This window comes from Petaurus breviceps, unplaced genomic scaffold (assembly GCF_028583685.1).
Source record: "Petaurus breviceps papuanus isolate PSGF00001 unplaced genomic scaffold, PetGlider_PUasm1.0 470, whole genome shotgun sequence".
Taxonomy (NCBI): Eukaryota; Metazoa; Chordata; class Mammalia; order Diprotodontia; family Petauridae; genus Petaurus; species Petaurus breviceps.
The window spans coordinates 6,657,979-6,730,067 of NW_027186350.1; the positions used below are offsets into that span (position 1 = coordinate 6,657,979).

General features: G+C 37.6%; 2 long non-coding RNA genes and 1 pseudogene across 2 annotated transcripts; 1 reads left to right on the forward strand and 2 right to left on the reverse strand.

Annotated features, from left to right (window-relative positions):
- Positions 1-3,336: 3,336 nt before the first annotated feature.
- LOC138171888 (uncharacterized) lies at positions 3,337-6,389 on the reverse strand. The gene is made up of 2 exons (XR_011170995.1): positions 6,292-6,389; positions 3,337-3,850 (listed from the first exon to the last, which is right to left on the reverse strand). It is a non-coding gene; the product is annotated as an uncharacterized lncRNA (long non-coding RNA).
- Positions 6,390-10,861: 4,472 nt separating this feature from the next.
- Positions 10,862-15,918, reverse strand: LOC138171889 (uncharacterized). Its single transcript, XR_011170996.1, has 2 exons — positions 15,713-15,918; positions 10,862-13,687 (listed from the first exon to the last, which is right to left on the reverse strand). It is a non-coding gene; the product is annotated as an uncharacterized lncRNA (long non-coding RNA).
- Positions 15,919-19,957: 4,039 nt separating this feature from the next.
- On the forward strand, positions 19,958-22,172 carry LOC138171910 (large ribosomal subunit protein uL24 pseudogene; annotated as a pseudogene).
- The last annotated feature ends 49,917 nt before the right edge of the window (positions 22,173-72,089 follow it).

Genomic DNA, 72,089 nt, shown 5'->3' on the forward strand with positions numbered 1-72,089 from the left:
CTGGAGTCAGGAGGACCTAAGTTCAAATCTGGCCTTAGACACTTGACACTTACCAGCTGTGTGACCCAAGGCAAGTCACTGAACCCTGATTGCCTCACACAAAAATAGAAAATACATAGTGATAGGAGTGGTACAAACAGTTGGGGAAACCAGGAAAGACTTCTTTGAGCTGAGTCTTGCAGAAAGCTAGAGGTTTCAAGAGGGAGAAGAGATTATTTCATGTTTATGGGAAAACTAATGCAAAGGCATAAAGATGGGAGAGGGAATATTAAATAAGGGGAATGGCATTAAGACCAATCTGGCTAAAATAAAAAGTGCACAAGGGAGAATAATTTATAATGAGTGTGAAAAGATAGACTACAGTCACATTATGAAGGATTTTATGTACCAAACAGAGGAGTTTGTACTTTATCCTAAAGGTAATGTGGAGGTGCTAAAGTTTCTTTAAAAGAGGAGTGACATGGTCAGACCTGTTCTTCCGGAATTTCAATTGACAGCTGTATGGAGGATACATTGGAGAGAGGAGAGAGTCTGAAAGCAGAGAGATCAATGAGAGGGCTACTGGAGCAGTCTCTGTGAGAGGGGAAATATTTTGATGATTATGTGACTAGAGAGAAGGGGATGGGTAGGAGAAAGGTTGCAGAGGTAGAACTGAAATGACTTAGCACCTAATTGGGGATTGAAAAGAGAGAGTGGGAAGGCTAGGTGGCACAGTGAATAGAGCACTGACCCTGGAGTCAGGAGGATCTGAGTTCAAATCTGGCCTCAGACACTCAACACAAAAAACTAGCCATTTGACCTTGGGCGAGTCACTTAACCCCAATTGCCCTACCTTCCCCCCTCCAAAAAGCAAAAAAAAAAAAAAGAAAAAGAAAAGAGAGATGTAAAGTCTTATATACTTGGACACAAGAAATCAATTTCATGAGCACAACATAGATGTAGTTAAACAGCAATCATTGTAACAAAGATCTGAGGTTTCAAGGGGCTACAACACAATATAATTCATCCGTGTGATGTGGCAGTAAAAAGAAAAAACAAAAAACCTATCATAATCTTAGGCTTCATTTAAGAGAGGAATAGGTTTCAAACATATAGTGATAATCCCACTATAGCCTGTCCTGGGCAGACTTTTTCTGGAGTATTGCGTTCAGTTTTGGGGTGCGATAGTTTAAGAAGGACATTGATAAGCTGGAGAGTGTTAGGAGGAAGACATCTAGAATGATTAAGGACTTTGAATCCATGTTGTATTGGAACTGGTTGAAGGAACTATTTAATCTAGAGAAGAGAATAAAGAGAGGGTACATGATATGTATGTCAAGTTTGTCTATCATTTGGAGGGGGGATTAGATTTATTTGGTTTGGCTCCAGAAGAAAGAATCAGGAGCAGTTCCCGGATATCTCAAAGAGACAAATTTTGGCTTTGTATCAGGAAAATATTAACATTAGAGCTGTCTCAAAGTGGAATGGACTGCTTTGAGAAGTGGTGAGTTCTCCTTCCTTGGAGGCCTTCAAACAAAAGCTGGTATATTGTTATGGAGACTCTTCTCTGATACGGGTTGGACTAATGACCACTGAGATCCCTTTTGACTCTAAAATTCTAGGATTTTGTGATGTGGAATGAGGAAGGCTGAAGAGCTGGGGATGATTCCTAAGTTTCAGACTCTTTAGCTGAAAGAATGGTGATGCCATGAAATGAAATAGGAAAATTAGGAAGATAGGAAGGTTTAGGGGAGATTTGAGATGTCTATGGGACATATATGTGGAGATGTCAAGCAAGCAGTTAGAGTTTTGGGATTTGAGCTGAGGAGAGAAAATGAGGGCTATATATGGATCTGAGAGACATTTGCATAGAAAGGATAATTAAATTTATGGAATCTGAGTTCACCAAGAAAGACTGTAAGGGGAGGGAAAAAAGGGCTTAAGACTGTATAGAGAGATACACTCATAGGGACCATACATGGATGATGAACCTGTAAAAGGAGACAGAGGATTGATCAGACAGGTAGAAAGAGAAACATGATAGAGGAGAGTTACAAAAACTCAAGGGAGAAGAGTATTCTGGACTGCACCTGACAGGTCAATCTCTTGACAATTTTGGCTTGATAGTATAACAAAATGAGACACTTCTATATCATTCAAGGGTTACCAAAGATTTACTTATCCTTAGGAGAAGGATATTTGAAAGGATAGGAACTGAAGACATCTCAAGTTGACTCAACTTAGGAGAGCTCCCTTGCTTGAGGCGTTCATCAAGATCTACCTGGCAACCATCAAAGTCCTTTGGAGCAATTCTTAGCTGCTTTGCACTCCAGGAAGGGATGTCAACAACCTGAAACTTTAATGCCCTAAGTCGACCAAGACTCAAGGATGGTCTCAATGCCTCTTCAGAAAAAAAAATGCTAATTTGCATGAGGAAGGGTTGAGATATTGTTCTTACCAGAAAGGGGGTGGTCAGCAAATCAAGCAGAGAAATAAAGGATAAGGACAGAGGATAGGTTGTGGGATTTAGCAAGATAGGTGTAATATTAAATATTCTCTGGGGCTATTGCCCCAACTCCCACACCTATTGGCAGGCTGTATACCCAAAGAGTGATTGCTACTTTTCCATCAAAGTTCTAAGGGTAACCCCTAAATTTGTTGGAGTTTCTAGTACTGTTACTCACAAGACCTTACCTGTGTACTTCTCATTGATTATCGGGCAGTAGTCTCAAGTAGTTTTTTAAAAGGATATTTATTAATCTGGTATAGTAAGAATGGTTGATATACAATATTTCTCCCCCCAAATCTGGATCACATTCTCTCATAAATACATAGCAATTTTAAAGGAAAAGTGGGTTTAAACTTAGTACAATGGTATAGTGTAGCAAAGGGGTACATAGCTCCTAGTTACTAGGAGTCTTTTTTTTCCTTTTTAGAATCTTCATGAAGTTCCCCTTAGGTGTATGTAGCACTTTGTTGGACTCCAAGAGTCAGTGCTTTTACAGAGGCCTGAATTTTCCTGTCCAAGGTGTACCTAGTTTGTCTTCAATATACCTCTCAGGGGGGCAGCTAGGTAGCACAGTGAATAGAGCACTGGCCATGGAGTCAGGAAGACCTCAGTTCAAATCTGGCCTCAGACACTTAACACAAAAACTAGCCGTGTGACCTTGGACAAGTCACTTAACCCCAATTTCCCATCAAAATATATATATATATATATATATATATATATACACCTTTCAGTTCCCGGTTGAATATATTTTCTCCTGATTCAGTCCTTCCAGTGTGTAAAGCCAAGCACAAGCAGCTCTCCTGAGGACTGCTGCTGTGAATAGCTTTAAGGTTCTGATCACATAGTATAGCAAACCCTCTATTTATTCAGCAATAAACTAAAGCAAAACATTCACAGAAACCAAAGTACAACATTCACAACAATATAATATAACAACTTGCTTATTACTAAGGTGGTCACAAAATCTTAAACAAAAGATATCATTCAGTAAGTCACAATCTCAATCAATTACTATAAAGTACCCATCTAAAGTCTTCTTTCATCTTGATTGGAGATTGGCTTCCACTCATCCTTAACTCAATCATCCTTAAGGAGCAATCATCCTTAAAGGGTACAAAGGTCTCCCATCCCTAGGTCACACAGTCTTAATCTTGTCAGTCAGCACTAAGTACCCAAGTAAATGTCCTTTCATCTTGTCTTGAAGCTGACTTCCAAACTCCATGGCTCCTCTTCCATTCTCCCAGCTCTTGCCTAAATTCACCCAACTGTCACCTGGATTCACAGGTAGGCAGCTCCCAGCTCCTGCTCCAGCTCCTGTTCCAGTTTGAAGCTCCCTTCAAAGTTTCTGTTTCTGTGGCTCTGTTAAGAGCCACAACAATATTTAAACACATTAAGCTTAGCAGAGTTACAAAAATACTCACACACATTGCCAGCACTATCATCTCAATTCACTTTCTGCCTGTGAAATCAACAGAAGTCAACAGAGTGCTTCTGTGTGACAAAGTATACAAATCAACAGATAGAATCCTTCTATCTGACAAAGTAACACAATCACAAGTTAACAGGGTGCTTCTGTCTGACAAAGTAACACAAACACAAATCAACACAGACAGAACAGAAGAACTGTGCTGACACCCCAAGTGTTCTCCCTCTCAGTTCTGCTTGGTTCCAGCTCATGCTTGTGCTTTTATATTCTCTTTTGGCAAGTTCCTCCCACTGTGGGCTTCATGTGATGATGTTAGTTTCCAACAAAGACTTGACACCATCAGAGTCAGGCTCAAAGGCACTTGACTAGCTAAAACAAGGAGCTAAGTACTTGAATAATTGAAACAAGGAGCAAAGTACCACTTTGCTTGCCATTACACAATGAGATCAATGAGGGTGAGGAGGAACAGAACACTCCCCATAGGCTCAATTCTGGCCTTTCTCCCCTTGGTGCTTTTCAGTATCAGAACTAGGGTATGATTCATTATGGTTCTTCTGAACCTGAAAGGCACCTAATATTTACTTCTTTGTTAACACACCACATACTTTTAAATTTGTTTCTTATATTATACATAGGTCCATAGATGTGTATGATTCATTTAGTCAATCATGAAATATTTCTTTTGAGGAGTCTTCTGTTTCCATCCATTGACCCAAGTACTTTGCTCCTCCAAAACTGATTAAGGTCTTGTTCCCACATAGTTTATATTTTTCATGGATTGACCTGCATATTCTACCATATACCACCATCAGTTCCAAATGAATAAAAACCTAAATATGTAAAGTGAGACTTTTTTTAATTGGAAGGAAACAGAAGCATATATCTTTCATAAACATGACTATAAGAATTTTTAACCAGAAAAGGGGGTAGAAGTTCCCTGAAATTGATACCATCTAGACACTTCTTTGGAAAAATTTTTTTCTTTTTAAAATTTGTATACTCTACATTGTTTATTTCCTCTTTCAAAAATCACCTTTATGCCTTGATTGGCTCCAAATCTTACCCTTCATCATAGTTGTGAAAAGTACTTTCTTCTATTCTGCTTTAATTTGTTTGATAATGTAATTCTAAAAATTTATGTGCTTATCCTTTTGAAGCATATTGTATTTATATTTCATAAATGCTAATTTAAAACTATCTTCTTCCAGGCTACTTTTCAGTTTTTTCAGCAGTTCATGTCATAAGGGGGAAGGGAGCAATTGAGGAGGGGCCTTCTCTGGGTAGTTTTTGTCAGTGTAATGGGAAGGATGGGAGAACCAAATACTCTGCATATGTACCTACAAGATATATACAGTATAAATGTGATAATGCAAGTGGGATGGCATTTCCAGTAAGGGAGAGGTGGGGTGGTGGTTGAGGGGGAATAGGAAAGGCTTCTTGTATAAACTAGGATTATGCTGAGATTTGAAGAAAGTCAGGGAAGCCATGAGGCAGAAGTGAAGAGAGAGAGAGCATTCTAGGCATAGGGTACATCCAGTGAAAAGGTAGAGGAGATGGAGTATTGTGAGGAATAGCAAGCAAGCCATTGATTTTTTGTTTTCAGTTTTGTTTATCTCTTCTTTGATTTTTATCATTTCTACTTTGCAACTTGTTTGGAGATGATTAATTTGTCAGTTTTCTAATTTTTTAGTTGTACTGTATGTGTAACTCATTGGTCTTTTTTTTCTTTGTTTACATAGCATATGGAAATATGCATTTTTTGTTTGAGGAATGCTTTAGCTGCAGCTTACAAATTTTGGCATGTTGTCTTATATAATTTTCTTGAATACTATTGTCCTATTATTTGTTCTTTGGTCCATTCATTCATTCTTTAAGATAATATTATTCCATATTTAAGTTTACCTTTACATATTTCCTCATTGATTACTCTTTTATTGTATTGTTATCTCTAAAGGGTATATTTAATTTAAATTTTTGCATTTGTTTATAAGTTCTTTATGTTCTAGCACAGTAGTCTTCAAAGTGAGGGACTAGGCCCTCAGGTGTCTGTGATCATACCCCAGAGGAGCTGTAAACTAAGCCACTTATGTGATAAATCATTTTGAGAGTGAGGCAACAGGTCACATCTCTCTCTCTCTCAGTCTTGGGTTTATCTCCAGCTCAAGCACATCTACCCTTATACCCCAACAATTCCCCAACCACCACCTTCTTTATTCAATCACTCACTTCCCCCTTACTTATTCAAGCATTGACCACTAAGGGTTTCTAGCCACCCCATAGCATCAGTTATTAACATACCATTGGGAAAATTTTTCTCTACCACCTGCCCCCCAGATTATTTCATGGCTGCAGCAGGCATTCTTTCAAAACCAACCTTGTACTCACAGAATGATGATCAGGGAGGTAACAGCTATGCCCCACCCTTTTCTTCTTGAGTGTGACAGAGTAAGTGATAGAGGATAAGCAGACAGAGTAGGCTTGTGATCTGCATTGCAAATATAATTACAATATCCTCCCCATCCCCCAACCCATCTTTCTTCCAAATTTACATAGTTCTGATAACCTCAGTGTCATCTTTGACTGCTCACTTTTGCAAGTTCAGGCCCTTATCGCTTGTCACCTGGACTACTGTAGTAATCTCTAAGTTGATTTACTTGACTCCAAACTCTCCTTTTTCCAATTCATCTTCTACTCATCTGTCAAATTGATATTCCTACAAAACAGATCTGATCATGTAGCTCTTCTACTCAATAAAATCCAGTCATTTCCTGTTGATTCTAGAATTAAATATTTATTTTGTCTCATCCTTTTTCATTTCTATTTTTGTGTAAGTTTTATAATGTACATAATTATTACTAACATATATAAATGTATGGAGCTACATTATTAAAATTTCTTTTACTGTGATAGATACATTTTTTTAAAAATTTAAGATTACTACTCTAGAACACTGTCAGTGTTTGTAAAAGTGTCAGACAATGAAGAAAAATAAGCATACACCTCAAGATTCTTACTCAATAATCAGAAAAGATCTGTTTTTTAAAAAAGATTTTTAAAAATGTTCTGTTAAAATCCTTATTTCTTTCTTTGTCATTTTATTAGATTGGTCTAACTCTGAAAAAGCATGGTTTAGTGAATGGAGTATGAGGATGTAGATTCAAATTCCACATCTATGACGTTAGTCAAATAATATAATCTTCCTAGGTGTAATTTCCTAATTTCTAAAGGGAGAAGACTGGATTAAATGGCCTTTGAGCTATAGACATATCATCCTCTATGGATACCATGACACTAAAATCCTCTACCAATTATTTTCTGCCATCTGGGTCATCTTGTCATTCACTTGATTTTTCCTTTAGTACTTAAATGCCATGCCATTCAGTAAAAGTATAAGTAATACTGATACTGTTTCATTGTCTATGGTGCCTTTAAGGATAATGTGCTTGTCCCTCATTTTCTTGCCTTTGTCTCTTAACTGTGTTTGAGTTTGCCTTGTCTTAAAACATGATAGCCATTCCTACTTTTTTGGATTCAACTGAGGCATAATAAAGTCTTTATTTAAACTCTATGAAACTTCCTATGTTGTGTGGTTTTTGTGTAACAGGCTTTTTGTTCACTTTGTCTAAAGCAATCCCATGGAAGGATATGTGGGTATGTGTAGTATGTTGAGAGCACAACTTCTCAGGGGCTTTCCTGGACAAATGCACCCATCTCCCATTTCCCTTCTGGCTACTGACTTGTTACCTTATTAATTCTTCCACATTGTGTTCAAAGACAATCAAGGGATATGTGCTGATATTTCCTCAACAAGTCTCACAAATATATATATCTTACTTCAATCACTTATCAAATTACTCGGAGCTCCTACCCTGATTACAAAAAAACACAGAAATCTCTTTTCACATAAGCTTTCTCTTCTTTGTTATTCTCAAACTCCAGGCTTACAGACCTAGACAAACATCAATGGTACTGGATATATGATATATTAAAAGTAACAAGTAATGCAAATAAATAGATATGTGTTTTAACATTCATCAGTTGTCACAGCCAGAGTCACCTCTACTCAACTGCTAACTCCTTCTCAACACTGCAGGTCTCCAACAAGTCAGTTCTCCCAGGTTGGAGGTTAGTCTTTCAGGATATCTTCACAGAATGTCTTCTTTTAATAAAATCACCTTTTTATTATTGTAATAACACAGAACTGCTTGGCATGGGGGAACTTGGGCACTTGCCCTCTGCCTCTAAAGGGGCCCCTAGCTCTTGATCTGGGGAAAGCTGTTTTTTTCTCAAACTCTCTGGCTCTTTGTAACTCTGGGAGAAAATCACTTAAAACTAAGGTTGGCCTTTTGTCTAGGGTCTCCCCTAAAAGGGAGTAGATAGATCAGGTATAGGATAGCTATTTTCTCCACTTGAAAGAAATGCTAAAAACACAGAAGAGTTTAATGCTTTCATCGACTAAGACTTCAACATAATGCTGTAAGCTGTGATTTCTAGTATATACTGTCCTGGGAGATAAATACTTACAACATTAAAGCAAGGAACCTTTAGTGAGGCTGTTGGATAGGCATTGCACTTTTACCTTGGCTCTGCCTTGATTGAACAGCTCCCTTCAAGTTCGAGTCTTCTGGTATATATTACAAGTCATGTCAAGCTTTGAGTTAATTCTTTTGCTGGTGGTCATTTTCTCTAATAAGCATTGTAATGGTTGGAGGGAGGAGGAACTTCCAAAGTGCAACCAATTCTGACTGAAGAACTGAGAAATTTCCAAACAAATTCCCCCAAATCCATCTCTCATGATTTCTGTTTGTTCACCTATACTCACAGAAGGAAACATAAAGAAAGCAGAAAAGCATGCAGATAAATGAAAATTCATACAGATTCACGTAGGTGACACATGGACTTGTAGCTGCCATGTATCAATCCAGTAGTGGTGAGAGAGATACCTTCACCCCCACCCCCCAGCCCATGGAAAGGATCAAAGAGGTTTTTCTACTATAATCTTTTGCAGAACAGACTTCAATATACTTTAGGGCAACTACCTACATCTAGTTTTTCAATAAGCAGCTCAGGCATCAGGAACCCATAATTCATGCAAAAATTCAGAAAATTTGTTTACACCTCACCAACTGTTACTTAAACCTTGTATCTGATATGGACACTGCTATCAAAACCGTGTTTCCCCGATAATAAGACCTATCCCGAAAATAAGCCCTCCCCTTACTGTGTAAGATTCCTCTAAAATAAGCCCTCCCCCGAAAATAAGCCCTATTGAGATTGCTACTGTAGTGAAGGTGATCCCCTGCGCTACACGCTACATTACGGTACCCTCTGTATGCACCATCCCCTCCCCCGGGTGAAACACACACTGCGCTCCAAGCTGCATCCAATCAGAGCTGCAGCAATGAGCGCGTCATCCTGTTCTTCCCCAGTGATTTGCTTGCTGGCGCCATTGAGAGCAGTGCCGCAGAGGAGAGCTGAGGCAGGACAACATAAAAACCCGGTATGTAAGCGTGAGTGAGGGGGCATGATGGAGGATAAAAAGGGCATGATGGAGGAAAAAAGAAGAACTCAGGGGGCATGATGGAGTGAAAAGAAGGACTGATGGTCATAATTTTATTATTCTGTCTGTTTTGACCCCCAGACATGAGTACAAAAAGGAAGAGCTATACTGTTGAGTATAAGAAAGCAATTGTAGAGGAGTCACATGGCAAGAATCTTGCAATTTTCTGTAAAGAAAAACTTTTGGATCTGCGAATGGTCAGAAAATGGAGAGCAGATTATAATAACCTCAATCAACAGGTGGATGAGGGAAAAGGAAAAAGCGCAGGTCTGGATCAGGTCGGCAGCCCTTATATCCTGACTTGGAGATCCTCATTGGTGAATGGATTGCTGACAGGAGAGCAAAGGCCTTGGTTGTGCGCAGGGCTGATATTCAAGCATTTGCCCTTTCAATGGCACCAGAGTTTGAAATGGTCTCAGAAGGATTCAAAGCATCACAACACTGGTTGGACGGTTTCCTTCAACGGTATGAACTGTCCCTAAGAAGATCTACAACACTGTTTAAGCTGGAAGATGCTGAAGTTATTAAACGTGCACTTGCATTCAAGTCCTTTATTGATAGGATCGACATTTCCAAGTACCAAACCTGCAATATGATTGCTATGGATGAAACTGCAGTGTTTATGGGACAAGGATCTCAAACAACAATTCATCACAGGGGTGCAACATCAACCTACATTCCCACCACTGGCTATGAAAGTGCACGGGTCACCTGTGTTTTGGCAATTCGTTTGGATGGAAAGAAAGCCACACCTCTAATCATCAGTAAGGGCAAGAAAGATAAGATTGAACATGTATCTGGCATTTACGTTCTTGAAACCGAAAAAGCCTGGTGTACACAAGCCATTATAAGAAAGTGGGTTGATTTAATGCTGCCACTTGTTATGCGAGGTAACCAAAGAGGTCTGATAGTCTGGGATTCAGCCAGCACTCACCGCACTAAAGAAATGAAGAACTTCCTTGCAGAGAGAATAGATCAAGTAATGATTCCTGCAGGAATGACTGCCTATCTCCAGACCCTTGATATTGCAATAAACAAGCCATTCAAGGACCATTTCGCATGGAAGTCAATGACTACATTGAAAATAGAATGGAAAGAAATCAGCGTAGAAACTTTGTGAAGCCCTGTCTGCAAGAAGTCGTGACTTGGGTGAAGAAGTCATGGGATAAAATTACTGACAGCTGTGTCGCCAAGGCGCTACGAGCAGGTTACCTGGACAAGACATATTCATTTAAAGAGAGCTATATTGCTGGACATGACAGATTGGGTCCACTTCTTCTGAAGGAAATGGAGGCTCAAGACATCCAGGACGGAATTCAAGGTATGGACACTTATGACGATGTTGTTGAAGAAGATGACATGATCATTATTGAATAAAGGTACATTTTTTTGTTCACATTTGCCTGTTTATTAAAATTTCTGTCAATGTTCATTAAAACAAGCCCTCCCCTGAAAATAAGCCCTCTAGTGTTTTTCTGTCCAAAAAATTAATAAGACAAGTGTCTTATTATCGGGGAAACACGGTAGGCTACAAGTAGGATCTTTTTAATTTTTTTTTAATTTTAGACGAAAAAAAACCACCAGAACACAAACATAGAATAGAGAAAAGAAAAAAAAAAAACATCATAAACGTAAATAATGAAACTTAAGGGGTGGCTAGGTGGCGATGTGAGTAAAGTGCTGGCCCCGGAGTCAGGAGGACCTGAGTTCAGTTCCGGCCTCAGACACTTAACACCCATACACACACACAAATACTAGCCATGTAACCTTGGGCAAGTTACTTAACCCCAATTGCCCTCCAAAAGGCAAAAAAAAAAAAAAGAAACTTAAATACAAAGTGTTTAGCATAGCAGAACATAAGAGAGGATTCAAAATATGTAGTGATATTTTCATTTCAAGAAAGCTTGTATAATAAATACTACATGCTATGTTGAGAGTTGTCCATCTTTGCTTCCTTGTAAGTTTTCTTTTGTTCTCTGCTGTATACTTTTTACTTTGTTATTTTTTCTCCCTTCCTCCTTCCCCACCCCTGCAAAGGCTGTAATTAAGTGCAGATATATTTATAGATATAGATATATACATACACATACATATATATATACACATACATATATAAACATATACTTTCCCTAACAAATTCTGCTCCTGATCTTTGTTTTTATGTTTGTGTGTGTCTCTTATTTCCTATCCCTCCTGACTTTTCTGCTTTACTTCTACCTAGTACTTTGCCTATTTAGCCTACCACCCCGCCCCCCAAGGATCCTTTCCCTATCCTCCCATTCCCATTGATCTGAACACCCTTCTATACCACCCTTTAACCTATTCCCTCACCCTCCCTTCTAGGTATCCCTCCCTTATCCTTTTCCCCTTCCCTATCCTCTTACCATTTTATTTCTTCTGAATTTAGGAGACTTTTATACTGTTAAACTCTTTCCCAAAGAACTACCAACCCTCCTCCCCCATCTAATTCCTCTGTGTCGATTCTTTCTCTTGCACATCATTTGTATAAAATAATTACTCTTTTTTAGCTATTCCTAAATGCTTTTACTTTTTAAAGTCATATCATACTCAGGTCTACCCCAAACTTTCTTACAGACTACACAATTACTTATGACAATCTTAGACATACATTTTACATTTTATATATTTAAAAGATCAGCAGTCTGTCCTCACAGAATCCCTTGTAATCAGTACCTTATGTTTCTCTTGGCTTTTGTATGTCAAGTCTTCTCTTAAATTCAGGTTTGTTGGTTTTTTGCTTGTTTGTTTGTTTTTAACAAAGTCCTGAAAGTCTGACAGTTGATCAAATGTCCTTTTAAAAAAAATCATTCAGGATTATACTTAGCTTTTCTGAGTATAATATTTTCAACTGGAACCCTAGTTATTTTGCTCTTTGATATATAATATTCCAAGACCTTTGGTTCTTTAGTGTCTCTGCTGCTAGGTCTTGTGTGATTCTGATTGTGGCACCATCATATTTAAATTGTTTTTTTCTTGTTACTCTTAATATTTTATCCTTGAGCTGGGGATTTTAACATTTGACTATAATATTCCTATGAGTTTTCCTCATAGGATCTCTTTTCAATGGTGATCAATGGATATTTTTCTCTTTCTACTTTCCCCTCTTTTTCTAATGCTTCAGGACAATTTTCTTTAGTTTTTTTTTTATCATTGTATCAAGATTCATTTTTTTCATAGCTTTCATTTCATTTCATATCATAGCTTTCAGGTAGTCTGAATATTCTTGTGTTTTCTCTTCTTGATCTGTTTTCCAGATCAGTTGTTTTTCTTTTAAGATGTTTCACTTTCTCTTCTATTTTTAAAAGGAAAATTTAAAAAAGAAATCCATGAGAACCTGCCTTATAAAATGAGTCCTTTTAAATAAAGATTACCATTTATCAAAGTAAACATATAAGCTAGAGTGCATAATATTAAAGCCTTCACTTCAGAAGTCAGGGCTTTAAAACCTTTTAAGTTAAGCTTTAAAAATAAATCTTCCACTCCATTCAATTTTGAAAATTTTTTATATTACATCTTCATCTAAATCTAAAAATGAGGTCTCAAAAACCTATTCTCAGACACTTAACACAAAAACTAGCCTTGTGACCTTGGGCAAGTAACTTCACCCCAATTGTCCCTACAAAAAGCAACAAACAAAAAATAACCCTATTATCATACATGAACACACAGTTCTTAAGGGGGTGACAAGATCAAACAATATTTAGTTGGTTAGGATATGGAATTGATATTACCTACTGGCATTTTAGTATTTTTAATATGAGCCCTAAGTAACTTAGATGTCTTAGTGTTCACCTGCTCCAAAATAGAAATTTTCTTAAAAAGGAGGAACATAATTATAGCAAGGGGAAAATACCACATCCCTCCCCACCCCCAAACAGCTCTGTTTTAGTCTAGGTTAGAGTCATAATTGAGAGTCAATCCATTCAGCAAAGCTCCACCATATTCACAGGGTAGAAAGCCAGGCTCATAAATAACCAGGTGAGAAAACTTCATGTCCAGAGAAGAAATATCACAGTGGGAAGCTGAGTCAAGAGTCTCCTACTTTCACCTTTGAAAGGTCATCCCTTCAGCTGTCTCAGGCACAGACGTTCACCTGTGGAAGGCCTCAGGCTGTGCTACCTTTGAGCAGCACTGACATTTCCTTTGTAAAGATGGAATATTGGCTTCACAGCAATTTAGACAATAATATCTGAAATGAAAATTTAAAACAATATTGAATTAAAGTCCCATAAGATTTAATCTTAAATAGCAAAAATTCAGTGATCACAGTGCAGAGCTAGGATAGTTAGCTTTGTTTTCATAATCACAAATCATCATAAAGTCACTTTTATACTCTAAGCAAACTTGATTCTCAAAAAACCAATGTAACATTTTAGGCCTAGGGTATAATTGGTAACTATCTATTATTATTTATTTCAAGTCAACATATCAATTAATGTGAAGTTTCTCATATACAAAATTCTAATTAAGGTTAAAATGTGCTTCTTAGAAATGAGTTCTGCAGGAAGTGTACTAACTGTGTTGTATATGTTCTTTCATCAGAATTTCTCCCACTTTTACGAATGAGATCAGTAGGCTTAAATGTCAAATGTCTTAAATAGATTCTTCCACAAATTTAGAAAAATTTACCCTGTAGTTTTTTATCTTAGAACAATTACCTAGTATACTAAGAAGTTAAGGTTTCATGACTCTTAGGACAATGTACTATAATGGGCAGAGATATTAACAGAATCTCTCTTCTTTGTGATTTCTAAATGAGATCTATGATTTATGGGCATGTGGAACCTTAAAATATATTGTTATTACATAATATTTAATATTATATATTAAAATAATAATTATTATTATTATATATTAAAATAAATTATCACAGTCTAGCCTGAGTGTGTGGCTAATTCTTAAAATATTAAAGTGCTGAAGTTTTGCCCATTTGCCAGGATGTTATAAAACTCCAGTATCATTCTTCAAACTTAATCACTTTAAACTACTAATAGGGTTGATAAGATCTTAAGACATCTTATGAAATCTTTTGTTACATCAAATTTCACAGAAAACATTTACCATTATCTGTTATGTTTTCACACATGGTTGCACTATTCTTCTAACAACTGAATCTATAGTCCAAGAATATCCAGATTAAGAGAGAATTTGCTTTTCTAACAACATTTTCAATACAACGACTTACCAAATTTATGTTAGGCACTAATTAAGCACTTCACAATCATATTATTTGGTCCTCCCAACAAACCTGGGGTAAGTACTTTTATCCACTTTACAGATTATCAAACTGAGATAAACAGGAAAAAGAATATGCTTAAGGTCACACAAGCAATAGATTTCTTGATGCCAAATAGTAATTGCAGTTTGTATTAAGTTCTAATCTACTACAATTACCTTAATAGGAGAACACATATCACCTTAAATTAGTTTCAAGATAAATTTTAATCAACTTAAATCACCAACAGGCTAATATGCTTAATAGAACAATATTGTGCTTAGATGGCATATGACCTTTATGGGTTTAGGAAAAATTAAAAGATTAATTTCTAATTGGGGGCAGCTAGGTTGTATAGTAAATAGAGTATTGTGCCTAGAATCAGGAAGATTCATCTTTGTGAGTTCGAATGTGACTTCAGACCCTGGGCAAGCCTCTTAACCCAGTTTGCCTTAGTTTCCTCATCTGTAAAATGATCTGGAAGATGGAAAGGGCAAACCACTTCAGTATCTTTGCCAAGAAAAGCTCAAGTAAAGTCATAAATAAGACAGAACTGAACAACAACAAAGATCAATAGTAAGTGTAACATGTTATTGCAACAAAGTGCTAAAGAGGCTAACACTGCATAATAGCTTTTAAAACAGACTACCCCCTTCTCACCCAACATATTTAGTACCTTTCAAAATTAAGTAAAATATTTTCTTCAAATACATTTTTAAAATATTCAGTGTGGTTTCAACAACATGTTAAGTTTACTGACAATCAAGAAAGACACTATCATTTGAGTAAAGCACTTTATGTAACTTCTATTTAATAAAAGTTATTCCCTTTAGTTGTCCTTATTACATTTAAAAACATATTATTTTAAAATACTTTGCCTTTATGTGTGTAAAAAAAATCTCTACCTTAAATATCTATATATTTTAGATATTTGTCTCTGGCTTACTTAAACAATTAAATCCACAAAACACACATTCTTGCAAATTGAAGTTTACTCACTTTTAAGATGGTCACAAGACTTTCTCTTCTTCTGGAGGCAGTTCTTTAGAACCAGATAAAAATAAACTGCTTGCTCCTGAAAATTCAGTGATACTCAAGAGCTGTCTGAAGTTTCAATTCCTCTTATTACTGACTCTTGCAAAAAGGCTCAATTTCTCTTTTTCTCTTCAAAACAGCAAACTTTTTACTCCCTGCAGAAAGACCAACGAAAAGCTGATCCATTTTTTACTTTTCATACTCTAGATGAGTTTTCTCTGTAGATTCACTATTCCCCTCCTTTCTTTAAAACACCCAATTAAATGCTTGGTAATGTCTTTAAAATTATGAAAATAGGGGGCAGATAGGTGGCACAGTGAATAGAGCACCAACTCTGGAATAAGGAAGACCTGAGTTCAAATCTGGCCTCAGACACTTAACACACAAACTAGTCGTGTGACCTTGGACAAGTCACTTAACCCCAATTGCCCTCCAAAAAGCGAAAAGAAAAAAAAGAAAATTGTGAAAAATTTTCTAATTTCCAAATCAAGACAGTTGCATTTTTCAGTTCTTAATATTTCATACACAGTGGTTTTATAATAATAACATACATTTTTAAATATTAATTTTTGATATTCTAAATTGATTGCATTCAAGGCCAATAGAGAGAAATCTTGATCAAACTATACTTTAAAGACAGAACTTACTTTTGTAGTTTTTAAACATATTGGCCTGATGTCAGATATTTGGTGACAACTTGAAAATTAAGCTTGACAGCAATAATCCATATCTAATATTCCCCAGAGCTAGTTTTATCTTAAGGGTTTTATTCCTTAAATCCTTCTTCTTTGTGCAATACCTATTCCATAAACATACTCATCTCTCTTTTTACAGTTCTTAGCAATATGACCTTCTTCCAGATAGTAGAAAAGTCTAGCCTTGACTCTAGGCTTAGATTTTTCTTTTTCCTTATCTTTTTGCTCATAGACTTGCATCTTTTAGCTCATTAATTCCTCTCACACCACTCAGGGCAATTCTTTAAAGAAAAAAAAATCTCCCTAATTTCTGGTTGAGACTAGTTGACAAACCTAAGTTAGTAATTCAAGCATCACATGGATCACTCAAATTTAGACCTGTTATAATGCTTAGCATCTTTTGATGCTGAGAAAGATCCAGTTGAAATATGGAAAAAATACAGTAAAATACCCATACCTTTGACAAATGCCCCCCAAAAAGCTATCTTGTTTTCCTTTTTCTTTCTTTTTTTTTCTTGAGAGAAAAGGCAAGGCAATTGGGGTTAAGTGACTTGCCCAAAGTCACACAGCTAGTAAATAACTTTCTTGTTTTTCAACCACTTAATTCTGTGACTCTGCATTCTCCTATCTAACCCAAACCAAGACACCCTTAAGGTCACAAATGACTGATGCTCTTCCAGAGGTTCTACTGAAACTGTGGACATCCATGAGAGGTGGCGCAGTAAGAGCGCCAGCCCCGGAGTCGGGAGACCCGGGATCGGTTCTGGTCTCAGATACTTGACACCCACACAAAACAACTGGCCATGTAACCTTGAGCAAGTTACTTAACCCCAATTGCTTTAAAAAAAAATTATCAAGTACATAGTAGTTAGATTTTTACAAAATAATATACATTTTTAAGTATATGTAATTGAAATTTCTTAAATGAGGTCTTACTTGATTACAGCTAAATATTAATGCGGTCTTCCAGTATGAAAAGGTTCCCTACCCCTGGTCAAGAAGAAAGTATAAACTGTAAATTGTCTTTGAATCTTATTGAAACTGACTTTTTAGTGGATAGAACCCCATCCCTGGAGTCAAGGGGACCTGTGTTCAAATTTGACCTCAGACACTTACTAGCTGTGTGACTCTAGACAAATAACTTAACCCTGTTTGCCTCAGTTTCCTCATCTGTAAAATAGCTGGAGAAGAAAATGGCAAACCTATCTTTGCCAAGAGAACCCCCAAAATGGGATCATGCAGAGTCAGACACAATTGAAACAATGCAACAATGACAAAAAAAAACCTTCCTCACTAGAATTACAAAAGCAGTCTGTATGTAATCTTTTCTTCTCCTAAAACAAACTCTACAATTTTAAAGACAAAATATCTGCAAACATAATAAATTTCATAATTTAGACAAGCAGTAAGGAACCAACTTCTCAGTCATATATTTTAGTTCCTAATTAGTTTAAAACCTCATAAATTTCTGCAAACTGGGAACAAAGATTTTTATCAGTTTAGTTAAAAGATTTGTGTAGCCAAATGTATAAAAACATGGTTTCCAGATTGCCCTGGAATAAGAACAGCAGGGCATCTGCTAGGTTCTAATCATTCACCAGGGGTCCCTGTCTAAGAAGTCACATGGTTTGGTTGATTCCCCTAGCTCTTGCCTTCAGGATCCTAATCACAGAAGTGGTTCTCAGCTCATGAATCTAAATAAAGCCCAGGAAGCCTTAATAGAGGGTTCCTCTTGGCTCTCCAAGGCATTCCAATTTATAGTCCTTGACTTTGAGGCTGCTATCACAGAATCAAGCTCAAGACAGCCTCAGGGCATCAGCTATCAATCTTAGTGCCAGGACTGGTGGCCAGTTTATGTTGAAGGCCAGGAAAAGATCAGTTCACTACCAATGCACAAGGAACAGCAAAGAGATATAAACCTAGCTTGATTAAATCTTAACAAAACAGGATTAAAAATTAATTTTTCATTTCATGCCCCAAACCCCTCAAAGTACCTGAGAACCTGCAGGAGGAGATTTAGCTGGCCTGGCCTGAGAGGGCTAGAGAAATCCATATTATACACAGAAATTTGTTGAGTTTTGTTTATTTCTTAGAACAGTTTGGTCAGACTTAACCCTACCTGCTCCTCTTCCTGTCTCAGTAGGAATAATGGGGTCTTATCCTTTTTCCCTTTCCTTTTGTAATCAACTATACATATGTATGTGTACACACACACACACACACACACACACACACACACACACACACACTTTTCCTTCTTTTAAGGCAATCCACTCTCCTACCTCACTCTTGGTTTCAAACACCTACCCCTCACAGGGCTGGTTCAGTCTCTTGTTTATTTTGTTCTACTACTACTCTAATCTTCTTTCTCCCTTTTTTAAACATTACCCTGCCTAAGCCAAATAAAATCAAGATTCAGCATAGCTCAAATTTCCCCAGCAGTCTTCTCTACTATAGAAAAATTTTCCCTAGCAACCTGATAAAATATACCCCCTTCTTCCTCCTTCCCTGGGTTTACCTCTTTGCTTACTTTCCTTCCCTAGGTTACTTTTTTTCATCTTTTTTTTTTTAACACTTGAACCATAGTTTTCTCTCTTTTCTCTGTTCCCTCTCTGACTATGGACAGGGTAGGACTCTAGAAGATCATTAATATCTTTTCCCTTTTTCCAAATATAAGTATTGGATCTTAATTTAGTTCCTAATTAGTTTAAAACATCATAAATTTCTGCAAACTGGGAACAAAGATCTTTACCAGTTCAGTTAAAAGATTTGTGTAGCCAAATGTATAAAGACGTGGTTTTCAGGATTGCCCTGGAATAAGAACAGCAGGGTATCTGCTAGGTTCTAATCATTCACCAGGGATCCCTGTCTAAGAGGTCACATGGTTTGGTTGGTTACCCTTTGGTTGATTCAGCCTTTCAGAGTAGTTCAGATTGTTTACCTTTCTTAAGTTTTACTTGCCTACTGAGATTTCCTTGAAAAGATTTTGTCCCATGTGCATACCCTTTGACCCAGTAATGCTGCTTCTAGGGCTGTATTCCAAAAGAGATCATAAAAATGGGAAAAGAACCCACGTATACAAAAATATTTATAGCAGTTCTTTTTGTGGTGGCCAAGAACTAGAAACTGAGGTAATGTCCATCAACAGGGGAACGGCTGAACAAGTTGTTGTATATGAATGTAATGAGATACTATTGTGCTATGAAATGATGAACAGACTTTAGAAAATTCTGGAAACACTTATATGAACCGATGCTTGAGTGAAGTGAGCAGAACCAGGAGAACATTGTTCACAGAAACAGTCACAGTGTGTAATGGCTGATTTTGATAGACTTAGCCCTTCTAAGAAATGCAAGGACCTAAAACAATTCCAAAGAACTCATGATGGTAAATGCCATCCACATCCAGAGAAAGAACTATGGAGTTGGAATGCAGAACAAAGCAGACTATTTTCTTTTTTTTGTTTTTTTCTTTCTCGTGTTCTTTCCCATTCATTATAATTCTTCTATGCAACATGACTAATGCAAAAATGTGTTTAATAGGAATGTATGTGTAGAGCCATATCATATTGCATGCCATCTTGGGGAGTGTGGGAGAGGAAGGGGGTAGAGATTTAAAGCTTACAGAAATGAATGTTGAAAACTAAAAGTAAATTAATTAATATTTTGTTTTTAAAGAAAGAAAAGATTTTGTCCCATTCTGGTTTAGTCAACTGGAATGTGTAGAAGTTTTCAATTTTATTAAATGTCCAGTTCCTCTGGAATATTATGCCCAAATTCAAACAGTGTTATTTTGGGTACATACCATTTTCCTTTGCTTTTAAGTGTATCATATTCTAATCTTTTCTTTCCTTTCATGTTGTTGATGTGCCACCCTTGCTGAATAGGATTGTGTTTTCTTCCTATGTAATCTGTCACTTCCTATAGTATTTCAGTATTTTTTTCTCTGACCTGGGAACTCTAGAGATTACCAATGACATTTCTGCATATTTGATACTTAGGGTTTCTCTCTGTGGGTTATATTGATCTGGACTTTGCCCTCTGTTTTCCATATTTATTGAAGTATTGTAATTTTTGTGATTTCTTTTAATTTTTAAATTTATTTTTAATTAATTAATCTATTTATTTTTGCTTTTTTGGAGGGGGGAAGGCAGGGTAATTGGGATTAAGTGACTTGCCAAAGGTCACATGGCTAGTAAGTGTTAAGTGTCTGAGGCCAGATTTGAACTCAGGTCCTCCTGGTTCCAGGGCCAGTGCTCTATTCCCTGTGCCACCTAGCTGCCCCTTTTGTGGTTTCTTAAAGTGTTATACACAGACTTTTTCTTTGATTATACTTTTCTGAGAGACCAGTGATTCTTTATCTCTTTGTGCCTAATTTCCCCATCTATTGATTTTTGTTGTTGTTGTTATTCAGTTGTCCAGTCCTATTAGACTCTTTGTGACCCCATGGACCATAGCACACCAGGCCCTTCTATCTTGCACTATCTCTCAAAGTCTGTCCAAGTTAATTTTCATTGTTTCCATGACACCAACTACCCATCTCATCCTCTGTTATTCCTTCAATCTTTCCCATGATCAGGATCTTTTCCAATGAGTCCCATCTTCTCATTATGTGGTCACAGTATTAAACTTCAGTTTGAGTATTTAACCTTCCAGTCAATAGTTTGCATTAGTTTCTTTAAGTACTGACTGACTTACTGTCCAAGAGACTTTCAAAAGTCTTCTTCAGCACCACAATTCAAATGTGTAGATTTTGTGGCACTCTATTTTCCTTATAGTTCAGCTCTCACAGTCACAACTCTAACATTGCTATTGGAGTAGTTGTGATTGTAGTTGTTGTTTTAAGAATAGATTCATCAGGGAGGCTAGGTGGTGCCGTGAATAGAGCACTGGCCCTGAAACCAGGAGGACCTGAATTCAAATCCACTTAATACTTACTAGCCATGTGACCTTGGGCAAGTCACTTAAATCCAATTACCCTGCCTTTCCCCCCTCCAAAAAGAAAAAAAAAAGAATGGATCAATCATGTTTTTCCATTTTTTTCTGTCTTGATTTTGATCTAACATTTCTTATATCAATTAATTTTTTCTCCACTCTTGTTTTTTTATGGTATCCACTCCTTTGCTAAGGTTTTGTAGCTTGCAAACTCCTTTTAAGATTTTTCATTAAAAGTTCCAATTTAGGCGTCTAGGTTTCCGGTATCAGGCAGCGCATGTGTCTCTTTTCCCGTGGTCCCGCTTGCCAAAATTAAGTTTAATCTATTCGTGACCTCAGACCGAAGCAAGAACCAAAAGAGACACTTCAATGAGCCCTCGAACATCTGGAGCAATATCATATCATCCCCGCTCTCCAAGGAGCTGAGGCAGAAATACAACGTGCGCTCAATGCCCATCCGGAAGGACGACGAGGTCTAGGTGGTTCGTGGACACTACAAAGGTCAGCAAATTGGCAAGGTAGTTCAGGTTTACAGAAAGCAATACATCATCTACATTGAGCATGTACAACGTGAAAAAGCTAATGGCACAACTGTCCATGTGGGAATTCATCCTAGTAAGGTAGTTATTACCAGACTAAAACTGGACAAAGATTGCAAAAAGATTCTTGAGCGTAAAGCCAAATCTCGACAAGTTGGAAAGGAGAAGGGCAAATATAAGGAAGAAACCATTGAAAAGATGCAAGAATAAAATGGTCTGTTGTATAGTTGTAATTAAAAATGAAAATTAAGAAAAAGTTCAATTAATGTCTTATTTCTTCCTTCATTTCTTTTATTGGGCCACATAAACTCTCTAGATTTTATTTTCGTCATTCTTGTTTACAGAATTATTCTTTTCTTCTTCGGTTTTTATCCTGGCACTCTATTACTCCCATGGAATTATTTCATTATATTAGTATTTTTCTTTTGCTTGGTCAGTTTCTCATTCTCTCTGATAATTAGTTTTTGTTTGTTTGTCTGTTTTCCCCTTACAGGGCCTTTATTCCTCAACTTCTTGCTGTTGAGCTATGAAGGAAGTTGACTAAATTATTGCTGAAGGGGTACTAAACTAGGTTATTTAGGTTGGTAAAGGCCCATCCCCCCTACTGTTATTTCCAGCACTCTTCTATCCTGGCTTATATTCATAGCCATTTCTTAATCATCCTCATATTATGTCTTCTCCACTCCAGTAACCAATAACACCACCTCCTCTATCCTCCAACCTTTGAAACCACTCCTGGGAAATCATGCTCTGTCAGTTGAACTTTTACCTTTCTTTGTTCAGAATCAGGTCTCACTACCACTTCTTGGCCAGCTCCATGCCATATCTCTTCCCCTATTCCCTTTGACTTTTTCTGTTATGTGTTATTTTCCTTCCATTAGAATGCAAGCTACCTGAGGATAAACTTATTTGACTTGCTTATATTTGTATCCCCAGAGCTAGCATAGTGTTTGTCAAGTAGTGAGCACTTAATAAATCCTCTGTCTCTGTGTATCTTTCTTTATCTCTGTCTGTGTTTGTGTCTCTGTGTCTCTGTCTATCTCTCTCTCTCTCTCCAAGAGTACAGGACCTTGAGTAGATAAAGTTGTAGGCACAGAGCAGAGAGCAAAAACTGAAAATCAATAATAGATGTTGGGGTGATAAGATTGTTGGTACTGGATCTCTCTCAGCTGTTGTTAGACCCCCAAGTGTCTTCTGTCTCTGTTACCACTGCCACCACCAGCATACATACATACATCATTTCTATTTGAACTGCCTTAGAAAGATTCTGAAGATCACCTGGCAAGATAAAATGTTGGAGACTGAGATCCTTTCTTGAATTAAACTGGCAAGCATTCAAACTCTGCTACAGAGAGCACATCTCTGATGGACTGGGCAGATTATTTGAATGCAAAATGAACACTTGCAAAAAAGACTATTTTGTGGAGAACTCACACAAGGCAAGCATTCACATGGTGATCAGATGAAGTGATAGAAAGACTCTCAAGATCTCTCAAGAACTTTGGAATTGATCGTGTGACATGGGAGACTCTAGCACAAGACCGCTCAGCATGGTATACTCTTATCAGAGAAGGTGCTATGCTCTATGAGCAAAGCAGAATTGAAAAACTTCAAAAGAAACACATGATCTGCAAATTTAGAGAATTCACCCCAAAATGTTCACATGGATTATTTGTGCCTGACTTGTGGTAGAACATCCCAAGCTCATATTAGTCTGATCAGCCACAGTTGAACACACTGAAACTTGACTCTAGCATAGTGATGTCATTTTGGTCCTCTGAGAACAAAGGACCTGAAGTGTGGGAGCAAGGTACTGTAGGGCATGGTAACTCAGAGTGCAGAATGGAGCAGAGAACTGACCACACAGGGAGAAGACCCTTGGTGTTGTTTTACTCCACCTATTGCTAGTGAATCAGCCTTCTCCTGACTCTAATGACTACAATGGGAATTCCTGGGCATTGGGCTTAGAAGAAGTGGAGGGGAGGGGCAAGCAAACAGGATATAAAGCAGGCAAGGAGTAGATAGAGCAGTCCTCTATTATTGCTATTTCCCTCAGTAATCACCTAAAAGTATTTTCTTTTCTTTCCTTTATTTAGATTGTTGGAGTCTTTTTCTTCATTTGTTATATTTCTTAGTGTTTTGAGGTGGTGAAGTAAAATTCTGTATGACTACAGCTTTCCACACTGACATCTTACTATAAAGTCTGAGTTACCTAAGGTATAGCAGAGTATTAGACAAATTAACTTGTTCTCCTTGTAGAGAAGCTATAATAATGATAATTATCATTGTTGTTATTATCATTCTTATAACCAGCATTTATCTAGCACTTTAAAGTTTGCAAAATACAATGTATGTGAAACTCATTTGATCCTTACAATAACCATGTGAGGTAGGGGCTGTTATTATCCTTGTTTTACAGATGAGGAAATTGAGGCTGATGGAAGTTAAGTGACTTTCCTAGAGTCATACAGCTAATAAGTTTCTGAAGCTGCATTTGAACTTATGTTTCTCTAAATCTAAGTTCTATGACAGGGGACAATTTGTTGGATGAGGTAGGATAGAATTCAATTACTTGAAGGGGTACATTAGCCTAGGTAAGGAGTAAGGCCACTTTATCACGTGAAATAGGGCTGAAGGAGGAGAAAGTGGCAGAAGGTATCTGAGTGATGGGAGATGAGGAAGAGGTGAAAAGCAGGAGTTAAGAGTGAATGGCCTCAATTTTTTTCTGTAAAATAAGAGGCAAGGTTCTCAACTGAGAGAGTGGGAGAAGAGGAGCCATGGTTTGAGAAGGGATGAAAAGGTTTGGAAGAGCTCTTGTGGAGAGTGGGATAGAGTGTTGATTAGGGAGGTATTAGAAAGGTAGGACTGCTTAGCAGCATTGAAGGCCCAGCTGAGGCTATGTAACAGATTTGTAGAGGACTCAATGGTTGTGTGATTTTCTCCTCCTTTATTCAGCCACACATGTGTAGGTATAAAAATGATGAATGGTAGGAATTGTCCAAGACTGAGACTTGATTGGGCATACTCAGCAATATTACAAGGGGGCTAGGGATTAAAGAAAGGAGGATAGTGTAAAGCTAAATTTGTTCATCAAGGAGTCAAGATGGGTAGAAGAGGATAGAGGGGCTAGTGCAGGGAGATGGTTTGGGAAGGAATTGAGGAGTCAAGGGATTAGAGGTCACAGTGAGGATGAAAAGTAGGGTTATGGAAGAGAAAACAGAGGTAGAGATGAAAAGACAATAGATTACGGTCAGATAAAAGACCATTTTTATGTGTGACTTATGTGAGGTGGAGGAGTAGCTCATGAGAGATAAGTAAGCTGATGAGCTGAATGGTTAGGGTATTTGAAAGAGAATCAATATGTATGTTGAAATCCCCTAGTATGAGGGCAGTAATTGAGGAGGAAAGAAAAATTGCAAGCTAGCTATCCAACTCATTGAAGAAGGAAGGGGAGTGACCTGGGGGGCATCTATAGTCAGTGACTACCATGATTTTGATTGGGTGGTAGATATGAATAGCATGAATCTCAAAGGAAGAGAGGCTACTGAGTAAAAAAGGAAAAGAGAAAACCTAGACATGGTAGTACGGAGCAAGGAGTATTCTAACTCCCTCATCTTGACCAGTAAGCCAATGAGAATGAGTAAAAGTATAACCAGTACTGAAAAGGGTAGCCAGCAAGGCTACATCATCAGGGGCAAGCCAGGTTTCAGTAAGAGACAGTAGATGGAAGGAGTGGAAGAAGAATAGATATAAGATGAAGGGAAATGTATTACCTATGAGGGCACAGTAGAAGGGCTAGGTAGAGCTAGGAACAAATGTTGAGGATGGATGGTTGAGGGGGATGGGAATGAAGAATCAAATAATAGGGGATATTGAGTATGGTTTGGATGATGATCTACAGGAGTTCAGAGCTGCTGGGATATGACCAAGTATGAGAATGTTCATCATTGAGTAGAGGACATCATTCCTCTACTCTCATGTGGAAAAAAAGTATTAAACTAGTTCTTGGCCTCATTGGACTGAACTAGAATCAATGAGTAGATATTTCTTTTTTTTTTTTTCAAGCAATCGGGTTTAAGTAACTTGCTCAAGGTTACGCGGCCAGTTATTTCTGGGTGTGGTGCTAAGTGTCTGAGCCTGAGATTCGATCTCCAGGTCGATCCCAACACTGGAGCCAGTGCTCTTACTCGCTGAGCCACCTGGCCACCCCTAAGCAATTGGGGTTAAGTAACTTGCTCAAGGTTACACGGCCAGGTGTTTCTGGGTGGGTGCTAAGTGTCCGAGCCCGGGATTCTATCTCCAGGTCTTCTCAACACTGGAGCCGGTGCTCTTACTTGCTGTGCTACCTGGCCGCCCCATGAGTAGATATTTCAAAGAAGCAAATTTAGGTTTAATATAAGATTTTATAACAGGGTTATGTCAAGCGAAATGGTTGGCTTCAGAACATAGTAGATTACCCTCATTAGAGGTATTTAGTTGAAAACTGATTGATCGGGGTAGCTAGGTGGCACAGTGAAAAGAACATGGGCCCTGGAGTAAGGAGGACCTGAGTTCAAATCCAGCCTCAGACACTTAACATTTACTAGCCATGTGACCTTGGGCAAGTCACTTAACCCCAATTGCCCTGCCTTTCCACATACAAAAAGTAAAAAAAAAAAAACCCACCAAAAACAAAACTGACTGATCACTTGGCTACAAAGTAGTTCATAGCCTTTTCTGACTCTTTTAGCTGAAATTCTATGACTACAACAGGCTAGGAAATTGAGTTGAATCCATTTAGGGTTTTTTCCTCCAGATTTGTGATTTTATCAGTACAGGAAATTCCCCTGTGTGGAAATTCCCTCCAATTCCTATAAATTAACATCTTAGAGAGTTAATAGGTATACTGAGAGATTAAATGATTTGTCATGGTCACACAATTATCATATGTCACTAAAAGAACTTAAACATAGTTTTTCTTGACCACAAAACTGATCCTCTATTTATGATGTCATTTGCCTCTAGAAAGGAAATATAAAAAGGGATAAATGTAAAGTCCTACTTGTGAGAAGAGATAGAACTAGGGTGAAATGACCAGAGGTTTGCCCCAGATTTAAAGGAGCAAATTTAAATTTCAACAGCATGTAAACAATAGAGTTTACCTCCTAAATAGAGAGGATAATTAGTTAAAATAAAAAGCTAACAGATGATGGAACAGAAGAAAATTATTTCTGCCCCATAATATTATGTTATGTTAGGGCAGACAAAGTTCTCACACCTTTCACTTGTAACAATCTCTTGAACAACAACCTGTACCCTGAAGTCTTTTTCTCCATCTTCCCTTTCTTCTAAGCCTTGGGAATTGATGGTGGTATTTGCCCCAGGCACAAAAATTCCTAGTTACGGTTCTGCATGTGGGTTAAAAATAGTCTCTTTAGAAGTACCATAATGGGAAACACATTGGTAGATGGTAATTTTTATGCTAGACAAATAGGTGGCAGATAGCAGCTAAGTGGCACAGTGTATAGAGTACCAGGCCTGGAGTCAGCAAGACTCATCTTCCTGAGTTCAAATCTGACCTCAGACACTTACTAACTGTGTGACCCTGGATAAGTCACTTAATATTATTTACCTCAGTTTTCTCATCTGTAAAATGATCTGGAGAAGAAAATGGCGACTTATTCCAGCATCTTTGCCAAGAAAACTCCAAATGAAGTCAAGTAGAGTCAGACATGACTGAACAACAACAAAAAAATAATTTTTATGAAAATGATCTGGGGTTTTATTGGATTTTCAAGGTCCAGATGAGTCAGCAGTGTGATTTAGCAGCCAAAAACATTAATATAGTACAATCTTAGGCTCTATTGAGAGACACTGTTCTTGTTCTAGTCAGACCAAATTTAGAGTATTATGTCCAGTTCAGGATATCCTATACCTGTCTTGAAGTACCTGAAGGATTTTCCTGAGGAAGTGGGACATGACTGAAAAAACAACTGAACAACAGACAAACCTGTGGAAGTATGGAAGCTGCCCTTTGGACATGAAGGAGAGCTTCATGCCTTCTTGCCCCAGGCACCATATTATTGGGAAATTTCATTTTCCTGAAAGAGTGTCAGCCTTGGTACTCACATCTCATTAGTGACCTTTACAACTCTGATTAGACCTTCAGACTGGAGGAAAGAGCCATGAGCTCCAAAACTTCCACTGAAGGAAGGAGCCTAGCACAGTTCTTTTCTCCCCTTCTCCTTTTCAGCTTCCCCCAACCGCACTGTTAGCACTGTGCCTGGGACATAGTAGGAGCTTGTAATGGTAAAGGAATTTTAAGATCTTCCCTGCCCCTTAATAGGTTTCACTTGGAGCCCAACAAGAGAAGCTTGCTGAGGGGAGGCTTGTTTTTCAGGAAGGCCCACACCTTTTGTTACTTTGTAATTAGGCAGTGGGTCATAAAGGTTGTGATGTCTTCTGACCCTGGAGAAGGATATATATACACCCTGATGTGAGGTTTTGCTTTCAGGTTCACTTATGTAAAGAGTTGTGTGATTTGACCAGATGAATCTCTGAAAAACCGTTGAGTCCCCGACTTTGAAAACCCAGATGTTGGTGCTTCTATCTCTGGTAATTAACTGTATGTATGTAATGGTAAGACAGCTAGAAGCCCTGTCTGCTGGTCTGTTTAATTGTGTTATTTCTGTTTGTATCTTTTGTCTTCTTGTAATTTCTGTTTGTATTTTCCGAAGTTCAGGGTGCTAACTTTTTCCCCTGAACTAAGTGAATGATATTGTTGTGGGTTTGATTAAAGTAAGATTGTTAACCCTTTTTGAGTTGCTTTCCTTTAGAAAACCAGATCAAAGAAATATGTGATAGCAGCCATCCTGGCTATGCTAGGATACTTGCTGCTACAGAACCTCATAAAGGTTTTATTGACTGACAATGAAAAGTGATTAGATTTGTTTTATTTGGCCCCAGATGGCAAAACTAGGGCCGATGGATAGAAATCTCCTAACAATTTAGAGCTATTCTGAAGTGCCCATCAGAAATTATATACCAAAGCCCCTTAAAACCTGCCAGAAGGGGCCCCTACCAGGGTCCCTGGAAACCACCTAATAGGTCATAATAGTGAGGGAACGTTTCACCTGTGTTGCTAGAAACATACCCCAGATATAAGTCTGTTCTTGTTAGCCCAGATACAAGTCTGTTCTTGTTAGGTACCCAAGACTTTACTAGAAATGGTACCCCCCCCCCTTGGAACCACACTCTGTTTGTTAGCAACACCTAGGTCTATAAAAATGCATCTTACAGAAGACTCAATTTTGTCTTCCCTACTGGAGAGGCAGTCACCAAGGCTAATAAACACTCCTATCAAATTATAATTGGCTTTGCCGTCATGTCCATTGTATTTGTCCATTCCAATTCAAAAGTAGAGGCTCTTTAGTGAGTTTTCCTGCTCCTTAGAAATTTTTATCTGAAGAATGTTTGACAAACCACTTAAAGGGGTTTTATTTATCTAAAATAAGGATTTTAAAGCCTTATTCAAGCACAGGTTACACAAGAATGTCTTCTAGGTCTACCTTCCAATTCTAATTTTCTGTTATTTAGTCAGATACTATAACTAAACCTCTAATAGCAGCTGTCTGGCCTGAATTCTTCCCCAGGTAAGCAGGATTTTTTTTGGGGGGGGGAGGGGAGAGGGGAGGTACAGGGTTTAAGGAAGGGGAAGGACAGTGGTGAAGATCACAGTTACACCTTTGGATGCACCTACTAGATGCCACAAATGGACTAGATGAAAGCTTACACTAAGTATTTTATATATTCATTGTCTTGCTACCCACCCCCACTCCCAGCAATCTCCTCCCTCTTCCTGGCTGCTTGAAATTCCTTTAACAGGAAACAAAGCCTTTCATTTCTCAGTGAGAGATTAAAGGCTTAAGCCTGGGGAGGTAAACACAATTTAAATGTATTTCAGTTCTGGCCTAAATAAATGATAAAAATCCTTTTTTTAAAAAATAGTGGTTAGAAAAAAAATTAAATTAAAATTGATTTATTTGATTAAATTGAATTTTAAAATTGATTAGAAAACAAAATGAAGCTGGATATCTGAAGGGACACTAAAAAAGGGAACATGCAATTCAAAAAGGGAGGCTAGAGTAGTCAATCAATCAATAAGCATTTATTAAGTTCCACCTGTGTGCCAGAAACAACCAGGCTCTTGGGATACAAATACAATAAGTACTCACAGACCATGCTTAACTCATGCTTTAGCCTCAAGAAAGCTCTGTTTATATGTATAGGTTGTTTTGTGAGAAAGTATAAGAACATAGTGTAAGAAAACAGCCATTAATCCAAACATATAACTTTTGTTGCCTGTCATTTTGTTTGAAATTTACCCATTGAGATTTCATTCCTTTGAGTTTTGAGTCTTTTTTGCTTTTTTCTTGGTCTTCAAAAAATTCTCCTAATAAAACAAAAATTTTTGGAAGGGGGCAGTAGGTGGTGAAGTGAATAGAGCACTGGCCCTGGAGTCAGGAGGACCTGAGTTCAAATCCAGCCTCAGACACTTGACACACTAGCTGTGTGACCTTGAGCAAGTCACTTAACCCCAATTGCCTTACCTTCCCCCCTCCAAAAAATTTTTTTGAAGAAGTAGCATCTCACTTAGCAGAATCTTCTGAAAACAGTTTTGTAGATGTACAAGGGAACAAAGAAGCCCAAACAATACTAGATATATTGAAAAGGGAGGTAGAAGGGTATTAAAGAAAACCTGGACTTGCATAATAGTTCTACCTAGAACCCACTCATTAAGTAACTTAATTTATAATACTTAATTTAGCTTGTCACAGAATCATGCAAAACTCACCATTTCATGTTTGGTTCCAATTACACCTTTTTTTTAACTTAATGGAACCTGAGAACTGGAAGAGACCTCAGGTTTACACCTTTGTCCCAGAATAAAAATGCTCTTCTCAAAGTTTCGGAACTTCATTTTCCCCCAATTCAACCCATAGAATTTACCTGAACTAAATCCCCTCTTTCCTGAGCAAAATTCCCAACATCAGGTGCCCTGAATTATTTCTGTTCATTCTTTCTGAAGCCTTAGTTTTGATGGGGTACAGACTCTGGGAAACCCTTTGAACTCTGATTGAATCTTCCCACTTGCTGAGGCATTTGCCTGAGGCCATAAGCCTTTCATTATAGCTAGGCCTAAATCTTTGTTACTCTTAACCTAGCCTAGCCCTCCATGGTCCAGCTATTTCCCACCCTTAATCTCATTACTGAAGACTGACCTCACTCCCCTCAAGATCCTCCTTAAGACTCCTCCTCTAGACCACCCTTAGATCCCTCCCACAATCTTTCTGTATATAAGATTCATCTTGCCTCCATGTTATCTAGCACATATTTACTCTGTGTCAGATTATTCTGACCAGCTTGTCAATACAAGCTTCACATATACTTGGGTCCTTTAGAGTCTAAAAGTTAAGTTTGCTTTACTTTGGCTGAGAGAAAACTTGAGTCAAATTCATTCAGCAGGACCCAGTGTGTTGATATTTTGGGGTCTTGAGCACCCCTAATATAAACCTTAAACCTCAACAATTTCTCTAAAACTTCCAAACATCTTCACAGTACCATTTTTTTTGTCTCCTTCCCCCTTGGCCTATGACTAGCTTTTCTAATATTGTCATTAATATGCCTAAATATCAATTATAATTAAATTACTTCTTTGCCATGAATTCTAGAACTAAGCTCAATTCACAAAAAAAAAATTTGGAAGATGGAATTTTGCTATCCTCACTCTCTTTTATTTAGCATTAAGTGAAGAGGGTACCCACTAAGAGGGTTAGGGTTGCTCTGGAGACCCCAAAATACCAACACTCCAGGTCCTGCCAAATTAATTCAACTCAAGTCTTCTCAGCCAAAGAAAAGTAAAAATCATTAAAAGTTTGCTTGCGTTAGACACAGTAAGTCTGTGCTAGGTCATTCTATGGCACTCTCATTATTCTATGGCGTTCTCACTCCACATGTTGTGAGATGGGGAATTTATTTATTTATTATTTTTTTGCTTTTTGGAGGGCAATTGGGGTTAAGTAACTTGCCCAAGGTCACACAGCTAGGTGTGTGTGTGGGGGGGGGGGGAAGAGCACTCACTAAGTGTCCGAGGTCCAATCCAAACTCAGGTCTCAGGTCTCTGACTCCAGAGCCAGCGCTCTACTCACTGAGCCACCTAGCCACCCCTAAGAGATGGGCTTTTATATACAAAAGGTTGTGGGAAGAATCTAGGGGTGGTCTAGACAGGAGTTTGGGGAGTTAATGAGGTCAATGAGTAATTAAGGGTGGGAAGTAGCTGGAGGCTAAGTTAATGAGGTCAATGAGTGATTAAGGGTGGGAGATAGATGGACAATGGAGGGCTAGGCTAGTAACTAGGCTAGTAGTTATAAATATAGGCTAGTAGTTATAAATATAGGCTAGAGTTAGTAAATATAGGCTAGTATAGGTTATATATAGTATATATAGTATAGGCTATATATAGGTTAGTAAAAATAGGCTAGAGTTAGTAAAATGCCTCATCAAATGGGATGATTCAATCAAGAGTCCAAGGGAGGTTCCCAGAGCTTGTACCTCAAGGACTCAAAGAGAGCTTGAGGGGGCTCCCAGAGCCCATACCTCATCATTAAGGACTTTAATAGTATTTTTAATGTATTTTTTAAAATGATTTTTATCTTTAATTTCTCCTGCAGGGCTCCTATTCCCTCCTTTCCTACAGGAGGAGGGAAGGCTTACCTTACCACCCAGACTTTGGTGAAAGTAGATTTTCCCATCCACTTTTGTTTTAAAGCTGTGCTTGAGATAATTTCAAACCTATCATTCCACCATATCCTGGAAGTAGCTGTTTAATTAGGCTGCTGAGCCCCCAAGTTCGTTTAGAATTGTTTTCTATTTGATTCTAGATCAGTCAGTTTACTGCCCCTTTCTTTTGGTCAAGGAGTGGGCATCAGGTGAAGAATGAGGAAGAACGGGAAAGAAAACTTTAATTTTCCTTTTTAGTGGGTGAATATCAGTTCCTTATTAGTGGTACTACTCCCCAGTTTCTGCAGGTTCCCTAAGACTCCTAAAATAAAATGCATACATTATTCTTAACACATGATCTCATCAAATTACTAATAACTTGAAACTTTTGCTTCCTTATGTGACCCTCAGTCCAATTACCAGCCATGGGGAGTTCACATGTTCTGTGGTCTGTCCCCTGAAATGACATTTTATCCTTAATTTAGCTTGTGCAAAGATGAGGTCCTTTCTTAATTAATGTTCTTTTAGCTGCAATGTCAGCTGTTGATAAATAAGTCATGCATTCATTTTCACAACTTCTCTGTAAGTAGTATCAATGTCAGGTAAGTTATTCTATTATAAGTCCCTTTCCGCAAAAAGCTGATGGTAAACACAATGAGCACAATGAGCCTACTGAATGCTTAATTATGGAACTCCTCCCTTTCCTCCCCCAAATAAAAAGTAATTCTAGTGAATAAAATATTATTGTTTATCCTTAGTTATGGAAAAGGAACACAGGGGTGATGTCTTGACTTAAGTAGGAATTGGATTTAAGTGAGGCAGAGCTGGGCAAAGTTTTCAGCCTCACTCTCTCCTCCAGAGTCCTCCAAGTCCAGTGGCCTGACAAAAGTCAAGACAACTGGCAATGCCCCAGGATGCAGTGAGTGACTTTGGCCTTTCTAAATTAAGGCCTTTCTCACACCTCAGTTTGTCTGAGGCAATGTCCATTCAACACTAGGTAAGAACTGAGACAGAATTGTGAACATATTGCTTCATGCCAGTAAAATATAAGCTCTTTAAAGACAGGGACTATTTCATTTTCACATTTTCATCGATAAGATCTAGTACAATAATTGGTACATAGTAAGCACTGAATATATGTTTTTTTAGTTAAATCAAGATAGAGATGTGATTATGAAAATCCTTTCAATAACTACTTAATTAAAAAGATAGAATTTACTTTTTTCCTCCCAACCTGTGGTCTCATCCATCCAAGAGAACATATTCAAAAGTTTCATCCTTCTAAAAGTAATAGACAACATTAGGGGGGGGGAAAGTGAAATTTACATGATAACTTAGTTACCTATTTGGAGGGAATAGCAAGTTGTATAAGTAGATTTTCAGTTTCATGTGCAATCTTTTTAATTGTACAGCATTATGGAAAAGCTTTGAGTTGAAAATAAAATAAAATTGTAATACAAAAAATCTTGAGACAAAAGAGTTTAGCATCACAAAAGTATCAGTCTGGAAAGGAAACCCTCAGTTTCTGGTAAAAAACAGAAAACAATGACTATTTATACTCAATTTAAGCCATCAGACAGTGAGCAAGAGAGGTTTGGGCTGTGGCTATTATTGGTCATTCAATGAAAGAGAGTGATTTGGGTTAAAAGGGTTAGTCAAGTAGCTCCATTTGAATTACAACAGGTTTTCTTAAAATCTGGTTTTTTTTTTCAAAGCTGTGTTTCAAGAAATCATAAATGCAGGACAATAGGTAAATTGATCGAGCTTTTTGAAAACAAAATCAAATAAAAATAAATTGATTAGAAATAAAAGTAGCTCCCCAAATGCCTTAAAAAATAAGCCCCCCCAAAATTATATTACTATGAACAGAGAATTCACATCTAGGGTATGGCACCCCAAATGGAGGAGCCAAGTGGCAAGAAAAGAAAAGGAAAGAAGGAGAAAAAGGGTAAGGAGACAGAGAAAAAGAAGAAGAAGCACACAAGCATCCCCCAGAAATCAGACTGGAGCTGGCTCAGGATATAGTGGGTGACCTTTGGTGAAGAAGGTAACATTTTCCTAGGACTCTTTTCATTATAACTAGGACTATATCATAATGGGTAATCATATTTTTCTTTCCTTTTTGTTTTCCTAGTTAACTGCAGAACTCCTAACTTGTGATTGCTCTTGCCTACAATTGCCAAAGGAGCATAGTCACCAACAATTCAATTCAACAAATATTTATTAAGCCTTCCTGTGAAGAAAATACTATGTGAAGTGCTGGGAAAGATAGCAAATTTAGATAAAAACAAAAATCTTACAAAGTTTACAATTTAGTAGGTATATAATAATATACATAACATAATCCTTAATATGATAATTACCTAAGATGTAACATAAGTGCTTTATGATGGAGGTGAGAGAAGGGCATGTGTGAGTTGAAAGGTAGCAAGGCTTAATGTAGGAAGCAGTTTTTGAAACCCTTAGTAATACAGGATTTAGCATTATCTATCTATCTAATCAATCAATCATAGTATCTCATTGTTATCTCTGCTTTTTACTTAAGTTTATGGGTTTCTAGCTGATATATTCTAGCTATTTGTAGCAATCCAACATGAATTTGAATTTTCTAAGTGTAATTGTTCCCATCTAGCTGTATTTTTGTTTTCTGTTAAGATTTCTAGGTTCTTCACTGATATGTTTCCTTCACATAAATTTCCATTATTTTATTTGTAGCTATCTAGCAGGAGCTAAAACTGTATAGGTGAACTTGCTACTTTCTGGTATTTGTGGTGCTTAAGAGTTTAGATTCTTAGTTTGTTATATTTATTCATCTAGATGTCTAGTCATTCAAAGATTTTTGAATAGGACTATTCAAAATAGTCCCCTTGGAATAGTCCCCTGGTAAGAACAGGTATGCTTCAAAAAATATTTTTGAAAACAGGCAAGGTGATTTTAATTCAACAAACATTTATTTAGCAGATGTTCAATGTACACAAGAAAAAAAGACAATCTCTGTCTTCAATACAGTTTTATAAAGTGTTATATAAATGTTACTATGGCTAATTACTAAGTATTTCTTTTGAGTGGAAGAAATAAACAATTGCCCAATGTCTGATATGCATTGTACATTCATAGGCAAAGAAACTCACAGTATGTAGCCATGTGGTTTTTAGTGTAGCTTATACCGTTTTGCTGATTTTCATTAGTGTCACTTTCCAATAGATTCCACTCTAGAGCTCTCCCTTGTAGCAAAAAGGGAGTTGAAAAAGCAAATTAACACATTCGTCATGTCCAAAAATGTATACCTTATTTCACAACTCTAGTCTACCAACTTTCTGTTAAGAGACACGACATATCTCACATAGTATTTTCACATTACTTTGTTGTTCAAATTAGAGTGAGGTTCAAGGATTGTCTCTCCCTCCCTCCACCCCACCTCTTCCTCCTTGTTTATTCAGATTCCTATTTGTGCATTCCAATTATGTAGGATAGTTTTCCCCATGCTTCCTCACATCTCCCCATTGTATTCTTTCTTCCTTCTCTCTCCATTCTTTTAAAATAATGCAAAACATAATTTAACAAAAACTGCTGGGAAAACTGGAAAATAGCATGGCAGAATCTAGGCATTCACCAACATTTTACACCATAAATCAAGATAAGGTTAAAATTGGTACACAATTTAGACATAAAGGGAGATACTATAAGCAACATAGGAGAGCAAGGAATAGTTTATCTGTCAGATCTATGGAGAATGGAAGAATTTATGACCAAATAAGAGACAGAGAACATTATTATGTGGGGTAAGGGGACCCCAAACATGCCCTAACCAGAAAAATTAAAAGTCAGAGGTATCTTGAGGAAGGAACAGGAAGTTTATTCAGGTCTCCTGAGAAGGCATCCTTTCTACCAGTATGAACTAGCAGAATGAGGTGTATTACAAAAGACAGAACAAGAATTCATGTCCTAATGCAGTCAAGCCCCCTCCCTTCCCCCATCCCTTCTGCCATTGGCTGGGAGGTGGACTCAGTCTTGGCAAGAAATCTAACCCATGGTGGATAACAAAGAAGCCTTCCACTATCCCCTATTGGCTGGGAGACAGGACAGGGAGCCTAGTATTGTTCGTGTCCTTATTTGGTAGAAGCTAAAGCAAGGTAGGGAAAAAGGTCACAAGCAACGTGGAGGTCAAAAACCTCTGAAGGGACTTAATAGTGATAAAGGTATGGCATGCAAGGGTGGAGGTCAAAAAGACCTTTGAAGGGGGTCTAATGCTGATGTGGCAGTAACAAGGGGGGCGGGGGAAGGGTGAAACCAAAATTTTGGCTTGCTCCTACAAAACTTATAGGCTGAGAAGTTTTCATTTTTCTCATTCATTATGAAATGCAAAATGTATGATCTTGATTATATTAAATTAAAAACATTTTGCAAAAGCAAAACCAGTGCAAACAAGATTTGAAGAAAAGCAGAAATATGGAGTACAATTTTTACAGCAAGTATTACTGATAAAGGCCTCATTTCTAAAATGTATAGAGAACTGAGTCAAATATATAAGAATACAAGTTATTCTGCAATTGATAAATGGTCAAAGGATATGAACAGGCAGTTTTCAGATGAAGAAATTAAAGCTATCTATAGTCATATGAAAAAATGCTCTAAATCACCATTGATTGGAGAAATGCAAATTAAAACAACTCTGAGGTACCTCACACCCGTCAAATTGACTCAGATGACAAAATAGGAAGAGAATAAATGTTGGCGAAACTGTTGGAAAGTTGGAATGCTGATGAATTGGTCCTGGAGGTGTGAACTGATCCAACCATTCTGTAGAGCAATTTGGAATTATGCCCAAAGGGCGACCAAACTATGCATACCCTTTGATCCAGAAATACCAATACTAGGTCTATATCCCAAAGAGATCATAAAAAAGGGAAAAGGACCCACATGTCCCAAAATATTTATAGCAACTCTTTATGTGGTGGCAAAGAAGTGGAAATTGAGGGGTGCCCAGCAATTGGGGAATGGTTGAACAAGTTGTGGTACATGAATGTAATGGAATACTGTTGTTCAATAAGAAATGATGAGCACAGGCAGATTTCAGAAAAACCCAGAAAGACTTACATGAACTGATGCTGAGTGAAGTGAGCAGAGCCAGGAGAACATTGTACACAGTTACAACAGCATTGCAACATTGTGCAATGACCAACTTTGATGGGATTAGCTCTTCTTAGCAATTCAGTGATCTAACACAATTCCAAAAGACTCATAAAGGAAAATGCTATCCACATCCAGAGAAAGAACTATGGAGTCTGAGTGAAGATCAAAGCATACTATTTTATCACTTTTTTTCTTTCAAGTGACTTTTTCCTTTTGTTCTGATTCTTCTTTCACAACATGACTAATGTGGAAATAGTTTTAATATGATTGTAAATGTATATCCTCTATCAGATTATATTTTGAGGGGAAGAAAAGGAGGGAGGGGGGAAATTTAGAACTCAAAATCTTATAAAAGTAAATATTGAAAAGTAAAAATAAAGAAAATTTTTTAAAATAACCAAAACAAAACAGAACTAGTCCCAGGCCTCCTGTCTAATTAGAGTCCCTCTATGACCTGTGATTATGATAGGTTCCTAAAGAAATACATGTATTATCTCCCCACATTAGAATATAGTTATTATTGAATTCACATGAATTTACCTTTTTTGTTTTTCTTGACTTCTATGTTTATATTTCAACTCAAATCATTTCATTAGGAATGCTTAAAAGTCCTCTATTTCATTAAAATCCATTTTTTAAAACACCTATAGGATTATACTCAGTTGTGATGGATAAATTATTCTTGGTTCTAAGCTTATATCCTTTGCCTTCAGGAATATATTCCAAGTTCTCTGCTCCCACAAAGTGGAGGCTGCTAAATCTTGTGTGATCCTGAATGTGACTCCTCAGTATTTGAATTCTTTCTTTCAGACTGTTTGAAGTTTTTTTTTTTTTCTTTTATCTGGAAGCTCTGGATTTTGACTATCATATTCCTGGGAGTTTTTATTTTAGGTTTTCTTTCATGAGGTTGACTGATGGATTATTTCAATTTTTACTTTGCCAATGCTGTTCTAAAAAATCTTGGAAGCTATTTTGATCATTTCTTAAAACACAGCCTCCTAGGTGGTGCAATAGATAGAATACTGCCTCTAGAATCAGATAGACCTGAGTTCAAATCCACTCTAAGACACTTATTAACTATGTGACCTTGGTCAAGTTACTTTACCTATATTTGCTTCACTTTTCTCATCTATAAAATGGGAGTAATAATAGCACATATCTCTTAGTGTTATTGTGAAGATCAAATGAGGTAATAGTGGTAAAGTGCTTATCACAGTGTCTGGCACATAATACGTGCTATGTAAATTTTGGTTGTTGTTATTATCATTATATGATGTCTAGGCTCTTCTTTGGGGGCAGCTGGGTAGCACAGTGGATGGAGTACCAGGCCTGAAGTCAGAAAAACTCATTATCTTGAGTTTAGATCTGGCCTCAGATACTTACTGGCTGTGTGATCCTGGGAAAAATCAATTAACCATGTCTGTCTGAGTTTCCTTATCTGTAAAATGAGGTGGAGAGGAAAATGGCAAACTATTCAAGTATCTTTGCCAAGAAAACACCAAATGGGGGTCACAAGGAGTCAGATATGGCTGAAATAACAAAACAGAACAAAGGCTCTTTTTAGATCATAACTTTCAGGTAGTTCAATGGTTTTCAAATGCTCTCTTCTCAGTATGTTTTCCAGTTGAGTTGTTTTTATTGAGATATCTTACATTGTCTTACATTGTTTGGGTGAGGTTGTTTTCATCTTAACTTGTACCAAGGAAAGACCTTCAACAGAAATAGAAATTTAGTATTATCCCCTCCACTTCACCATGATGCTCCCATGGAGAGGGGGATTTTGGATGATAGACTAGTATAATGGTCAGGTCTGACCTGAGTCAGGTGGGTACCTTATTAGTTTAGTTTTGCATTAGAACAAAATGAGATATTCGTAGGTCATTCAAAAGTTAATAAATAGAGGCTTACTTAGCATGTAAAGTATATCCAAAAGGGACACTACTGCACTTAGTTTGCATAGATGTAACCCACTCCAATCCCCATACCACCATATGAAAATGTCTTGTCAGTAGAGAGGGTGTGGGACTTAAGTGTTCTTGGGGCATATACCAAATCTGAAGGATTCTAACTCCATGTGGGTGAGTCTTTGTAATGTCCTTGGGCGACAAGGAACTACATTAATATGGCTAGAAGTTATCAGGAAGCTACATCAAGGGAGGCACAGCTTGAACCTTATCCCCTGGTCCAGTCAAATCCAAGGAAGAACTTTATCACCTTTCAGGGAAAATACTGGCATAATCCATGTGTCAGGGTATGGGGAACCCTGGCAGATAGTGGTCTTATCACATCCCACCCCTTGGTGTAAAGGTCTTAATTCTCTTTTAGAAGACCTTTTACTATTTAAATGACTTCAGGACTTTTCCTGAATAATTCTCATCTTATGAATGTGAAGAGTTTGGCATAAATAGTCCTAGAGGAAACAAAAGGGGAAAGGGAACTAAACAAAATAAATAGCAAAAAGAGGGATTCAAAACAAAATATTTAATGGCTCCCTTAAGGATGGACTAAAAATGTGGAAGAGTCTAAAGACCAGAAACCCCAGACTTTTTCTCCCTGTTTCAAAAGGCTGAAGTCTTAAATCATTATGATCAACATATCATTATGGTCTTCCCCTTCCAGATTGACTTTTTTTTTTGACTAGGTAAAAGAGGCCATTTTCTGCCTCATTTCTTACCTAGTCTTAATCACTGAATGGGCATTGCCTCATGGTAAAGACCTTAGCTTAAAAAGACCAAGGTCTTTTACTGCATCCAGGACCACCTGCAGTTATTCTGATCTATATTTTGCCACTGGACCCAGATGGCTCTAGAGAAGAAAGTGAGTCTGAAGACTTTGCACAGCTCTCCCTCACTTAAATCCGATTCACTTACATATCAAGGCATCACCTCCCTGATGGCAGGTGTCAGGGTATGGGGAACAAAGAACAACAACGTACCAAACCTTTGCAGTGGATCTCTTGGTGTAAAATGATAAAAAAGAGCAGGAGTAGCACCAGGAACATAAAGTCACATATAATGATACCTCTAGCACAATCACAAAATCTTCTCATAATATAAAGCAGTGTTGATGGGCAGGAGGATCACCAGGAACAACAGGGTCACAGCACAGATGATGATACTACCTGCATAGTCACAGATCCTTTATCACATGGCAGGTTCATCTCTGTAAAGTGGCTAAGAATTCACAAACCTCTTGCATAGAACCTGTCTTGGGGTCTAAGCTGATCTACTCCCTATTCTTCGTTCCCTGGATCAATCACCAGAACTTCCCTACCAAGTTCACCCATGAACATAGTGATTACAAATTTTTACCCTTTTGGAAGCCTCTATGAAAAAGCTACCCCATTTTTCCACAGGGACTAGATAAGGATTGTCCCTCACCTTCGTGCAGGGACTTAAATGTAAGGAGCGGTGGGGAACCCTGGTATTATATAAACTCAGGAATATCAACAAGTAAACTAGGGGAGATCCCCTTTCTTTAATATGAATACCAAACCCAGAACCAAGATGCTGGAGTAAAAGCAGGAACTTACTTGAGCTCGTCCCAAGTTACCTCAAATATCTATAAAAAAAATGATTCTAAACAAATTTTAGAGCTACAGAACCCACAAAAAAGACAGAGTGAAATTTGTCTCCAGCTGAGGACAGCTTGGCAGGCCAACAGGAAGGGTCTATTGCAGTGGGCTGGGAGGGGAACACAGTCCCTCATGGGCTGCACCAGTGCAGACCAGCAACACAGACCAGCCAGAGCATATCTCAGGGCATTGAACCACTGGCAGCTGTGGCAGTTTCCAGATTTCTCAACCCACAAACACGAAAAAGAAAGCAAATGGTCAGTGGGGGAACTCTGTTGGAACTGGGTGTGAGAAGAGTGCCATCTGGCCCATGCCCCTGAGGCAGAGAAGGTGGCTGTGGCTGTACCTGCTGCTGCAGTGGATGATTCCAAAGCTCCCAGGCCACAGATGCTGGGGGGACCAAGGGACTGACCAGAGGGCAACTGTAGGAATCTCTCTGCTGGCACTGAGGCAGGATTCTCTTGCTTTGGCCTGCTTGGATCTGAGTCACAGTCACAGGTGGTGATCCTGGGGTGAGGAACACTGATGTGGCAGAGCTTGTTGAGGCTGTGGAGAGTCAGTGGTCCTCAGTCCTGAGGCAGGTGCCTAGAAGAAGCTCTGACAACAGTTGCACTAAACTCCAGAAATTTGGGACACAGGACTCTCTTGGAAGCAGAGTTCTATCATGGCAAAGAGTTCAGAAGTCAAGTGTTGGCTGGCAAGATGAGCAAACAAAGGAAGAGAAATCAGACTATAAAATCTATTTTTTTTCTTTTGATAACAGAGGATCAAAACATAGAACCAGAAGAAGACAACAAAGTCAAAACTTCTGCATCAAAAGAGTCCAAGAAAAATATGAATTGGTCATCATAGGTCATGGAGGAGCTCAAGAAGGATTTTGAAAATCAAGTAAGAGAAGTAGAGGAAAAATTGGGTACAGAAATTAAAGTGATGCAAGAAAATCATGAAAAATGAGTCAATATAAACCCACATAAATCCTCAGCATTCCTGTATATTTCTAATGAAATTCAACAGCAAGAGATAGAAAGAAATCCCATTTAAAGTTACTGTAGACATTGTAAAATATTTGGGGAGCTACCTGCCAAAACAAACCCAAGAACTATATGAGCACAAGTACAAAACACTTTACACACAAATAAAGTCAGATCTAACTAATTGGAAAAACATCAGTTGCTCATGGCTGGGTCGAGCTAATATAATAAAAATGACAATTTTACCTAAATTAAATTATATATTTAGTGCCATACCAATCAATTTACCAAAAAACTACTTTATAGAGCTAGAAAAAGTAACAAAATTCATTTGGAAGAACAAAAAGTCCAGAATATCAAGGGAATTAATGAAAAGAAATACTAGGGAAGGTGGCCTAGCTATACCAGATTTTAATCTGTATTTATAAAGCAGCAGTCCTCAAAACTACTTGGTACTGGCTGAGGAATAGAGTAGTGGATCAATGGAATAGATTGGGTACATGAGACTCAGCAGTCAATGACTATAGTAATCTACTGTTTGATAAACCCAAAGGCCCCAGTTTTGGGGATAAGAATTCACTATTTTAGGGCGGCCAGGTAGCACAGTGAGTAAGAGCACCAGCTCCAGTGTTGGGATGATCTAGATCGAACCCCAGGCTCAGATACTCAGCACCACACCCAGAAATAACTGGCCATGTAATCTTGAGCAAGTTACTTAACCCTGGTTGCTTAAAAAAAAAAAAAAGAATTCACTATTTGACAAAAACTGCTGGGAAAGCTGGAATATAGTATGGCAGAAACTGGGCATAGACCATTATCTAACACCATATACCAAAATCAAGTCTAAATGGGTGCATGATCTAGGTATAAAGGCTTATACTGTAAGTAATCTGGGAAAGCAAGGAATAGTTTACCTGTCAGATTTGTGGAGAGGGGAAGACTTTATGACCAAACAAGAATTAGAAAGCATTATAAAATGTAAAATGGATGATTTTGATTACATTAAATTGAAAAGCTTCTGTACAAACAAAGTCAATGTAACCAGGATTAGGAGGGAAGTGGAAAATTGGGAAAGAATTTTTACAACGTATGTCTCTGATAAAGGACTCATTTTTAAAATATATAGAGAATTGAGTCAAATCTATAAGAATACAAGTCATTCCCCAATTGATAAATGGTCAAAGGATACAAACAGGCAGTTTTCTGAGGGAGAAATTAAAGATATCTATAAGCATATGAAAAAATGCTCTAAATCACTGTTGATTAGATAAATGCAAATCAAAACAACTCTGAGGTACCACACCTCACCAGTCAGATTGACTAAGATGACAAAAAAGGAAAATGACAAATGCTGAAGAGGATGTGGACAAATTGGAACACTAATGCATTGCTGGTGGAGTTGTGAACTAATCCAACCATTCTGAAGAGCAATCTGGAATTAAGCCCTATAAATAATCATATATATATAGGCTATAAATAATTTCATACCCTTTGACACAGCAATACCACTTCTAGGGTTGTATCCCAAAGAGATCATAGAAGTGGGAGGAAGACCCATATGTACAAAAATATTTATAGCAGCTCTTTTTGTGGTGGCAAAGAATTGCAAATTAAGGGGGTGCCCAATATATGCATGTAATGGAATACTATTGTGCTATAAAAAACGAGGAGCAGATGGACTTCGTATTTACCTGGAGAGGCTTTTACAAACTGATACTGAGTGAGAAAAGTATAGCCAAGAAAAATTTGTACACAATTACAGACACAACATATGTGTGATGACCAACTTTCATAGACTGGACTCTTCTCAGCAATTCAGGGTTATAAGTCAACCCCAAAAGTCTCATGATGGAGAGAGATGTCTACATCCAGAGAAAGAACTGAGTTTGAATACAGATTGAAGCAAACTACCTGCTCTTTTTCTTTTTCTTGTTTAGTTTTGTTTCCTCTTTCCCATTGTTCATTCCATCTGATACAATCCTTCCTTATAACCTTACTAATGTCTAATGTGAAAGTATTTGCAGATCCTATACTTGATTGTATGCTGCCATGGTGGGGAGAGTGAGAGAAAATTTGAAATTCAAGGAATTGTGGAACTGAATCTTGTAAACTAAAAGTAAACAAATTAATAAAGACCAAAAAAATGTTTTAAAAAATGAATCAATAGCTTGCTAAAGGAGACCCAAAAAAATATTGAAGAAAACAACACCTTAAAATATAGACTAACCCAAATGGCAAAAAGAATTCCAAAAAACCAATGAGGAGAAGAATGCCTTAAAAAGCAGGTTTGGCCAGAATTTCAAAGGAAAAGGAACTTCAAAAGTTCACTGAAGGAAAAAATAATATGAATTCAAAATAATATGAATACCTATCCACCATAGTTATATATCAACAGCTTTACTTTCTTGTGCTATTAGAAATTAAGGCACTTCCCAACAATGCCATCTCTTGGGCCCCAAGCTTTTTCTGGGAAGGCATTATTTGAGTCATCACAAGGGGAAGTAATTCTGTCAATTTATGGGAACCTGAGTTATTTCTCCAAATTGTAGAGAAACTTCAAAGGTGACAAAAATGTCAAGGTCCGGCAGACTATACCAAGGAGAAAATAAAGAAGGATCAGAGAGAATCAGTTAGAACTTTGTCCAAAAGTGGTCATTTTTATAAGGTAAGTTTTCCTAGAGATTGGTTCTAAGAAACTGCTGGACCTTTCTTATCTCATAGAAATGTCTTTCTCATTCTTAGTGATACTTTTATCATCCCCCTCACCCAGCCATCATTCTAATGGGGCAAGGGATACAGGAATTGCTTTATACGTGGATGGGGTGAAAGGCCTCTAATGCTACAAACTGCTGACCATTGAGATCTTTGAAAGCCTTTTAGGAAAACTGGGGGCCCCTGACAGGCAGATATCAACCTAGACTGATGAACAGTCAATGAAAGGATGGACATATTAATGAGAAGTGGAACAAAAGTTTTAAGTTCCTTTTGCTGAGAAAGTGACTTGATCATGAGACTCAGCATCCAGAATTCATCTTTACCTTGACCCCTCATGTTGAATAATGGGGTCTTCAAGGGCATGAGCCTAATGTTTTCAGGCTAGAATTCACCTAGATTAGATTATATTTACACTGGTCTCTGAATGAGGAAAAAAAAAAGGGTAAAAAAAACCCTAATTTTCTCAAACACTTAACATGTACTAGCCATGTGACCTTGGGCAACTCACTTAACCCCAATTGCCCTGCCCCCCAAAAAGCAAAAAACAACAAAAAACCCAAAAACAACAATTTTAACTTAATAATTGATTATAATAGAAAATAATTTTTTCTCAAAGTATGATGCTCATGGGGTATGTAGGGTAAAGGACATAGAATATATGTAATCAAAATCCATTTCCTTTAAAAATATCATACCCTCTAACACCACAAGCAAATTAGGAGAGCAGCTCTATGTAGAAAGGAAGAATTTATGACCACACAAGAACATTATGAAATGCAAAATGGATAATTTTGATTACATTAAATTAAAAAGGTTTTGCACAAACAAAATCAATGCAACCAAGATTAGAGGGAAAGCAGAAATATGGGAAACTACTTTTTATAGCAAATATTTCTGATAAAGGTCTCATTTCTAAAATAAATAGAGAACTGAATCAAATTTATAAGAATACAAGTCATTCCCCAATTGGTAAATGGTAAAAGGATATAAACAAGCAGTTTTCAGATAAAGAAATCAAAGCTATGTATGGTCATATGAAAAAAATGCTCTAAATCACTGTTGATTAGATAAATATAAATTAAAACAACTCAGAGGTAACACCTCATACCTATCAGATTGACTAATATGACAGAAAAGGAAAATGATAAATGTTGGAGAATATATGGGAAAATTGGGACACTAATACATTGTTGGTGGAGTTGTGAACTGATGCAACCATTCTGGAGAATAATTTGGAACTATTCTCAAAGGGCAATCAAAGTGTGCATACCCTTTGATCCAGCCATACCATTACTAGGTCTGTATCCCAAGAATATTATAAAAGAGGGAAAAGGACCTATGTGTCTAAAAATATTTATAGCAGCTCTTCATGTGATGGCAAAGAATTGGAAATTGAGGGGATACCCATCAGTTGGTGAATGGTTGAAGAAGTTGTGGTAAATGAATGTAATGGAATCCTATTGTGCTAAAAGAAAGGATGAACAGGGTGGTTTTAGGAAAATCTGGAAAGACTTAAGTGAACTGAAAGTGAACAAAATGAACAGAACCAGGAGAACATTGTACACAGTAACAATACTGTGTGATGATCAACTATATTTGACTTAGCTTTTCTAGGCAGTACAATGATCCAAGACAATTCCAAAAGACTCATGATGGAAAATGCTATCCACATCCAGAGGAAGAACTATGGAGTCTGAGTGCAAATCAAAGCATATTATTTTCACTTTTGGGGGGTTTGTTTTTCATGACTTTTTCCCTTTTGTTCTGCTTCTTCTTTCACAACATGACTAATTTGGAAATACATTTCCATGATTGCACATGTATAACCTATATCAGATTGTCTGCCATCTTGGGGAGGGGAGATGGGAAGGAGACAAGGAGAAAAAAAATTGAAACTCAAAATTTTATAAAAAATGAATGGTAAAAACTATCTTTACATATAATTGGAATAAACAATTTTCAGAGAAAACAAATGGCTTAACAAATGGGTACTCAGAGTCCAGTCCAGGGAATCAAAAAGTCCTTCTCATGAATGAGACCCCAAAGCAAAATACCAGCCTCCTAGAGTATATAACAAAGACTTGGCCCCTGATTGGTTCAGAGCCAGAAGGCATGGAACCTATGTGACTTGGCACAGCTATGTATTATCAGTATTCAAAGGAGATTAATCCTTCAGATGTCTGCAATTTAACCTGTGCTAGGAAACTGAACTCCAAAAAGAAAACAACAAAAATCCCACCTTGCTTGAACTTACATTGCACTCCTCCAGGATTCTGGTCTTTATAATCCAACACTTAGCCCTTACAATCTACACAGGTGAACAAGAGATTGTTATGACCATGGATCCTGGAAACTGACACTATCTATCTAAGAATACTTTAAAGTTCTCTATTTCATTGAATATAGACTTTTCCCCTGCAGTATTATGCTCAGTTTTGCTGGATAGATGATTTCTTGGTTTTAATCCTAGCTCCTCTGACCACTGGAATATCATATTCTAAGTCCTTTGATCCCTTAATGTAGAAGCTGCTAGATCTTGTGTTATCCTGATTGTATTTCTGCAATACTTGAATTGTTTCTCTCTAGCTGCTTGAAATATTTTCTCCTTTATCTGGGAACTCTGGAATTTGGCTACAATATTCCTAGGAGTTTTCCTTTTGGGATCTCTTTCAAGAGGTGATTGGTGGATTCTTTCAATTTCTATTTTACCTTCTGGGTCTAGAATATCAGGACAGTTTTCCTTGATAATTTTTTAGAAGATGATGTCTAGGCTCTTTTTTTTTTATCATGGCCAATAATTTTTAAATTTCTCTCTTGGATGTGTTTTTCAGATCAGTGTTTTTTCCAATGAGATGTTTCACATTGTCTTTTATTTTTTCATTGTTTCGGTTTTATTTTATGATTTTTTTATTTCTCATAAAGTCATTAGCTTCCATTTACTCCATTCTAAGTTTTAAGGAATTATTTTCTTCAATGAACTTTTGGACCTCCTTTTCCATTTGGACAATTCTGCCTTTTAAGGCATTCTTGTCCATATTGGTTTTTTGGACCTCTTTTGCCATTTGAGTTAGTCTAATTTTTAAGGTGCTATTTTCTTCAGTTTTTTTTTTTTGGTCTCATTTAGCAAGCTGTTGATGTGTTTTTCATGATTTTCTTGCATCACTTTCATTTCTCTTCCCAATTTTCCCTCTACTTCTCTTACTTGATCTTCAAAATCCTTTTTGAGCTCTTCCATGGGCTGTGACCAATTCATATTTTTCTTGGAGTCTTTTGATGCAGGAACTTTGATTTTGTCATCTTCTTCTGGTTGTATGTTTTGATATTCTTTGTAACCAAAGTAGGATTGTATAGTCTGATATTTTTTTTTTTGCACTGTTTGCTCATTTTGCCAGCCAAATACTTGACTTTCTAACTCTTTGTCAGGGTAGGACTCTGTTTCCATTGGGGGTATAAATTCCACACCTAATCTTTACTTTATGTTTGTGTGTATCTGTTATTTTCTATTGCTCCTCTACTTTACTTCTACTTACTACCTTGTCCTCCTATACCTTAACCTATCTCCCCTCCAAGGATCTTTTCCTTACTCTCTTCCCTCCACCCATTCCCTTTGCCCTCTTGTTTCTATCAGAATTTAGAAGACTTTTATAGCCTTACAAATATATATATTGTTCCTTCTTTATCTCATTCCCATAAATCTAGACATCCTTCTATATCCCTCCCCTTATCCTATACTTTTGTCCTCTTATTTCTTTATAAATTTAGAATATTTTTGTTCCCTTCTAAATGTATATATTGTTCTCTTTTTAACCCAGATCTAAGGTGAGTAGGGTTCCCTCTAAAAATTCCCTCCCCCTTCCTATCCTTTGAACATTTTATTTCTCTCTGAATTTAAACTTTTATTATACATACATACATATATACACATACATGTATATGCATACACACGTATATATGTATATATATGTACATATATATGTGTATATATATAATTACCTCTTTAACCCATTCCCAATGAGGGTAGGGCTACAGAACTACCAGCCCTCCTCTTCCATCTAATTCCTCCATGTCAGTTCTTCCTCTCACACTTCATTCAAATAAGATAATTGTTCTTTTAATCTTTTCCTAGATAATATTACTTTTTGGAATCACATCAATCTCAGCTCTACCCCAATCTTTCTTTCAAACTATTCAATTATTAATTACAGCCATGGACATAGAGTTTATATTTTCTTGTATAAAAAGTAAACAGTCTGTCCTTATTGAGTCCCTTTCAATTCATCTTAAAATTGACCTTATATTTCTCTTGGACCTTGCATGTTAAAATTTCTATTAAGTTCAGGTCTTTTTGCAATAAAATCCTGAAAGTCTGGCAATTCATTGAATATCCCTTTTTTGTTTCATTCATGATTATGCTTAACTTTGCTGCATATGATGTTATTGGTCACAACTCTAGTTCTTTTACTTTTTGAGAAATGGTTTTCCAAGACCTGCAATCTTTTAGTATAGCCACTGGTGGGTATTGTGTAATTCTAGTTATAGCTCTGCCATATTTGATTTTTTTTTGGTTTGTTTCTCTTATTATTTTATCATTGAGCTGGGATTTTTTTTTTAATTTAGCTATGAAATTCCTGTAAGTTTTCCTTGTAGGATCTCCTTCAAGTAATGATTGGTATGTTTTTCTTTTTCTATTTCTACTTTTCCCTCATGGTCTAACACTTCAGGACAACATTCTTTAATTTTCCTTGTATTATTGTATCAAGATTCTCTTTTTGATCATAGCTTTCAGGTAGTTCAATTATTATTATGTTTCCTCTTCTTCTTGATCTGTTCTCCAGATCAGTTGTTTTTCTTACAAGACATTTAATGTTCTCTTCTATTTCTTCATTCTTTATATTTTGTTTTATTATTTCTTGGTCTCTTATAACTTCACCAGCTTCCCCTTCAGCAAGTTTAATTTTTAAGTAGTTGGGGTTTTTTTTAGATTCTGGATCTTCTTTTCCAAGTTGGTTAACTTTCTTTTCATAATCTCCTTGTTTTTCTTGGATTGTTCTTTTTTAAAAAATAATTTCCTCAATCTCTCTTAATTGATTTTTAACGTCTCTTAAAAATTCTTCTATGAGTTTTTTTGGGGGGCAGGTGACTATTTGATGTTTCTCTTTGGGGTAGGAAAGCAATTTTTTGCTTCAATGTTTTCCTCTGAAGAAGAACCCTGGTCTTCTCTATTCCCATAGTAGCTTTCTGTGGTTGGATTCTTTCTCCTTTGCCTGTTTGTTTGGTTTTTAAGAGCAACTTGTTGCAATCATCTCTATTCCTGAGGTATGTGGATGGTGCCTCTGGCCTCAGGTCCTCCTTCATTTCTCCCCTCTGGCCTGGAACTAAAATCCATAACTTCACCTTCCTATAAGTGTCCACTGCCAGCAGTGTCCCTGCTCCACTACTTCTGAAATCATAAGGAGTGTGCTGGTTCCTTCTTGCTCAGGGCCACATCTTGGCAGCATAACTAGATCTGGGGCCCAGGCTACCTCCTAACCCAGCTAGCCCCGAGGTTGGTTCCTTGTTGTTTCAGCAAAACTAACCTGGAGGTGTATATACTTCACAGGTATCAAACCTCAGTCCTGGGATTTTTCTTTCATTCTTCTCTGGTCATTCTGGAAGGACTACTATTCTACCCCAACTCCTGTTTATTTCTTAGCTTTCTGCATTCACCCTGAGGTTTTATTCTGTCTTGTTTGTGAGAAAAATCTGGAGAGCTTGGAATTTTCTGACCTACTCCACCAGAATCCTCTCTCCCTCATGAATTTCTGAAAGTAACTCAGAGGCAAAGAAACATCAATCAGGCAACCACAGAATAGAATCAATTACAGAATGAATAAAACATGAAATACTAAAGCAATATTTTATTGTCTTACACTGAATGATCCTTAACAGTCAAGAGCTCTGTTTCTAGTTTCTGAATGTGCTGGGTCAATTTCCTTTCAGTCATACTATGTTGACAGTCTAGATTCTGTAACATTGTCAACAAAAATTAAAGAATGCCAGGTGAAAAGATTACTTTATCCTCCTTGTTTGCTTTCTCCATTACCACTGAATTAATTACTCCTTGTCAGTGGAGGACTGATCTCTGTTCCATCTGGAAGCAGTTAGGTAATATAATGGATAGACCATTGGGCTTGGAGTCATGAAAACCCAAGTTCATATCTAGCCTCAGACACTTATTACTTGTATGGCCCCGGGAAAGCCACTTAATCTCATTTTGTCTTAGTTTCCTCAAAATACAAATATATAAACATAAATATATAGATATAAAACTATAAATATATTGATATAAAATCTTATTTTTATAAGGACAATAATGCTATGTAGATAAATTTTTATGAAAATATAAAATAGGGATAATAACAGTACCTAATTTTCAGGGCTTGTAAGGATCAAAGGAGATAATATTTATAAATCACTTAGAACAGTGGCTGGCACAAAGTGGGTGCTATATAAATGCTTATTCTCTTCCTTTCCCTTCACTTCTATATACTACCATGCCACACGTTACCATAGTATCTTTCAGTCACATTCCATCACCCCATGTTCTGTATGTATACTTACCTTTTCACCATCACAACAGGGTCATGAAAGCCAGCTGTGTGTGTGTGTGTGTGTGTGTGTGTGTGTGTGTGTCTGTATCTCTGGGAGATAGCCATAGTCCTATCACACTCAAGGAACATTGAGGGCATGGTGGTACAGAGAAAGTGTTGGTATCAACCCTGGCACCAAGGACAGGCTACATGGCGAAAGATAACCACCACTTATCTTTCTACTAATGATGACCTTGACCCACAATGAGGGATACATGACTGTGCCTAAAGTGTCATCATCTAAAGCTGTGCTCCTGATAGTCCTGGTTTTAGTTTTTTTGTAATATTACTAGTTTATATCAGGAAACTCACTGGAATTCCTGGAAGAACTTACCACATGTAGAAGATTTTTTGAATCTGAGACTTAGTGCTTCTGGGGGAGTGACAGAGAGGAGGTGAAGCCTAAGATTTTTTATCTTAATTTTCTTCTGTATTCATTCACTCTTCCAAAATGCCATTATTACCATCTTTCTGTTTTTGTCCTTCTTTTACCTGAAAAAGCTCTTCCTCTTCCAGTGTTGTCTACACCAGGCTTCTTGCATTCCTGAAATCAGTGCTACCTAAGAACACCACTAAAACAACTTAATTAGTTGAAGGTTCTCTAAAAGTCCTTGAGACCTTGTCACTAAGCCCTGGGATGTGGTAGAAGGCATAGTTGTCATGAAGAGATATGCTGGAAAATGTTTAAAAATCAGCTACATGTTAAACTTTTAAGTTTAATCTTCACTTTAACATTTTCTCCATCATTTCTTAAGTCAAGACAAGCAACAAAATAATAAATTAAGCCTCATTGTACTTTTTACTGATTTCCAGGGTGTAAATACTTAAAATGAATTAAATGATCTAGTAAATGGGTTCCATTTGGCTCTAGCTCACCCCTGGTACAAAAATTTTGAAACTGATAGCAGGAATAAGTACAAGAAAGTTTTAACCCATGAGTCCTCCAAACAGGTCTAGAAAATTCATCTGATTGGATCCTACTTGGGAAATCTGAGAAGAAAAAACAAAAAACAAAAACATTCTAGTGAGACATTTCTCCAACTCAGGTCAGCACAGGAAGAGAAACATCAAGGTCTATGGATACTCGGTTCAGAGACGATGCAGAAAAATCACCTAGACCATCTCAATCTAGGGAGAGGTTGTGGGCCAGAGCAAGAAGAAATCCCAAATCCAACATACAGGGACCTAAACATGTATAGTATGCAGGAATAGATGCCAACTCTTTATTTCTCATAACCTAGTTCTAGGTCACAGCCAGGGCTGAATGAGGATGGTACCTCTACCTAGGGGTGGCATAAAGTTCAAAAGCAAGCAGCTTTTGGCTATGACCCCAGGAATAAATAAGAATATCAGTTCTAGCTTCCTGCCTAGTCTGAAGCTTACAGCAGAGACCCTCCCAACCTATGGCCCACCAAAGGATTTCAGGTGGCCTGCTAAAAATGTAAGGGAAAATATCCTCTACATTTTTCTTGGTCTGCCTGAAATTCTTTGGCATACCTGCAGGTTGCTTATGGTCTGAGGGCCACAGGTTGTGCAGGCCTGCTATAGCAGAATAACCATGGTAGGAATCTCATAATAATGGATCTTCAGTTTTGGACTATGTGGAAGTCACGACCTAAAAAAAAGCCCAGACATCATATTTCAAGAAATTATAAAATAAAGCTACATAGATTTTTGTTTTTAGAACTCCAGGGCAAAGTAGAAATAGAAATTCACCAATTACTTCCTGAAAGCAAAGCTAAAATGAGAACTCTCAGGAACAGGAACAAAGCTAAAATCCAGAGTTTCCAGATTAAAACAAAACAAAAATTCAAGCAGCCCAAAAGAGAGAATTCAAGTGCTGAGGAACCACATTGAGGATCACACAAGATTTAGCAGCCACCACTTTGAAGGAGCAGAGAGCTTGGAAGATATTGATATTATTGGTAATACTATGATGTTCCTGAAGACAAACCAAGCATAATTTATCCAGCAAAACTGAGTATAATGCTACAGGGATAAAAATAAGTGAATTTTAATTAAATAGAGGATTTTCAAGCATTCCTAATGAAGATAGTTGAGTTGCATAGAATCTTTGAAGTATAAACACAGGAGTCAAGGGACACATAAAAAGATAAATATGTATGAACAATCATAAGGGACTAAATTCCTTTATAGAAACCCTTAAAGAGACTAGGGGAAAGTTGGGGGATAGAACTCTACTGGTTGCTCCTTCCCTTTGGACTCCCTGGATGTAATATAATGCCAAGCAGAGGCAGCTTCCCAAGGTTCAAAATACCAGCATAGGTGCTCTCCATTTTATTCAGTGACCAACCAAGAACAGAGAAGATCAAAATATGACATTATTCAAAATAAAGCATTTACTAAGGGTGATTAAATAATCTCCAAGTACTACCCCACCCCAGGACCTTCCACTCATTCAATCAATTACAAAGTCCCTGGTCTAAATACTACTCCACCCCTAGGCTGTACCTTCATTTAGTCCATCACAAAGCCCCTCTTCTCAAATGGAGATTAGTTTCCAATCATAAGTAAAGTACATTAATTTGTTCAATCACAGAACACAAAAAGGTCAAAAGTTCCCCACCCCTGGATCACAATTCAATCTACCCCAGAGTTACATCAAGTTTAAGCACAGCACTTAATACCCAAATGGAGGTCTTTTCTTCATCTTGACATGAGGCAAGTTCTCAGCAATCTTAGTTCCTGGGGAGACGAGGCTTAGCAAGGCCACAAGATACATTGCCAGTCTCTTCATTAATTCATCCTCTGTCTGCAGAACAGTCCTAGAACCCCTGAAAGCATTAGCAAAACCCTCTCCCAGGATTTCTGTAAACATACAACAAGAAAATCCTTCTTCAGGGCTTCTGAACCAACAGAAAGGTTCCCAGACCCCTGCAACAACAGCACTGTCCTTCACCAGTGGACAGTATTCACTCTGTCTGCAGGACAGTCTCAGTAGCTCTGAACCAACAGAAAGGTTCCCAGACCCCTGCAACAACAGCACTGCCCTTCACCAGTGGACAGTATTCACTCTCTGTCTTCAGGACAGTCTCAGGAGCTCTTATCCAACAGCCAGGTTCCAGGACTTCTTCAACAGGACTGTCTTTCACCAGTGGACAAATCTGGCAAAACAACATCAAAACAGACAGACAAAGTACCAGAAAAACAGCCATGTCTCCTCAGTCCTTGGCAGCTTCGGGGGCAGGTCTCAAAAGTCCAGGGCGATTCAAAGTGGCCCTCTGCAATCCTCTCAGTCTCTCCCTCTGCCTCCACGAGGGTGCTGCTTCCAAAAAGTTCTTCTGCCTCTCTCTTGTGTCTCTCCCAATCTAGGTCACCAGCTCCTCCCAGTTCAGGACTTTCTTTTCACATCAACAAGTCCATCCCACAGGTAGGATTAACAAGCTCTGGGTTTTAACACAATCAGTTTGAAAACCAAGCCAATACAGGGGAATCTTTATATTCTATTACTATCACACTGGATGAAGTCTGGTGGCTTATGTCAGGGGCAGATGTGTGTACTAGTGGCTTTTCCCACCTACCTGCTGCAGATGCTATCAGAGTACATAAAACCCAAAAGTTCCCAAAGCATAAATTGGGTATAATCTTAAAAATCCCCAATCCACCATTAGGACAGGGAATATTCCTTATGCATGATCATAGTGTTACATTACAGTTAGAATCCCTCTTACAGGCTGACCAGGCTGTAATTCATTCTGACTCTATTTTACCTCTGGGGATGCCATTCCATTTTGTCTCTGAAGTTTATGTTTACTGTGCTCCTGCTGAGCTGTTGCTGCTACCTGCTTCTCAGCTGCTTTCCTGCTGGCCAGCTGCAATTTATTGATGTTGTGTTTGCCTAATGGAGTTTTATAGAAATTTGTTTACTTTTTTATTAATTTATTTTTAGTTTTCAACGTTCACTTCCACAAGATTTTGAGTTCCAAATATTCTCCCCATCTTTCCCCTCCCTCCCACCTCAAGATAGCATGCATTATGATTACCCCTTCTGCCCATTTGCCCTACCTTCTATCAGTACTCCCACTTCTCTTATCCCCTTCCCTTCTATTTTCCTGCAGGTAAGATAGATTTCTATACCCCATTGCTACAGATGGAAATTTAGATGGGAGGAGTGCAGTCCAGGCATTGGAGAGAGGGGCAGAGGGTCAGAATAACATAAGCAAAAGCAGAGATGGGATAAACCAGGTGAAAAGCTCAAATGTTGAGTACCTGAAAAGGAGAATCATGAGACTAGAAATAAGGAAATAATATATCAATATCAAGTCTAGAAAGTTAGAGAAGAGTCAGATGGTGGAGGGCCTTGAATGTTAGTGACTGGTGATGGAAAATTGCTGAAGATCATTGAATAGAGTCATATGAGACGAAAATTGCTAAGGGAGTAGTTTGATGGATGAATTGAAAATACAACTTATGGAAAACTAGTTCAAGGAAACTGGTTTACAATTTACTTCTATAGGCTTTTATAGGAGCTTATAAACCTAAATTCATAATAGAGAATAATAATAGGGTGCTTTCCAAAGGCTGTTTATACTTGTATGGGTACCCTAGGAAATCAGGAGGAGAAAAATAAGACCTGAATGATTTAGATCATCTTATCCAAGTAAAAATACAGATTAATTTGTTGTTTTTCCTTGAATTATTAAGATAGTTCAGGATCTTAAGATGATCTTTAGGGGCACAGTGGGTAGTGTCAGACTTGTAGTCAGGAAAACCTACATTTACTACCTGTGTGACCCTGGTTAAGTCACTTAACCTGTTTGCTTCAGTTGACTCCTCCCTAAAATGAGGATAATGACTTGTCTCATAGGGTGGTAAGGATCAAAGGAGATAACATATATAACTATATAAAGATTTTCAAGGGTAGGGAATCTGAAGCATCAAGGCCACATGTGGCTCCTAGGTCCCCAAATGCAGCCCTTTGACTGAATCCAAACTTTAGAGAACAAATCTCCTGAATAAAAGGATTTGTTCTGTAAAACCTAGAGTCAGTCAAAAAGTCACACTTGGGGACTTTGAGAGCCATATGTGGCCTCAAGGCTGTGGGTTCCCCACCCCTGGTTTTTGTCATTACCATTTAGCTGATCAGTCATGCCTGATTCTTCATAATCTTATTTGGGATTTTCTTGGCAAAGATACTGGACTGGTTTGCCATTTCCTTTTCCAACTCATTTTATAGATAGGAAAGCAGAGTTAAACAGGGTTAAGTGACTTGCTCAGGGTCACATAATTATTACATATCTGAGGCCAGACCTGAACTCCAGTCTTCCTGATTCTAGGCCTGGTGCTCTATCCGCTGAACCACCTAGCTGGCCAACATAAATGTTAGCTATATCCATGTCATCATCACCATCATCGTCACCATCATCTTTTAAGTCTACAGTTTAGAAGAGCATTTTACATAATAGTTGTTCATAACTGATTTTTTTATCACGATGTCAGTGATATGATATGATAAGAGCTATGAGCCCTTATTTAAGTATCTTATAGAAGGTGTAGGCATGCCCAGGAATGACTCATTAAGGGTGAGGACATCTACTTAGGTCTCATCCAGGGAGATGAATTGACTGCTTCAGATCATTATGTTAGGCCTATGCAAAAGGATGTCAGTGACAGTCAGGCTCTTTTCTCTTTTTCAGAGATATTTTGAAAGAACTGAAAGGTATAAGAGTGACCAAGCTAAAAGTGCACCTAGGTCCTAGGGAAGTGGACAGGAGAACCCGTGTGTGCACACATTGTCTTTTACACAGGTGTTATTAATCTGTCTTGTGCCAACAGGACAAATGAGTTGCACGTGCTTTCACCTTCAGGTTTAGAGTTCCTACACCCTGAATTCCTAGAATCTAGAGTGCCTGGATGCAACCTTGTGGAGAAAATGGAAGAGGAATGTTGCAGATGCACACACTCTCAATCAAATGGTACCAAGAGAGGAGAGGAGGACTTCTGTTCCTGAATGCTAGCCTCTTAGCTAGCAGAAAAGCAATTTCTAAGCTAATGTCCAGTTCCTGGAGAGTTTGGGGACTCAGCCTTCTGAACAGAGGAGGGGAGATTTCCTGGGCAGTTCAAGTCTTGGAATTGTCACTATAGAAAATTCAGGCTTAAGAGTTTTACAAACCAGACTCATAGAAAAAGTGCCAGCCTCCTGAAGGAAAGAGGTTGCTTCTCTAATAACCCTAATTTTTTTTTCCTTTTGGGGGCAATCCAAGTCCTTACAGTAGTACCATAAATGTGGAAGCCTGAATGTATAACTGGGGTACCACTAGAATCAGTCTGAATGTTGGAGTAGGGGGCTACTTCTCCCAACCTCAAGGGTTTCCTTTTTGATGAGAGTTCAAACTACAAGGTTTGCTGTGATTTTGAAGGACTATTTAAGGCCTTGGGGGGGGAGGGGGAGTTAAGGTTGGGGAGGGAATTGGGGGGGGAGGCATGGGAGATAGGATTTACCATAAAAGAAAGAGAATTGCATCTATTGTTAGTTGGCTATTGTGAGTCCTTTGTATTTTCTGCATTTTCTCTTGTACTCCATCTACCTTGTTACTTTGAATGCTTGTATGGTAGGTAGGAACTTTTAAAACTACCTTTGTAGAGACATAGCTATGAGCTATCATTGAACTATATTCTGTGGTTTCTGGAGAAAACTTCAGATTAGGAGCAAAATAAGCCACAAACACAGAAACTAGTCTTACACAGACATGGGGTCTTTAATCATTGGTTACAATTACTGCTGTTGACTAAGTTATTATTGGCTAAGGTGACTAGGTTGCTATTGTTGATTCCTATGGCACCAACACCACAATGATCTGACCCTTTCCTTGGTTTCCTTCAAGTTTTAAATTATTAGAAGCTAAGGATTGGTTCTGAGGTGATCTACTGTGGATGTAATTGTCCAACATTTTTACATCTGATTTGTCCCTACATTTGGGTTACTTCCTTTTTTATCTTTCTGTACATTTTGTACTTCCCCTTGAAAGTAGAAAATAGGAACTGCTTATACTTACCATTGTGACCTTTCAAACAGAAAACCAGATGCAAAAAAAAGATTAAAATATTCAACCTTTTGAAAAATATTGATTACCTTTTGTGTTAATGCTTTTTTTAAAAAGAGGCAAAAACATGTCTAAAAAATTAAAAATATTTAGAAAGGGCTATAGTTCCTGACTTTATTCTAGTCCAAATTCATTATTTATTATTTTTGTTACCTTGTACAAGTCACTTCACCATGAAGGAGTCTGCCTAGGGTACAAAGCACTTGGAGAAGAGGCAACTCATATCCACTTAAAACTGCTTCCAGTTCCTGCTTACCCACCTTTGAAAAGATACATAGTGAAGACAGTAAACAGGGGTAAGGCAGAAGTAAAGACCAGTCTGGGAAGAGTGGCCACATTCAGAGGACCCTGGGGGTAACATCTTTAGATGATGTTGAGAGAGCCATGGTCACTACCTGGCATGATCCTCTTTGAGGAACAGGGACAGTTGGTCAGAAGTCCAAATGGGGAAGAAGAAAGCAGGACACTTCTGCCCTCTTTCACCATATTGGCACCCTGGAGTAAAGTCTCTGACAGCCTGAGAGTTACAATTTTACCCTTAGATTTCCTCATGTCAGAAAAAGAGGATTGATCTTTATGTGTCCTTCCAGATTTAGTGTTCTATGATTCATAAAAATGTATATCTACCACATATGCTCACTATCAGCTCTCCAGACAAAACTTCCTACCAACTGAGTATTGATTTATATTATGCTTTTAGCAATGACATGGTGTTAGGCTGTGCAAGTAAATATGTCAGTCCCTTCCTCTCACTAGCCCCAACCCTTGTGTGGGTGGAGCTACTTCCCCCTTTGGAAGTGTCTCTCCCCCACTCTCCCAGCCACTCTTCCTGACCATTCTCTAAAACCATTCTAGCTATTCACAACCTTCTCCCCTTTCCCCTTACTCTTCCCACATCACTACACCCCCACTCAGCCACAGCTTACTCATTTCTTGCCTAAAGGAGTCCTGCTATAAATATTCTCTTTCAGCACTGGGACACTGTTAAAACAAATCAATAATTATTTTTTTCATCTTTAAGCTCCTAGCCAACAGGCTGTTGCAATTTTAATTCTATCTCTCTCTTTCTAGATGTTCCTTAATCATCCCTTCTATGCTGCATTTTGAGCTATGTAATGCATAGGCCAGCAAAGCAATGGTTAACCATATTTATCACAATTACTGGCTTAGACAGATGAATACAATTAAATATAGAGAAGCATGAAAAGACTTAAATGAACAGAGGCAAAATGAAGTAAGCAAAGAAAACAGTGCAACAATGTAAATGCAAAGAAACAACCACAAAAAAAGTCAAAAAGAAATCTTGCAAAACTCTGAAGAACAAGTTTGGCCCCCAAAAAGAGTTATGAGAAACTATATTTCCCCACTTCTTTAGAGAGGTTGGGGTAGAGGGTTCCAAGGGTGTGGAAAATTGCATATATTATCAGTTTTTTTTTTCAATGAATTGATATGTTTGGTTGGGTATTTTCTCTTCTCCCTCTTTTTCTTCCTCCCTCCTTCCCTCCTTTCTTCCTTCCTCCCTTCCTTTCTTCTTTCCCTCCCTCCCTCCTTTCTTCTTTCCCTCCCTTCCTCCCTCCTCTCCTTCCTTCCTTGTTTCTTTCTTTTCTTCCTTTCTTTATCTTTGCTATAAATGATAGCTTTTGGGGAGGAGAGGATGGATACATGAGAAAATTTAAGCAATGTGGAAACAAAAGCTACCATTTCTTTTTAACCAATAAAAGGGTACACAAACGTTTAAGAAGCACAGTTGGGGAATAGGCATATTGCCATCTTGGAAGAGAGGGAGGAAAAGGAAACTGAAATCAGCAACATTGGATCTTGCCATCTGGATGGGTTAAAGCAAAGCATTATCCACCCTATGAGCTTAGACATTTTTGGTACCTCTGGAGTCCTGGTACTGGTGATTTCATCTCTGCAGCACTTTCCCCATTTCCATAGCAACTGTGCTTCCACAGGTTCATTCTTACAGCTCCTCCTGGTCTTCTCTCCTCTCAAAGCTTCTGCTCCTCAGAACTGCAGCTATGCTTCTCTCTCTCTTCCACATTTTCTGACATTCTGTCATATCACCTTTATCCACCCTCGTCTCAAATTAAGGGCCAATGTGTTTCATTTTTGTCATTTGTTGTATTTTTAATTCTGTTGTTTTGGAGAATAAATATTATCTCAAGGAAAGATGTAAAAGTTGTAGTTCTCAGAGAATACATGCAGTTCAACCACTGTTTGGGATATTACAGCAGATGATATGTAGAAGTCAAGCATTCACATGGTCAGAAGGAGTACAAAGATACTCTCAAGGTGTCTCTGAGGAACTTTAGTATCGATTGTGAGACACAGGAAAGGCTGGTATTTTTAGTTTTCAACATACACTTTCATAAGTTTTAAATCCCTTCCCTCTCCCCAAGATGGCATGCAATATGATATAGGCTCTACTTATACATTCTCATTTATTTATTTATTTTGCATTTTGGAGGGCAATTGGGGTTAAGTGACTTGCCCAAGGTCACACGGCTAGATTTTTATGTGTGTGTGTGTTTTGTCTGAGGCCAGATTTGAACTCAGGTCCTCCTGACTTCAGGGCTGATGCTCTGTTCACTGCACCATCTAGCCGCCCCTATTTATACATTCTCATTAAACATATGTTCACATTTGTCATGTTGTATAGAAGAATTAGAGCAAATGGGAGGAACCATGAGAAAGAAAGAAAAACAAAAAGACAAAAGAAGAAAATAGTCTGCTTCATTTTGCATTCAGACTCCATAGTTCTTTCTCTGGATGTGGATGGCCTTTTCCATCATGAGTCCTTTGGAATTGTTTTAGGACCTTGCATTATTGAGAAGGACTAACTCTATCAAAGTCAGTCATCTTACACTGTGACTGTTATGGTGTACAGTGTTTTCTTGGATCTGCTTTTAACTCAGCATCAGTTCATATAAGTCTTTCCAAGTTTTTCTGCTCATCGTTTCTTATAGCATAGTAGTATTCTATTACATTCATATACCACAACTTATTCAACCATTTCCCAGTTGATGGAATCCCCTCAATTTCTAGTTCTTGGGCACCACAAAAAGAGCTGCTATAAATATTTTTGTACACATGGGTCCTTTTCCTATTTTTATGATCTCTTTGGGATACAACCCTAGAAGTGGTATTGCTGGGCCAAAGGGTATGTATGCACAGTTTTATAGCTATGAACTCAAGTCTTTTTGTCTCTATCTGTCACTCTATTCATAATGTTACATAGCCACCGGTCCCTGCAATCCCTCCCCTACCCCCCCCCCCCCCCCCCGGAAATTCAGGTTCACAGTGAAACAATAGTTGAAACATGAAGGAAAGTACATTTTTAAAAAAAACAACACAAAGCTTAGGATTTTCAGGCTATTGTGGTGATGCGCCCTGATTAATCATTAGGAAATACTGTCATACTATGAAGCTAAGACCATAATCCTATGAGGAAAATGAATGCTTGTGATGAACAAGATAATACTATACAAAGAACGGAGTACTAAAGATCAAGAAGAAAGGCAGGGTTTTATTGATGTAGCCACTCTTTCGTTCAAGGTTACATTCAAACAAGTTTCAGAAGTCCAGGGTAGCCTATCAGATCTGGCTGTCATTATCAGACTAAAACAGCTGCCCTTTAAAAATGTTTTGGGGCTTTTTTTTTTTTTTACTTCCAGTGGGCTTTGAATTTGCATCCACATTGAGAGAATTATGAACTCTGATAAATATTATAGAAATTCCCAAATGGAGTTGGATTACTGCAATACAATACCAAGCCACACATCTCTAAAGGTTGAGAATTTATCTGAGCAATGGAGATAAACTCTAGAAAGCAAGGACTGCTTTAGGACAATGCCTGGCATATAGTAAGAGTTTAATAAAAGCCTGCTTATTGGTTGAATTCTTCATAACCCCATTTGAAAACTTACGGGCTATTAAAGTTAGACTTAGAAAAATGAATTGTTCCTCCAATGCATGTTCTATAAGCAGTGTGATTTCATGATGAATTAAAGAATATCAAAATTATGTAAACACTGCCAAACCATATAAAACAAGTGAAAATATAATATGCTAAAGGTTTTTTTTTTTTTTTTAAGATTTAAAACACTGAAAGATTTGCTGAACGTTAGTAAATTTAATTCTGTTCAAAGTAATTTGAATGCTATTGTATACTCTGCTTTGGCAAAATCAGTAGATTCAGGCCTATTGTAGGTTTCCATTTTCTGACCTCAGTATTGTTAGTCTTGGTCCAGTCTGCTAAAAACTCCTCCAATGTAATTAAACTGGAGAATTCTGTGGTCTGGATGGGTGTTGTCTAAAAGAGGTGTTGGGTTGTATTGTTTCAAGGCTGACATACCTAACATTTTTTTAGGTGTGGGAAAAGGATAGTTCTGATAGGACAGGGGAGGGACTTATTATGTTAACAATGAAAACAATTTGTTTCAAGTGGGTAACCACTTTTGATTCTCCCTAGCAACATCCTCTTATATAATGTTTCCCAACTTAACTATACTTCAGGCTGGTGAAATAATTAAGTTCTCTACAACACACAATCAAAATTATATTGGCACAGACATATGTTTTTACATTCTAAGAAAGAGTAAACTAAAACTTTAATTTAAACATTTTTATCAATTTATTTTATCCCCAACTAAAATAAAACTTCACATTAAAACTATAGTTATAGATACATAAATATTGAGAGAAATGTGTATAAAAAGAAAAACATATAGAAACATAAGATGAGTGTTTTGTTTGTTGTTTTTTCTCACTAATTTTTTCTACCCTTAGAATTAAAGATGTGACAGATCAACCACCTCTTTTAAAAAATTATTGTTATTATAATCAAAAGGGCAGAAATTCCAAATAATAAACATTTTAAAATAGAGCTGCTTGGTGTTCGTTTCAATGCATTCCTGTTCTGTAGATTATTTTAATTTCTAATTTCGAGTATTTTGTCTTAAATGTTAGTTGCATGTAAGCATATATTTAGAGCTGAAAGGGACTTTAGGGGTCATTTAGTCCAGCAACTTCATTTTATAAGTGAGGAAACTGAGACCCACAAAAGTTTTCTCCAGATTCTTAGTGGGAGAATATACCAGAGCCAGAATTCAAACGTAGGTCCTCTGATTCAGTTCATTCCATGGCATGACCCTTTGTAAGTGTCTTCTGAGTCAGAAAGATGTACAATAATAACCAATGGACTGACTGGGTGGAAGAGAATGTGCAGAATGGCATTTTGGAAAATTGTGCAATTCCGTCAGTGACTGAGATAACAGCTGACATTTATACAACCCTCTAAAGTTTGCAAACTGCTTTAAATGTCTTCTTAGTTCAGCCTTTAAACGACCCTACAAGATATTTCAAGTCTATTGGCAGTTAACACATGCCTAGAAAATATCACCCCCAGTTTTCCTAATGAAGGAGCTGAGGTTCAAAGACATGAAAACAATTTGCCCATAATCATTCATTAAATATCAGAGGTGGGATTGAGATCCAAATCTTGACTTCAAATATATACCCTATCAACTATTTCATACATCCTCTGTCCCTTGGTAGTTTGGTTATTTCAGTCATATCTGACTCTTTGTGACCTCATTTAGGGTTTTCTTGGCAAAGATACTGAAGTGGTTTGCCATTTCCTTCTCCAGATCATTTGACAGATGAGGAACTGAGACAAACAGTGTTAGGTAACTTGCCCAGTGCCACAGAGCAAGTAAGTGTCTGAGGCCAGATTTGAACTCGTGAAGATGAGTCTTCTTGATTCCAAGTCCAGTGCTCATCCATTGTGCTACCTAGCTGCCCACCTCTGCCCCACCTTGAAATATCTGCAAAATGGAGGTAATAATGGTACCTACTTCCCAGGATTGTTGAGCAGATTAAATGAGACATTTGGAAAATGTTTAGCACAGAGTTTGACACATAGTAGGTGTCATATAAACACTAGCTAGGTCAGCTGTGTGACACAGTGGATAGAATGCTAGGCCTGGAGTAAGAAAGACCCCTTTCTTTGAATTCAAATCTGGCCTCAGACTCTAAACAGCTGACCCTGGGCAAGTCATTTAACCCTGTTTGCCTCAGTTCCTCATCTGTAAAATGAGCTGGAGAAGGAAATGGCAAACTACGTCAGTATCTTTGACTTTGTAACCCCCTAAATGGGGTCACAAAGAGTGAGACATGACTGAAAAATTATTTAACAGCATATAAATATTATTATTGTTATTATTATTATTATCTGAGAAATGGGATTTTTAGATCACTAGGAGAGACAATGGAGAGGTGTATATGTAAGAGTGTTGGTATTTCACAAACCTAATTATAGAAAGGGAGCCAGATAATGAAGTGTTGATTTACAAAAAAAATAAAGCCAGTTCACATGATATTTTTATGTGATATGAACTCACTTGAATGAATAAGAAAACAACAACCACAAGATATAAAATGACATGACATATTTCTGAGCAAAAGTATGCTAGTAAATGTTTATGACACACAGTTTAATTTGTATTATTAACCTTATTCCATCATTTTCTTTACTCTAAAAACAACCAACAAAACAAAAAATGAAGCCCTGATTTGTAAAATTTGTTGATTTATGTGGTCCAAGAACACATAATCAACAATCAAAAATGACTTCTTTTGAGCTGGTATGAGTTAGCTCCAACATACCCCTACTTCTAAGTGTCCTTTAAAAATTAGTGAGTCCAGGAGACTGCCTTGAAGCAGAACCCAGGTCCTGATGGGATGAGTAGAAAATAGATGGGGCTGGGGAGAGTGAATCTCTTAGTAACCACATAGAGACAAGAAACAACAACAACAACAACAAAAGACCAGCCATGGGCCAAAAGAAAGTTCAAAGAGGATCAATACAAATGATCGGTAGCTTAATCCCCCTTCTTAAGGTAATGATCTTTTAATTCCTTTCTCATGGAATACAAAAACTTTTCCCTCTGGTTACAAGAAAAGTTTGTTTACCATTATTTGTTTTAGTAATTTACTTTGTCTTTACAAACAATTTTAAACATAGGCTTTTACTGGTATATAAGTACTATTGGAAAGAGGTAAAAAGACACAGGTGAGGGAAATTATTCCTAGACAACAAAAAGAGATGGAGCTAACACTGAAATATTTTGTCAGAAGTACTATCTCTGACTGGGGGCTCAGAGCTAACAGAAAGGATAAATAGAAGTATAGATACTTTGATACTATTTCTCAGAATGGAGAAGGAACATATATACTGAAAAACTTATACATAACAACAGTTCAACATGACAAGTTCATAGTAGAGTGAATGGCAAATAGGAGTGGTTGAACAACTATGACAAGATCAGACATAGATCCCTGGGACATTCTACTAGAGACTTCTAAACTGACATTGAACTAACAGACTCTTTGGCCTTTTTCAATTAATCAGTTATGAATCAAACTATAGTACCATTGTCTAGCCCACTTCTATCTCTTCCACAAGAATAGCATGAGACACTTTGTTAAAGGATTTGCCAAAATATAAGTGTATTGTATCTCATCTAGAAGTCTAATAACCCTAACAAAACATGAAATGAGATTAGTCTGGCATAACTTGTTCTTGGTAATATTGTCACTTGGAATCTTTATGATCATCAATTCCTTTTCTAAGTGTACCTTGAACATCTCTTTAAAAATATAATTTATTATTTTGCCCAAAATTGAAGTCAAATTCACTGGCCTATAATTTACATGGTCTACTTTCTTTTTGAAAACTGAGACATTTGAAAACGGAGGCCTACAGTACTTCTCCCATTCATCACAATATTTCCAAAACTATTGACAGTAGCTCAGCAATGTCATCCATCAGTTATTTCATTATACAGAAAGACAATTCATCTGGAATCGATAACTCAATGTCACAGAGGACAATTAAGTTCTCTCTTACCATCTTCCTTGGTTTTAACTACCTATTATGAATTTATAGTCTTTACTTTCAAATCCAAAGATTATTCTCCTGGGGCGGCTAGGTGGTGCAGTAAATAGAGCACCAGCCCTGAAGTCAGGAGGACCTGAGTTCAAATCCGGCCTTAGATTTACTAGCCTTGTGACTTTGCACAAGTCACTTAACCCCAACTGCCCTCCAAAAAAGCAAAAAAAAAAGAAGTTCATGTTTAGGGGTGGCTAGGTGGCACAGTAAATAGAGCACCAGCCCTGGAGTCAGGAGGACCTGAGTTCAAATCTGTCCTCAGACACTTAACACACAAAAAAAACTAGCTATGTGATCTTGGGCAAGTCACTTAACCCCAATTGCCCTCCAAGAAAAAAAGCAAAAAAAAAAAAAGATGATTCTCCTTAGGAGAAAAGAGAAGCTAATTAATGATTGAGTATGTAAGGGGAAGAGATTAGACTCTTCCTCCTTCCCCATCTTAGTTGATGTAATCATAGAATGTAATCAGAGATCATGAGATATTAAGATAGTAACAAGGTGTTAACATCCAGTAATTTCTTTATGAAGAGTGAACATCTTTCTCTGACAAAATTTAGAGGAACATGGTCACTGTATGACCAAAAGAACTGGCACATTCTTCAAAACTTTAAATAGCTAGTCCTAGAGACAGTTGGGGAGTTTGAGTGTTCAAGGCAGTGAAGGTAGAAACCAGCTCTTTATCTCTTGGAAGGAAGAAGGGATTTTTCTCTTCTTCCCTCTTCCCTACCCATGCAGGATATATAACAGTAGACCTGTTTTCCCAGAAGACATCCCATCCAGAAATTGGAGATAGCTAAAAGAGTTTACATTTGAGGGAGCAGAGACACATACTCCAGACAGAAATGGTAACTTGGGGTTGAAGCAGCTTATAGAAGCAGAACTTCTGCAAAAGAAAAGAGAGCCTACTATGAACTCGAGAGCTAACTTGGAAGTCCAGAGCTGACCTATAGCACTCCCCAAAGAAATAGCTTTGCACCATTAAAAAAATAGGGAGGAAAGGACCTATTTGTACAAAAATATTTATAGCAGCTCTTTTTTTGTGGTGGCTAAGAATTGGAAATCCAAAAGGACGCTCATCAATTGGTGAATGACTAAACAAGCTGTGGTATATGATTGTCATGGAATATTGTTGTGCTATAAGAAGTGGCAAGCAGAATGATTTCAGAAAAACCTGGAAAGATTTACATGAACTAATGCAAAGTGAAGTGAGCAGAACTAGGAGGGAGAACAGTAATATCGAACTGTGAATGATTTAGCTATTCTCAGCAATGAAATGATCCAAGACAATCCCAAAGAACTAATAATGATGAAGCACACTATCTGCCTCCAGAAAAAGAACTGATATTGTTTGAATACAGACTGAAGCATGCTGTTTTCACTTTCTTTCTTTCATTCTTTTTTTTCTATTTGAGTCTTCTTGTACAAAATGACTAATATGGAAATATTCTACATGATTGCATGTGTATAACCTGTGCTTACTGTCTCAGAGAGGGGAGAGGGAGGGAAAGAATTTGGAATTCAAAGCTTAAAAAAAACCAAATGTTAAAAAATTGTTTTAACATGTAATTGGGAAAAATAAAATAAAATTTTAAAAAGATTTTGAGAAACTGCAAAACTGGAGGAATAAGTATCCTTGGTTGCATTTATTCCCCACATATGAGTATCATTACCATTGTACTGTTTCCAGTAATTCTGTATTTGTTGAAGAGTAAACCTCAGATTGGGAGGAAGGGTAGGGGTAGAGGTTATTGCTACCATTCAGTCTAGTCCATATTATTAAATGCCTTTAATAGGGGTTTATGAGCTATGGTTTTAGGAGCTACATACCAGAGTTACCAGCTGTGTGACCCTGGGAAAGTCATTTAACCCTGTTTGCATTAGTTTTCTCATCTGTAAAATGAACTGGAAAAGGAAAACAAACCATTCCGGTATCTTTGCCAAGAAAACTCCAAATGGAATCATGAAGAGATCAGGCACAACTGAAAAGAATGAACAACACCTACAGAGAATCCCCTAGAACCAGGGAATAGTAGGTTGCTCTCTACACACCTATAGAATGCCAGTGACATGGGAGACACTAGCCCAGGACTGCTCAGCCTGACATGCCCTCATCAGAGAAGGTGCTGTGCTCTATGAGCAAAGCAGAATTGAAATAGTTCAAAAGAAATGCAAGATGCACAAATTTAGAGAATCCATCCCCAGTGTTCACATCAACCTGTGGTAGAACATTCCAAGCTCATATTGGTCTGATCAGCCACAGCTGGACACACTGAAACTTGACTCTAGCATAGTGATGTCATTTTGGTCCTCTTTGAGAACAAAGAACATCAACCAACCAACCAGAATGCCAGTGTGTTGGGAGGGCTGCACAGAAGGCGTATGATAACTAGTTCTACCTTCTCCCCATTATATATTGTCATTGTCTCATCCACCCAGAGTCACAGTCTCATCTTTTCTTTGATACTCCTTTTTCCCCCAACATCGCTTTTAAAAAGGCAAGAAACTCTCTTTATTTGATTAGCTTTCTCATTCAACATCATTCGCAGTTTTAACATTTCTGATGCTTTCCTTATGGAACAGTACCATATTTTTATTATCTTGTTACCTGTTCTTACTTCTTGTACACAGGTAATTTTTTTCTTATTTTTATTGATATATTTTATTAACTTTGTTTACAAATATTAATCTCTTGCAATATAGATTAAAGAGGAAAAAGCATTTCAGCAATTCTCCTAAAGACTTTTGGGCTGTGGAATCCTACCTATAGTTTATCTGAACACTTTGAAATCTGCCCAGCAATCCAGAGTACATATCAGATTATATCTATCTTTATCTTTCTCTGGCACAAAGCTTAAAATGGACTGGTTATTTCTTTCCCAAGGCAAAGTAGTTTTAGACTTGTGTTTTAAGACTTGTTTTAGACAGTATTTTGGACTTGGAGCCAGGAAACCCTAGGCTCATATTCTGCATCTAACACTTACCTATTGTAAAAATGAAGTCATTGGATTAAACAGCTTCTAAGGTCGTTGGTGAAAATCTATTTAATTCCTTTACTTTTTGAAATATATGGAATTATAAGTTCATAGATTTAAATTTAGAAGGAACCTTAGAGGCCATCTAACCCAACCTTCTTTGTTTCATATATAAGGAAACTGGGATTCAGAGAGGTTAAGTGACTTGCCTAAGGTCATTCAGATGATAAGTAAGTAACAGATTCAAATCCAGGTCCTCTGACCCCAAATTTGGCACACTTTCCTCTATACAATGCTGCCTCTCACTTGATCATTAAGGTAGTCTAAGAAATAATTAGCTATTCTGTATATAAAATGAGGTTCATCAGTTACTTTGATAATTAAATTGTTACTTTGATAATTGAAGTCTTATCACTATTATATGAGGCAGCTAGGCAGCTTAGTGACTAGAGCTCTGGGGCTAGTCAGGAGGGCTGAGTTCAGATCTGACCTCAGACACTGTGTGACCGTGAGCAAGTCACTTAACCTCTGTTTGCCTTACTACACCAGAGAAGGAAATAGAAAACCACTCCAGAATTGCTGCCAAGAAAACTCCATAGACAAACATTAATGTGCTATGGTCCATGGGGTCACGCAATCAGACATGACTAAATGACTTAACAACAATCACTACTATAACATACTTCAATGCCAGGCTTGTGTGTGCTGTGTTCTTGAACTGCTCTTCTGTTTCTTTCTTTCTTTCTTTTTTCTCCCTCTATATCCAGGTAGGATGTCTATCTTATACTCTGATTAAAATAGCACCTTTGTTTCTGCCTGTACTGATCTTTATCCAAATGCTCTCCACTAAGCTTTCCCAAACTCTCCCCCAGTCCAGGTTCCTGGATTTTCTCATGTTAAATCTTTTTTAATATATAATGTTGCAGTGGTACCACCCTCCCCACCAAAAAACATTGTTTTTACCTAGGATATTCCTTTTGGATAAGCTATTGCCTCTAGAGTCATGCATGATTCCCATTCCATCGTGTTTCAGTGATACAAGGTTAAAATTGCCTCCCCGCACTAGTATCTATATTTCTCTTTGACTATTATTTCTATTTTGTGTATTCATGGATATCATCTGAGGCCATGAGTTTTATTTCTGGCTCCTTTCTTGGATGTTTTCCTAAACTGCAGCTGTTCTCTATGTAATCTAGCTTGGGGAGAATAAGTAGTCATGTTTTCCCTTCCCTTTTCCTTTTCAGGTTAAGACTTTTTGGATAAGATTCCTATGACCCTAGGCAAATATTTTTTCTAGCCCTCCTTAGGAGCACTCCATCCAAGAAACTATCATTTCTATATTTTAAGCAGTGATGAGAAATAGAAATCCTGTTCTCAGACACCATCTTAAACAGCTGTTGATTTCTCTTTTGGAGCCTTCAACTGGCAGCAGTGATGAAAACACTATTTGTGCTTTTTATGTCTTCAGTTTCATTCCCAACTCTTCCTTAGCAATGCTTTCTAGCTGCCTCTATTATGAATCACCAGATCTGAGGAGCAGTTAACTGGTTTTACCTGCCTTGGAAGGCTTCCTGACAAGACAGAGGACCTTTTGATTGTTGTAAGGTCAATAAAGGGCTGCTGTAGTAGGGCGTTACCAATTAACACCATTCATCTCTTCTTCCTCTGAGCCTTATTAGATGATCTCTCACCTGATGGTTCCTATGGATCTCTATCATCAATTGCATCCTCCTCATAGAGTCCAACTCCTTCTTTGAGAATACTCTCATATCTGTAACTTGGCGCCAAGTGTTGTTCAGCAATCCATTTTCCTTCTACTCTCCAAAACTCTGACACAGGTCTGACTTCCCCTCTGCTTCTTCAGATCCTTTTTTTAAATTCTTTTTTGTTTTTACATTGAAACTATTCTTCCATTTTTAAAAAGAAATGTTTCATTCTAATAACACGGATAGCAAAACAGCAACAACAACAACATGTATACAGTGCTCTAAGGTTTGCAAAGCACTTTATATATAAATTATCATATTTGATCCCCACAACAACCCTGTCAGGTAGTTCCTTTTCTTTCTCTTCTAGGACAGATAACAGTCCATACTTCAAGCACAAAGAGCAGTTACCTGGACATGACTAAAAGACAAGCATTCTGTACTCTACCCAAGACATTAAAAAATTCCTTCCAAGGGGCGGCTGGTTGGCACAGTGAGTAAAGCACTGGCCCTGGCGTCAGGAGGACCTGAGTTCAGTTCCTGCCTCAGACACTTCACACCCACACAAAAAAACAACTAGCTGTGTAACCTTGGTCAAGTTTCTTAACCCCAGTTGCTCTCCAAAAGGCAAAAAAAATTCCTCCCATTAACAATGATAATAATCTAGCATTTATATTTCAAAGTACTCTACAAACAT